Source organism: Uranotaenia lowii, chromosome 2, assembly GCF_029784155.1.
Source record: "Uranotaenia lowii strain MFRU-FL chromosome 2, ASM2978415v1, whole genome shotgun sequence".
NCBI lineage: Eukaryota > Metazoa > Arthropoda > Insecta > Diptera > Culicidae > Uranotaenia > Uranotaenia lowii.
In genome coordinates this window covers 348,238,169-348,310,257 of record NC_073692.1, presented here as the reverse complement: position 1 = coordinate 348,310,257, position 72,089 = coordinate 348,238,169, and the positions used below count along the sequence as shown (strand labels likewise).

Sequence of the window (72,089 nt, the reverse complement as noted above, 5' to 3'; positions counted from 1 at the left end):
ATCGTCATCGTATCGCTATTGAATCGTAATCCTATCGTCATCGTATTGTCATCGTACCATATCGCTATCGATTTGTCATCCTATCGTCATCATATCGCCATCGTATCGTGATCTGATCGTCATCTTTCCGAAATCCTTTCGTCATCTTATCGCTCAACGTCATCCTATCGTCATCGTATTGTCATCAATTATATCATCATAGTATCTCTATCGACTTGTCATCCTATCGTAATCGTATCACCATCGTATCGTAATCGAATCGTCATCGTATCGTCAACGTATCGTCATCATATCGTCATTGTAACGTCATCGTACCGTCATCGTATCGTCATCGCTTCCGTCATTGTATCGTTATCGTATCGTCATCGTATCATCAGCGAATCGTCATCGTATCGTTATCGTATGGTTATCATATCAAAATTGTATCGCAATCGTAACGTGCACAAAGTAAAAATATTTTTTTAAAAATATTTACCTTTGAAAGATTGAAGAGTCCTGGTTTTATTGAAGTATCTGAAACCAAAAAAAAACAAAGTCATGAATTAGAAATAACTTTTGATTTACGGAAAATTATTTCAAACAAAGTCCAAATACATCAAAAAGCGTGACTAAATATGTTTTCTAATAGTGGCTGATCCTTCTGAAAATTGCTATCATTTTACGAAACGTGACATTCAAAATTGGAGTGCCAATTTTTGGAATCGTTGTTCTAAACCCTCATAACATGCTGCCACTTTCCTAACCCATTTTTCGACTGCTACGGCTACCCAAATGACACATAACTCAGCCTCTATGTTGTATTTCACGTTCATCGCCGGTTGGGTTTCATCAATTTTATAATCGACAACGGTAAATCTCGAAGCTGGCTAGCATTTAGCTTTCATAAAACTGATTAATTTGATGACGGTCACAAATTGGTGGGTCATTTTCCAGCACCCTGCTCTAGACAACTACACTGAACGAAATCGGGCTATGAACAATATCGGAAATTCTAGTGTTTTTGCACTAATAGAAAATCTAATACTTTTTACGAGTTTGCTCATCGAATACAATTGCATGGTTTTAGTTTTTAATAAAATTTATCAGAAAATCCAATGAACTTTATAAAACGTCAAGTTTATAATAATTACAGTTCAAAATGATGGAATATAAATTGATGGGGTGTCTTGTGTTATGGTTTTACTTTTTATGATTTCTTTTCGTATTTTCTTTCCGAAAAAAGTGGGATACAGCTTATTTTTGTTTACTTTGAAAATTTTATTGTTTCTTTCATAGCTGCTATCAAATTTAGAATAATTAAACACTTTACTATGGCACAGGCAAGCTGTTTAGCACTGGTGTTAGAAAGGTGATGAACCGAAACCAAAACTTCCGACTTGAAGGGGTCCTCGGTTTAGAAAAGTTGGTAATAACAAAAACAAACCTGAAATCATGAGGAATGATTTAGTTTTAGATATTGAAAACAAAGTTTCACATCATCTCACCTTTCTTCTTGTTAGCAAAGACCCTTCTAAAGGGAATTCTGGATGCTTGGGCAGAGACTCGAAATTCCGCGGTCGTCCGCCATTGATGGGTGAGTTGATTCCGTGAATTCTAATTTCCGGAAACGAAAAAACCATTTGGGGATCTAAGGCGTCCATTTTCATTTTGTACTGCTCGCTTTTAATTGTATATTCTGAAAAAAAGAAATATGAAAATGTTGCTTGAATAGAAACTGTTCTGATCATTAGAAAAATTCGCAGGCATCTTTTAAAAATACACAAAATACATACCGTTCTATTTGTTGAGCTTCACTTTTTTGTACGGATGGGCTGAAATTGATCAACTTCAATTTCAGTTGAACAGCGACACAAAAAACGAACAAAACCTCTGAGCAAATTTATAATGTATTATTATTCGAAACTGTATAATTTATTAGATTTTCTTATACATTCTACCGATCGAGTGTGGCTCGCGAGATTCATTGGATTTTCCTATAAATTTTAATGGGTCAATCTCTTTTAGGACCTAACTGTAAAATTTATTGTTTCTCCCGGTCCTTTTTAGTGAATAAATCGTTAGCTTGTATGCGGACCATAAATGATAATAATTATTGTAATGCCCCTTTAAAATTAATCGCCCGATTTCGTTCAGTGTAGGTAGATTTTTTCCACATTTTATGCGTGAGTTTGATATTTTTGTTTTTGTGCTTTTGTTATGGTCAGTTAAATGGCTCACCGATTTACCTTCCTCAAACCCCGGGTTCGGACTATCCATTGATGTTTATTGAATAATTGAGTTTTTGGCAAATGTGTGTGCGATATTGGGTTTTTTCCGGCCCGGGCCAGACATTTTGGCTTCCAAATTTATGTTAATGGTTTCGCAAATGACCGTTGGTCTTCGCCGGCGACAATCGGTCCGCTCGGAAGTCATTTGCCTTGGGCTAAATGATGTGTTAGAAATATGACCGGTAGGTTTGAAAGACGAATGATTTGTGGATTCAATTAGGGAAAGACTATAATATTGAAGCATTTTTTTTAACCAGAGGCAATTTACTAGTTGAAAATCATTTTCGTAGATGGTCTTTGCTTGTTAGAAAACCAAGAGTCGTACCCAGCATCTTCCTTGTACGATAGTTGATATCGAGCAGAAGACTTGCTAATTGCTCTTCAAACAACCTGACGAGGCGCCTGATGCGGCCGTTTTGCCATCGGTAAACACGGGTAAACAAATACCTAGTCATACCAAATAGATGTTTTGAAAACCTTCATGGCTTAGAGATTGTTTAGCGATGGGGGAGATTGCTCGTTTGATTTAATCTACAGCTTAGAGGTTGCTACATTTAGTTTGTTAAAGTGCAAGTCGTTATCATCTGTCACGTGGAATAGTTCGCAGAGATTTTTATGGTACATGATCTGGTGTAATAGAATATTTGTAAATGCTTTTTTTTAAATTTTGTCTTGCAAAATCGTTTCTTGATGCAAATTTTCTAATAAAGATTTGTGTGGGTCGAAGAGTTAGTGGACAGCTTCTGTTTTAAACAATCACTGGTTAGAGTTTGTTTAGAATATTTATGGTATAATAGATACCTGTGGCTCTTTACAATACCTGACTATGCGTCCAATTATATACCTTATGGTAGCCCTAATTCTAAATCCTGATGATGATTTAAAATTCTAAAACTCATCCTGGTCTTTTAATTTGAATTCTTGATCTTGATCCTAAATTTTGGATCTTGCATCTTGCGTCTAAATTCCTGTTCCTGGATTTTGATCCTAATCCAGATTCTGATGCTCATCTTGGATCCTGATCTAAGATTTATATTTCAATCCTTATTTTAAATCCTGAATCCTTATCCCGGATTCGGTTCCCTGTACTTCTTATTAAACACGAAACATTATTTATGTTTATGAAAAATCTATTCCTCGACATCATGTGTAATGATCAAAACGTTAAGTGACTTTAAAAGCGAAGTTTCAATACGATGTAAACGGCCTAAATTTAGTGGGAAGTTTGAACTATTCGCTTTACATCTGCGTGTTTTATTTCAATTGGATCTACGCACTGGATCCACACTTAACAATCTATGTTATCTAGTCATGTTCCGCCGCTTCATAGGTCAGTACATTCACAACGTCTGATCATGAAAGTAACTGTTCCACTGTTATATCTGATTGGGATAGTTTTCGGTCAATACCGTTGCAGAATCGAACCTATAGCGTGAAGGATGTGGTCGTGGACGAAACGCACCTTCCCATCACCATTCCCGGGGGAGATTATCGGATCGACCTTCGGATCTACACGGTCGATAATATCACCCTACTTATGGCTCAGGTTTTCGGATCGAGCCGTTCCAAGGGAGGAAGTTCGTCTACTCCGTTCCTCGATTGGTGATGATGATGGTTGTTGTGTGTTTAAAGGTCAACAGAATGTTATTAGACACGGCTTCGAAGTATTGTTGAAAATGTTTCACGAATGTTTTTATTCTTTAAAGCAATAAAGATGCAATCAAAATGCATATTTAATTTACCTTATAAGCTAAGACGTTATTATATGTTATATGTTGTTATATGTTACGAGTAATATGGTGAGAATACAAAAAAAAACGAAATTCTTAATCTAAGAATACTATGGAAGATTTGGCTCTTCCTAGACTTTGGCAGAATTATTACCAATAATTAATTGTGAAATGCAGAATTTGGCATCTGGTTTCTTTGATAATTTAATCTTGATCTACGTAACCAAAGCCGTGTTACAATCTATTGCTCTAACAGTTGGGTATTCCACAAGGTTCCATACTCGGACCTGTGCTCTAGAATGCCATGTATAATGAGGTGTTAACGCTGAAGTTACCAGCAGACGTACAGGTAGTCGATTTGCGGACGACATCGTGCTGATGAGCACTGTTGAAACAACCAAGGAGGTAGAGAACCTTACGAAGATGTCTTTTGGAAGGTTTCGCCGGTTGTAGACGATACAAGGATCTACCACAGGAATGGGAGCGAGTCCATCATTGACATCACTATCTGCAGTCCGGGCTGGACGAGTGACTGGAGGGAGAGCGAATCATTCACTGATAGCAACCACTTTGCGATCCGCTATCGTGTGGGCACAAGTACGCGGACAGGTAGAAGAGGTTCAACTACAGGAGCACGCCTCGTGAAGACAACACAATTCGACCGGAACGTCTTCGTCGAAGTTTTAAAGTGGGAGCGGAACTTGGAAAACCTGACGAGGGTACTTGCACGCGCAAGGGACGCTGCGAAAACGAGGAGTGCCAAGCGGAAAAATACTTGGTACAGTAGACAGGTACTCGTGGACGACGGAAATCGCAGACCTGCGTACTAGCCGCCACGGGCTAGGCGATATATGCAGAGAGCGAGGACCCAGTAAGCGAGAGAGGAGCGTAGAATGCCCTACGCAAGTGCGAGGACACTCTGCACTTGCCTTCTGCAAGGCAATTATGACGAGCATAAGGCACGTTTAAGGCAACTCTGCGAGGACCCAACGATAACCCCTGAGGCGATGCTTACCAGACTGTCATGGCCAAGACGCGAAAAATTGTGGGGGGGGGGGGGGATTCTGGTATATAACTGTAGGAAGGTGGAGTGTTGCTTTCGTAACTGCCAACTATAGTATATGACCAGCAAGGGATTGGAAACAGTGAGTGTCTCGGCAGGGGTTCCACAAGGATCGACACTTGGCCCAGTATTGTGGAACATCGTTTGCGATGGATGAACTGCTGAGAATGCGTCACCCCACGGGGGTGAGACTTCTGGGATTCGCCGACGACGTGATTCTCCTTGCATCGGGCCCATCAACCGAGGAGGTTCAGCTTCTCGCCACAGTAGCGATCGAGAAGGTGGAAAGTTGGATGCGCTCCAAGAGCTTGCGTCTGGCTCACCACAGGACCGAGATGGTGCTGATCACAAACCTGATTTCAGCATAAACAGGGGCGATTGCAGCTGGATTGAATCCAAGCGTGCGATCAAGTATTTGGGAGTGACGATCGACGGTCCCCTGAGTTTCACGGCCCACGTCGACTATGCCTGCAAAAGAGCGACAATGGCGACAGCAGTCCTCTCGCGGTACGGAGCGACAGCCTGGAAGGCAGACTTGAGCAGGTAGTGTAATCTGCAGAAACTCTGCAGATGAACCTTCGGGTTATCAGTGTCCTCGGTAGCTGCTGATGTCGTGGCGGGGGTCATGCCCATTTTGGTCTTGATACAGGAAAATATCTTCCGCTACTAGCAAAGGCACATGTCCGATGTGCGGAAACATGCCAGAGAGACTTCGATGTCCAACTGGCAGACCCAGTGGGACAGCTCGGAATGCGGCCGGTGGATCCATGGCTTGATCTCTAGCGTCGGATTTTAGATGGATCGGAAACATGGAGGTGGATTTCTGCATGACGTAGTTCTTGACTGCCACTTCACGCAGTGCCACTATCGGTTTGGACATGTGGCCTCACCATTCTGCACCACCTGCGGTGACACAGTTGAGACACCAGAGCACGTAATTTCCAACGGTCCGAGGTTCGAAAGGGTACTCACGAACATGCTTGCCGCCAGTGGACCCGACACGACAGCCGACAACATCCTGCGGAGAATGTGTGAGGACGCCAATACTTGGGTGCGTGGTCAACGGTGGGTTCACCCGGATCATGACTGCCCTGCAAAGGAGTTGGAACCAGCACCAGTCCGCAACCGGTTTAGGGTGACTCCTTCGCCAGGGAACATCTGAGAAGTATACGTCCGAACCTTGCAGTTAAACATACAAAGATCGCCTACCCCTTGATGTAGTATCATAGGGTGAAACCAAGGGGCACATCTGGCACACGAAGCCCAAGGTGGTTTTAGTGGGACGAGCCCACACACGGCAGCAAACACCCGGCTGTTATGGTTTGAAGTCAAATTTCCATCTTGTAAAAAAAAAAACGAACAAAGATAAGACTTCAGTATCTTTACCTTCGGCGTACGCCGAGTTGCTTGCTACGTTGCGTGCGTGTATAGGATACCTCCACCGCGTTTCCTACGACGGAAGCTGCGGGGATTAGACTTGACCTTCTTCATAGTCGAACTCGTTGAGAGAAGAGTATTCACGCCGCGGAATCAATCGAGTCAGTGCAGGATGACGTCTTCGTCGGAAATCATTCGAGTAGTTTCGTAAAGCCCCGGACGTGTGCTGTGACAAGCGTGTGTCCAGAATAAGCTGCTCTCGATCGGCATACGGCGGAACGGCCAAATCAAGCGGAGCCAAATCTCAAGTCCTTAGAGGAGAGGTTATTGGTCTCTAGCAGTGGTCTAGAACAGAGGCGGAGCGCACGATAGTCGTGGTAACCAAGCGACCCACGAGTAACGAGTAAAGGCCAGACCTCAATTCTTCAGAGGAGAGGTCCTTAGTCTTGAATCGTAACAAAAAACAGGGTATACATGCTGGATTTTGACTTGAAACTTAGTAAGCCGATGAGCGCAGAAGCGCGGACTTGGTATCCCATCACGGGTACAGCTTTTGTTGCAGATTCGGATGGAAATTATGATCAGAGGACTTTATGGCGTGTGCTGTGGCGGTGGCTCGCCCTGCCTTGGAATGCAATCCGTAAAAAGTTTTTACCACCTTGATGATCAACTAATAAAAAAGGTTAGGCCTCCACAAAAACCGAAGTACACTCGTGGCCAACAAGAAATTTGTGCCGCACATGGAGATTGCGGTTGAAGAACACACGGCAACTTTGATACAGCAGCTACAATTCCTCGGAGTAATGGTCGTAATACCACACGTCCTTGGGGGGACGGGGTCTAGGCCCTCGGATCCCTGGTCATTCCTCTGGGGTTCAGTGAATGTGGGTACACATGACTTTCTTCTGCATTGACTAGCTCGATCCTGATCTCACGAAGGCTTTGTGCTAATCTCAAGGTCGGCTTCGTGCCTCCTTGAGAACCCAAGTCTCGGATGTGATATTTGTGTATTGTTACAAGTTATACTCGTTTAAATTTGTGTTTTATTGTGTGTTCTAAAGTTATGTGTGTGTCGTGTCGTGTGATTTTTGTAAAGTGTTCTCACCGTTTGGCGGGCCGATACAGGCTTGATCGGTTGTTTGATGAACACCGGACCTTCTAGGGATCATGATCTCGCACGTGGCTGAGCTCGGAAGAAAGACGGGCTAGTTCGTGATTGATGAACTTTCCCGTTCGAGCACGAATCAGCCTGTTTGGTTTCTCTCGGGGTGGTTCTGGTGGCAGTGGAAATACTATGACCGTGGGGTGGTTTGACTATAGGTTCCTTAGACGTAACGGGTTGAACTTTTTTAGCGGCTATCAATGCGGTTCACTCGAGCGTAATTGCGAATCTCGAAGAACTCGAGCCTAATTTATGAGAAATTTGCCGCGTACGGCCGCGTGTCCGATTTGGCTATCCACGCACTATCTTTTTATCGGCACTTTAAAAGAGGCTTTGTCTTTTAAGCCTAAAACTTGGCAATCTGCAATTCAAACTTCTTCGCTTGGTGGCTACCACCCGAACTTCATCCGGTCTTCGTCTCCTGACCTGTCAATTTTTCGTCATCCATTGAACTCTAATTTGTTGTGTGCTGTTTATGTTCGTGTCAAATACTGTACTGAGAGTGCGTCGTAAGTCATAGATTGGATTATGCCGAACGGCAAGAGACGTCTTCTCGCAAGCGTAGAGCTGTAAAATCTTCGATGCGTATCAGCGGCCTACAGCTCCGCCATAGAGATTGAGCGCAACAGATCTAAATCACGAAGCACATCTCGACTGGCAGCCATGCGAGTTTCATGTGCATCTCAGCAGATGCAGCTTTGGTCATCGCAGGCATAAATCCTATCGACATCACCCTCACAGAAATGTTGCGAAACAAGAGCTGTTAGAGAAGTGTGTACGGCTGAAAGAGCAGCGTCAATGCTCAACTGGCAGAGCAATGTGACGCATCGAACAACGCCAAATGGCTAATCCCGTGGCTTTCACACTGCACTCTGGAATCTGGACTCATACGTGTGGTGAGACTTAAGGCACTCAGGTACTCAGCAATGATCTTTTCTGCAGCAAGAGGAAGCGGAGAAACTATCTATCCATAGGTGGTCGTAACAAGAGTACATGAATTAAACAAGCGTTTTCAGTAGTTTTCCTTTCTGATAAGGATAAAGATCCAAGATCACTCCCTGAGATCAGGTTCCTGGATGAGAATTTGCTATCGAGAAGCAGGATCGGGATCAAACGCCGGAATCAAGATTCAAGATAAATATCTGTAAATTGGTCTTACAAAAACAGAATACAGGATCAAAATCGAGAAACAGGTTTAAGATTTAGATCCAAGATATGCATCAAGATTCAGTATCAGGATTAAAGATAAGAATTCGAGAAAATGCGCTACATGTTGCTGTAATTCATTAACTTTGTGGTCGTTTGGTGTACTCATACACTTCAAATTTTTCAATCGTCTAAATCTGTCATGCAGAAAACTACTATTTATTTTATATTATGTAATTACTCTCGCGTGTTTTATTCCAATTGGATAGTTTGAAATACCCATCTATCAAAACTGGTTTCGCCGCTACAAAGGTTTGTGCATTGAAAAAGACTGAACATGAAAGTAACCGTTCTTCTGCTCTGTTTGATTGGCGTTGTTTCTGGACAATACCGTCCAATACCCGGTAAAAATGTCTCTCGATCATACAGTGTCCGTATGACTCGTCTTCTTTGCCTGGATCAACCTTACAAACTAACGAATTTGAAAATATGTAAGATTAAGTTGGTACGCAATCAATATACGCGGGTATCCGTGGAACTGGAGGTGCCCACAGTTTTCCATGAAGTATACGCCAAATTCGCTGTCAATTATAAACTGGTAACTTACCAGCCCATTCTAATGCAAGGAACCATAGAAATGTGTGAATTTATAAAAACTATCGGAACGGGCACGAATCCCATTGGTGAGTTTCTGCACTCCATAGTTAACTCAATATCGCCGGAAATCATTCATCCCTGTCCATTTGGGGTAGGTATTGCGCTTAGAATTTGAAGTTTGGAAATAACAGGTTGATCTTGCAGAATCGAACCTATAGCGTGAAGGACGTTGTCGTAGATGAAACGAATCTTCCCATCGCCATTCCCGGGGGAGACTATCGAGTCGATCTCCGGCTTTACACGGTCGATAATATCACCCTTTTTATGAGTCAGGCTTTCGGATCGAGTCGTACCAAGGGGGGAAGCTCGTCCAATCCCTTTCTCGATTGGTGAAGTTTCGATCGTCAATCGAATGTTATTATATATGGCTACGAAGAATTCAAGTGAATGTTTTCCCAGCACGTTAAGTTTCCCTAATAACATTTCATAAAGTTTTTTGCGATCATCTATTTTTTTATGATTCGGTAAGAGTGAAAAATGTTTAACTCAAGTGATATGATGTGAACTGCGTTTAAGTGGAATGATATGTATCCTCCTCAACAAGCCAAAAGGAATTTAAAGGAGGCAAAAGTGAGTGACGTTTTTAGTGAAACTGGTGCTCTGCAGCGAAAAAATATTGGACTATTGAGGTCGCAGGGCTTGACGAAGAAAGTTAACGAATGCATAGTGAATTCACATTTGCCAAATCGGTTGCCAGATCTATTACCTTTAATTGCGATCTAATTGGTCAGTAATCTACTGCTTCAACTCTCACTGCAGTCGTTTAGAAGAATCAGTAAGCTGGAATCGGTTGATCATGACATTGGCAGCAGTGAAACCCTTACAGATGTTCATCATTTCAGCATTCTTTGTAGGTGTATCAAACGCAAATGAGACGCGACCATTTTCCTTCCGATTGACTCGAATCATTTGTCCGCATCAACCTTATAAGCTGACAATTTTGAAGGCTTGTAACGTCAAGCTTTTCCGTAATCAACCGACGAAACTTAACATAGAGGTCGAAGTTCCCATTCTCTTGCACGAAGTATACCTCCAATTTAGGGTCAACTATAAGTTTGCAACATATCAACCGATGCTGATGCAAGGCACTTTTGAGGTATGCGAGAATACAGCGTCTGTTGGTTCCGGTAGGAGTCCTCTGGCCGAATATCTGTACAACGTGTTCAAAAGTATAGTTCCAGATCTTGTGCATCCTTGCCCTTATGGGGTAAGTAAAATTTGATGTCTCTCACCTATAATAAGTAAAAACATAAATTTCGGGTTTGCAGAACCGTACCTACCGACTTCTCGGGTTTTCGTTAGACGAAAGCTTGCTGCCTAGCACCGTCCCGGCAGGAGATTACCGGCTCGACTTTCTGATCTACAATGTGGACAACGTGACCCTTTTCCAAGCCCAAGTTTTCTGCACCAGCCGCTCCAAGCGAGGTAGTTCATCCACTCCTTTGCTGGATTGGTAGTTCTCATTTTTCATCGATGTGCAAGTGAAGTGAAAGAAATCAGAATTATTTAAATTTGTTATCCGATCATTTTAACAGAAACAAAATCTTTATCAGAGCAGGAGGCGTTAAGGTCAAACAAGATAAGCAAATTTTTTAGACAAACTATAAAACTGTGTACGTAATACCCGAAAAGTAAATCAGGAGTATCGCGTTTACATTTCTGCTCATGATGGAGATTGTCTTTCGTATTACATTATGTTCGGGAGTTAGGGGCAACATTAAATGGCGAAACTTTGAGAAACTCTCTGATCGAGCCGTTGTTGGGACCACTGATTGCATCATGAGTACACGGAAAATAATAAAAAAAGGTAAAATTTACTGAGATAAAAAGGTGCATGCTCGTGAAATCCAAAAAGGTAACTTTGACCTCACCGAGGTAAAACTCACCTTACAAAGGTAAAGTTTACCTGAATCGAGCAGACAAAAACGGTAGAATTTACCTAAAAAAGGTAAATCCAAAAAAGGTAAAGCTTACCACATACCACGGCGAAGTTTACCTGAGTCGAGCCGAACAAAAAGGTAGAATTCACCTTAAAAAAGGTAAATCCAAAAAAGATATTTTTTACCTCTTTGAGATAAAGCTTACCTCGTAGCGAGGTGAAGTTGACCTGGATTTCGCTGAACAAAACGGTACAATTTACCTAGAAAAAAGATAACTATTTTCCAAATTCGTTCATTGAGGTTAAGTTGTTTCTTCATTCAGGAATAAGTTGAGTTTCGTGAGCAATACGTGAAAATAGAAAAAGAATGGTAGTTTCCATCAATAACTATTGTGGCATAAGCATAGATTATGCTTTATAGCCAAACGTATCCGTCCGTTGGTTGTTATGGCTTCTTCTATGGCCGATATACATTTTATGGATTCTTTTGGCTAAAAGCAAATATGATCTTATCCTTGATCAATGTAATTCTTATCATCCTATCTCTAAAGTCATGGTAAATTGAGTTTTATTTCTTATAGAAATGGAACAGTGTATATCACAAACACGTATGCATGTATTGATTGACTAGTATTATCACACAAATAAAGAAGCAAATACACAATTAAGGCGCTTAGCATCAGAAAGGTGACGGTGGTCAAATACTAATTTCTAGAAAACGTGCTCCAAAGTTGCCAGAGTAGTCGATTTTCCATACATTTTTAGGACATTAATTATTTTAACTCAATCGAAAAAATATGGGAAAAAAATGTTCTGAAATTTGCACTAAACTGACTGAAATCTGTCAAAATTGACCGTTTTGGCAATTGCACCCCTTTAATCCTGGAAGGCCTCTGTTATGGCAGTATTAACATATTCAATTTGTGAAATTTTAAACGCCTTCATATAGACAACGTATTTGTGTGGACAATGTGGATGATGAAATCAAATTTAGTTTCAATACAACACAAAACATCGTGCGCACACGCAAAGGCGTTTAAATTTGTTTCTAGCAACGACCCGCTAGTCAAACTGTCAGCTGGTCAAACAAGCTTTGCCTACGAGTTTATAAATTGTATAAAAATGTTTAGAAGAGGTCAGCTGCAAATACTTGCCACCGATGATGATGCCATTCTGTCTGTTCAGGAACCAATTTTGGATTTTGTACTGGAGAGTGGGTTGGAGATGATGGTGATGATCTCGACCTCCTCATCGAAGCACTCGCCAGTCGGCTTGAACGGATCGACATTGGTCTTCTTCGACGTAGCCAACACCCTCGATGGTGGTCAACGCAATCGGTACCGTCCGCTTACCATCGATGTTGATGCTCAAAAAAACTACAACGAAGTCGCAATTTTTCCCGTTTGAAAACACCGCAATCAAAACAAACAAATCCGAGTCGAATCTCACACACTTATTTCTTTTACATTGGTATTGAGTTTTAAGAAATTAATTTTACATCATGCACGACAGAAATTTGGGATTTAGATCTAGTTTTCACTATGTCGACCTAATTTATTTCTACGGGCATGAAATTTAGTTGTAAAGCGATGTAAAATCAGATGCTTTCCAATTTAGATCCAATAAAATTAGGTGTTCAAGCGTTTCTGGCTCGTATAATTTTCTAAATTTTTTGGTGTGTAGGTATACATAAAGTGGATCAAGGCTTCCAAGGCAGCATTCTTAGTTCAGACATCCACACGAGAAGCATCCTTATTCCATCCGAAAACTCTACACGATATTACAAATTGGCCTACTGACCTACGTAGGGTTTTCCTCATCATACCGGAACAGCCTAAATTATCCCCCAGCTGGCCAGATGAGTCTAACGAAGAAAGGGCAGAATGTGCTAATTTATTTATTTATTTGGAGTCTTTGGGCGTGAAGTCATGCAGACATAAAATCTTAAAATTAAAAATAAACCTAAGTAAAATACAATGTACGATTTGAAAATTGAGTTAAATCACGGATCGAACAGTTAAACGTCGGGTTTGATAGGTTGAAGTCGAAAGGGTGTCGTTGAAGTCGAAAACAAAGTTCACCGAGCCGGATAACCGGAAGGAAGAGCATTATTAAAACATAGATTCTCTACATGCTTTCTGAAATAAAAATCAATTGTTGAATGAATTGGTGTCTTTGTTTCATTTGATTTGGTGATCAACCAGAACAGCTTTTAAGAGTTCAAGAGAAAGTGACAGTGGATGGGAAACCGGTGGAATGTTTCTTTTACCTCATGGAATCCCAAAAAGGTAAAATTTACCTTTTTCTAGGCGAAAAGAAAAACGGTACAATTCACCTTTCTGTTAGGTCAACTTTGTTTTCTAGGTGGGCACTGTTTTAACACGTTCGACGCCACGCTCATTTAGGTAGTTTTACTAGCCGGGCCTAAAAAAAAATTTTCAGAGAGAGAAAACAAAGAGGGAGAAATCCCATATTTGAAACGTGTGGCGAAGCTGAGCGGTAAACTCAAGTAAGAGAGCGTCACACGCTTTTTGATGTGACGCCCCCCCGGGAAATACACACGTCACCCGAATATGGGTGCCGTGGCGACGAACGTGTTAAGTATCGTAGCTACATGCTCAATGTTTTGGTTTTATTGAAGGTCAAAATCGGAATATCAATCTCTTACAAAGGCAAAGCATAATAAAGATGGGAAGAACGGCTTATTTTCAATGAGCGGCTCAGAGCCGTTCGCTCTAATCAATGAGCCGATTCATTTGGGCGGCTCAAAATTGAACCGTACCTCGCATCTCAACATAAACTGAAGAGCGAAGAACACCAGAAAGTCGTTCGTTCGTTCTCTCAAACCGAAAAAGCCATGGTGGGTGGTTCAAAAATGAGCCACATCATGGCTCGAAAACGACCGCGGTTCGAAAAAGAGCCACGGTTAGAAAGAGCCGCGGCTCCCCTCTCAAGTCTGGTTAGTAAACTGAACGACAAGATCGCCATTTTCTGCTCGATTCTTTTTCGAAACGTGGCTCTTTTTCGAACCGTGGTTCTTTTTCGAGCCGTGCCGTGGTTGGTTGAACTCGCTAAGAATTTTCAGTCCAACAGGTAGAGTTCAATTTTTGGTTTACAAGGTCGAACTTAGCTTTGCTCCCTCGCCGAAGAAAAAAAAGGGATAAATTTTGAGTTCGCAGTTCAAACTCCGTTTTGAACCATCTCAAGGAGGAAAAAGGGTATTTAACTTTAAGTTCATAGAATCGAACTATGTGTTGAACCTCGATCATACTTAATTTAGAGTTAAAAAAGGAGCGTGCATGTTGTTGAAAACTCTTAAAGATGACAAACCAGGTAATATTTCATATATCTACATGTATGCGAAAAGCGATGTATCGTCTGTTACTTTTATGTTCAATTCGTTACTTTTTTCTAGTACTTCATTTTTTATATCTCGCGTGCGTTTTCATTACGTCGTATGAAACAAAATATAAACAAGTTGTGTTACAAAAAAAAAACAGAAACTGGCATAAACTAGTCGCAACTTCTTTTGATTTAGAAAATTTATTATCTGTTGACAACATATTCTAGATCTAACAAAAACATATTGATATAATATTTTTTTTTTCCAAGTGAGAAACACTGAAAAAAATTTGGCTATGGAAAAATTTTGAACATGGTACTCCAGATAAATTTTTAATCCGAGAGAGAAACGATGTACTGGAGGATGAAAGTGGTATGGTCGGATATCGTTCTGCTAGCAAGTGATCAGTTGAGGGCTACCAGAGCCAGGAGTTAGGACATAGATCGTTCGAATGATGGGGTGTAGACAGTGTGGTGCTTCTGGTCACATACTGGACAATCTTAAGAAACCATCAAAGTACCTTACATACAGGGTGACAAAAAAGTTCCCGTACTTTTTTATAAAAACTTCAACAATCTAGAACTTTTTATATACAATTAAAGCAAATCAGCCAGACAATAGTAACATTCTTTGGAATCTTGGTTATCAGGTTGAACCGAAAAAATACATTAGCTGTTAATGTCAAAATATCTTCCGTAGACCTCCATACGTTTTTTCAGTAACGCCAAGATTTTCACAACTGAGCCACTCCACTGCCATAAATTGGTCAAGTAGGGTCAGCAAAAGCATTTTACAGTAGAAAAAATCTTCATAAAATTTCCGACTTTATCAGGGAAAATTATTAAACCTCTGTCACTTAAAGGGTCCATGTTCTCTTTTTTGAATGTTACTTGTACTAATAACTCAGGAACGGATTTAATTGTATATGAAAAAGTTCTAGGCTATTGAAGTATTCATAAAAATGTACGGGAACTTTGTTGTCACCCTGTATGTTAGGCACTTTGATGGTTTCTAACGACTGTCCAGAATGTGACCGAAAGCACCACACTATCTACATCCCATCATTCGAACGATCTATGTCCAAACTCCTCGCTTGCTTTAACTGATCGCTTGCTTTCATTCTCCAACTTATCGTTTCTCTCTCGGATTAAAAATTTATATGGAGTACTATGCTCACATTTTTTCCATAAAGGAGCCGTTTTTTTCAGTCGCTTGGAAAAAAAATAAAATAAATCTAAATTTCCTTTAGAGAATTTATAAATGTATGTATGTATGTAGATAATCCACCATGGGTGCACGGATTCACCGCAGTTTCGCCAACGTATGTGCTAAATTGCATTCTTTAGATTATAAGTTCGGCCAATCTTCGATGCAAATTACCACATACCCGACACCATGGCTTCGTGTGAACTGTCATGTAATGAATGTATTTCGTGTATGTGTATGTCTTATTTGTAGAACGAGCAAACAGTTTCGCAACCGTATAAAATTCATAACATTCTCAGTGTTATGAATCTACGACAGGTATTCCGCATACGTGTAGATACCTGCCCAGCTGGCAACAGATTGAAAGTTCTTATATAATATAATCTATAAATGAAACAGTTAGGGTAACGGACCTATTTTGGACCGCTTTGGGAAGTGGCTTTGGTATTTTCTGAAATAAAACAGTACATGTTACAATTTTTGACTGCTTTATCCGTTCATTACGAAGAGCAAGGCTTTTTTTATCGAAACATATCGTCGTTTGTTGCAATCTAACAAGATTTTAGCCTAAAAACTCGTTTCTTTGATCATGATTCTGGTCGGTATTTTGGACCACCATGTTTTTATTTTGGACCACCCTCTGGACCTATTTTGGACCACCCTTAAACTCAATAAGTTTTTTTTTCCAAATTGTCCTTTTTCATTATTGTAGTCAAGTTTTGTTTGTTCGATTAGAATAAAGTTAACCAGAAAAACTCCTTCGTTATATAGTGTGTTTTAAATGTTTTGAAATTTCCGACATCATACTTAGAACGCAAGTCTCCTTCAGGCGACCCAATGATATGTTAAAAAAAAGTCTGACAACATCCACTCCGCAACATCGGGTTTGGTTTGGCTGCAGTCCTGTAGGATACATAGACTTAAAAAGATAAAATGTGCGAGAATTATGCGATCTTTTTAACAATCGAAAAGCTAGATTTTTTCGCTGAAAAATTCACAAAAATTCAGTTTTATCTTTGAAACAACTTTTGTTTTACGAAAAAAATTAATCGATTTTTCAACATTTTTTTTAATATAGCATAACCCCTGAGGCTAAAAAACTAGATTATTAGTACTTTTTCGCTTGAAATTTTTGAACATTTCAACAATTTTTGAAACTTGTATAGTTATAGTTGAATACACTTTTTGTTAAAACTGTTCTACTATTAATTGAGATATTTCAGCTGTTACAAAAATTGAACTCGTTGCATATTTGCCGACTTGTTGTCGTTTTTTCCCAACCCCTCCTTTAGACGGGCTTTATTTTTCGCCTCCTCTGCCTTACCAAGTATTTTTTACTCTCGAAAATCAACCCTGAATTGTTTTAACTTTTGGACCAAACTGTCAATAATTTTTTTAAGATAAATAAAAATTAATTACTTTATAAAAAATTGATCCATGCCCAGTTTATTTTCTTGTTTTTAAGTGCACAAAAAGTAAGTTAAAACTATGAATGGCTTGATTTTATGCCGATTGAAGTGAACCTCGTCTAAAGGTGGGTTTGGGCTTTAGCGAATGGATTAAATAAAATAATGCCAAAATTCGAAATTTTATTTATAATAAGCGATTGAAATAGAATACACAATTCTTTTCATATCGTCATACAACGTGTTATTACGTTCATGAACGTTGAACAGCAAGTTTAATAACTACTCAGGTTATGTTGGGTGGTCCATAATAAGTCTCTAAGGAATTTAGTAGGACCTATTTTCGACATGGGTCAAATTGCTATTAAAACAAGTTTTTTAGGTTCTTCGAGCTTGCAAACTAGTTTTCAAGTGTTTTATCATAGCTGTGAACATGTTTGTAGTTGTTAAATTCATAACAGCTATGCAGAAAACCTCTTGAAAGTTGACTCCAATAATCGCACGTCCTTCTGAAATGGGCTTGATTCGGTCCAACTGTGAAAAATCAAAACTCTATTTTCAATTTTTTCTCCCTTATCAAATCATTTAAATGGAATGTTAGATATGATTGGAATCATAAGAAGTAGCTTTAACTATAATTGTTCAAAATTTTCATGGTTAAAATGATTTATGAGAGAAATATTGGAAAAAAGCTGCAAGGTGGTCCAAAATATGTACCCGGTCCAAAATAAGTCCGTTACCCTATACAACATAATAACCTTACCTTTATACCCAACTTACCTCGAGACATACTAAGCTTACCTTTAGCTGAAACCGACCTTATTCAGAATGATAACCATATTTATTTCCATCTGATCTAAAATAAACAATTTTTAAAGTATTAAAAAATAACGATGCAAAATATTCGCAACAAAACATCAAAAATGATAGATTCATTTTAAGTACAAAAAACTTAGAACAGTAAACAAGACTACGTCCAACAATTCAAGAAAGTTGTATTGTTAAAATAAATGAATAAAAATTGAGCAAACTGTATGTATGTAAAACCCTACAGCTAATATGGTTGTATACTAATATATTTTTATAGTGGAACTGAAAAATCAGTACCTATCGCACACGCGGCTTGTTGCAGATTCTGTTTCAATGGAACTTTCAATAGCTTTGGTTCCAACACATATGCAGTTATAAAAAGAAACTTAAAGATATAGATAACGAGAGTTAATATGAGTTGCTAAATTCAACGATGAAACTACTTTCTGAGGAAAATTTATGGTAGTATGGTATAGTCTAACCTGTTTTTTTTGTGTTTATTTAGGAATTTTCATATTATTCTAAAATCAATAGATAAAAATTGAACTCTTCAATTTTTTAAAACTTTTAATAGATCTGTAGATCGTTTATCAATTAAATATAACATCTGAAGCACCCGTTCCGGAATATATTTATCTTGAAATTTAACATGTGGCGGTTCTAAAATGAATTTTAAATAGGGTATTCCTTATAATTATTATAATCATCATAATTAAAAACACTAAATCAAGTATGTACTTAGTTTGACAACTTTTTAACTAATGAAGTTTGGTACGAATGAAGTAATTCTTAGTGAATTTCTATGTCTAAATTCCCTTACCTAATTGAAAAATAAAAATCCTCTGCAACCTATTTTTCTTTAAGTTCCTACATAAATATGGCCTTATCTCATGAATTGTCTTAATGTACCTTAGTCAAATGATTCAAATAGTTTCCCGTTTAATCGTTGCCAATATTGTATTTTTGTTCGAATGGTAATTTTAAAACAAAATACAACTAAGAGATCCCCAAAATCTTTTTTAAAACCAATAGTTGAAAACAGAAATTATTTAAAAAACATATTTATCAATAATCATTAAATCATGCAAAGTGATACGACTGTTCACATCTTATTTTTATCGATTTAAAAAATAACTCTTTATTTCAATTTTTATTTTATGATCAAAAATAATCTAACTATGATAGCATATTGAAATAAAGTTCGCAAAATAAAAATTAGAGAAAAACTATAACATTTGCTTAACAAATAAAGATATTTATCATTTCACGTTTTAGCCCCTTCGGTTCATTTTGTGAATCCTACTTATTTATCAACTGTTACATCAATCATTTTTTTTAATCAGTGTCTACCTTTTAAATGTACAACTTTCTCATTACTTTTTTTATATCCGAAGGTATTGCAACATTTAGATTTTTTGATTTAATAAAATTGAATAGCGTCATAATGCTAACAAATGAAAATAACATATTTACTTGATTATAATGAGATTTCAAAAATATGACTAAATGTATGCATGTTTTCAAAATGCACCTATAACTAAATAACAAACTGCGATGAGAATAAATTATACAATACTTGATATTTAGAATGTAGAACAAAAACGATTTTTATACTTTTGAAAAGAAAGGGCATGCTTCGTGATTTTATTTGAAAATATTTATTTTAGATTTTAAATGAATCATCTTTCATCAAATGCAAGATTTATTCAATAATAATCTTATGCGGAGAAATATTATCCTTATATGAAATAACATTGCTAAAGTTATCAAATTTGTAGCCTCTATTCTAAGCCGCCAAACCTGCAAGCTTCGATCTCAGTCTATAATTCTTTATATTTCCATATTTCCCTTTCTATCTCCCCTTTTCTCCTAATTGAAAGTGTTAAGCTAAGAAGAAAATTGTCAGAACATAAATAAACAGCTTGGCTCCTTTAAGCCAACTTATATTATCAGAGTAGTTCCTTCATCTATTTAGTGCTATTTACTTAGATATTTGAATTTTGTTTTATTTAGAACCTTTTTAAACATTAAGGTCCGTTCAAAATGTTGGATTATTTTGAACCAATTGATTTTGGAAGAAAATAAAATTAAAGTTAAAACCTAGATACGGTGGAACCTGTACATTGAATATAACTATTTATAACAAAATGACAGATCAACAAATATTATTTAAAACAAACGACAACTCTTTTCCTCCCCTTTTGACTAACTTTACTATAATATTTCATTTCACTTAAGTACCAGCAGCCCACCAACTATTTGTCAGCCTTTTCACTACCTGCGACATCCGAACACCCCAACACCGAACTAAAAAGATAAAGTAGAATTTTGATCATGCTGCCAAAAAAAAATTTTGATACCTGGTACATATATTCTGAATCCTTTAATAATATCAAAAATATTCGTGACTTACTCTATACTTCAATAAGTGCTTCATAGATTAACTTTCAATGAAGATAAAACACTGTAGCCAAACGAATCTAGATACTTATAAACGGAAATCTAAATTCACACATTTAAAAATATAAAAATTGTAATCTGTTATCCGTGTAGTTAGTAACGAGTTCAAAAATTTGTATTTTACTTCAGGTAAAATCTTAACACATTACCAATTTAAATTACTTAACTTACTTTTTCGTATAGGTGATCGACATTAACTCGATATTTGGAAAATGGTAAATATTTAACATGTAAATACTCGGAAAAAACAACACTATACAAAGTTTATTCACTAGATTTAACAGCGGTAGTATTCTTTTTGATAAATAACAAGAGTCTTGTGTGTTTAAAATTCTTACTGGAACAAAACTCAGTTTCAAATCGATGATGCTCAACACCAAAATCCCGTTCACAAGAATAAAATAACACAAACATTATTCACCCACATTCTTTTCAACACATATACAAGTCCTAAATCGTTTTTTTCTCAATTTTTAACTATTTATCCTATTTATCATTCACGGTCCCTTCAACTCGGCAACTTTTTGTTTACATAAATTCACTCGAGAAGCTAGTGTATTTGGAAGATAAGAACCGTACAACCGAAGCATTTGAATCAAAGATATTAATCGTGTTGAGAAAGAATATGAAATCGAAATGAAAAAAAATATCAACACTGTACGGCTTTCATAATTTTTTTTCTGAGAGATGGCTTTTAGGAGTTTAGTTATCAATTAAGTTCGAACATGAAGCTACTGCTTATCTTTGTTGATACACCATCTTTGAAGACCCTCGCGTTTCAACGTGAACCCATGCAGCAAATCCAAAACATTTTATACGGTAAAATTAGGTTGCGCATGAAAACTTATTTTTAACTCAATCACTTCAAAATCAATTTACACTGCTTCAGGGGCCTGAGTGAAAAAATCATGGCTCACGATTTTTCCTCTAATTGGGAATTATTGAAATTGAATTTTCTTACCTGAAGGCATCCTATATGTTTGAAAAACATCTTAAATACTTGCAACCAATGTTCACCTGTAAAAATCTAATGCTGAAAGCTTGCAACAGTATCTATTACATACAATGAATTATGAAATATCAGGAGCACTAGAAGTTTTTCTCCTCGATCACACTTACTACACGCTCCTTTTTCCTTTAGAGAATTTATAAATTGGCACAAAAACCATAAACAAACCTAGGGATAAGACACAAGACCCCAGGAATTGAGAAATTCAAAAACGACTCCAAATCGATTCAGTCTAGTGTTATACTGGTATCCCGGAAGCGTTTTGTAATCAAACTTGCGATAGGTTTCATCGTCGAGGATAACGCACACCGATTTTCCAGACAGCAGTTCTTCATATACATTACGAACTCTAGCTTATTTTTGACTCCATGTCAAGCAGGCTTCTTCTGCTTCTTACACAATATTATCTTGGCACGATGGACGATTCTGAGAGAGGATCCCACTTTTTGACCACATAACGAACTGAGGCAGTCTACTCATTGGCGTAAGCACGCTTGACTTTCCGGTCCAAAATTTTATTTATTAATTTATTACAAATCAACGGAATACATATTGGTCCAAATGATGACTTTAAATTAATATAAAAAGAGTACTAAGTATAATTACAGGGTTCTCAATACACTTAAAACTTTACTACGGAAAACATCTCTCGAAACATCGAAGTCGAAGTGCTCAGAATAACGGTTGAATGTTTTCATTACACCGATGATAGCGCTAAGCTCCATAATTGTTCAAACGAATGGGAATATACAACCACAGATCTCGGTTTCTAAGTCCACGGCGTCGCACACTTAGAGGAATGGCTTCTAGGAGCGTGGGGCAGTCAAATCGGGATGTCAAGAGATCGGCGACGAAGGAAGCTCGTGTTGCGTTTCTGCGGGCTTGAAGAGTGTCTATGTCTATGAGACGGCATCGATGTTCATAGCTTGGCAAGCGAAACGGGTCTTGCCAAGGCAGGTATCTAAGGGCGAATCGCAATAAGCGGCCATGCCAATCCTTGGACACTCGAAATAAGAATCCAAGACTTCTCGAGGCTTTGTCGACAACGTAGTTTGTGTGTGTCCTGAATTCCAGCATCCGGTCTAGAATTACACTCATTGATGTGTTCTACGCGTGTGATTGGCTCATCTCCGAGGAAGTACTCAACGGAAAAAGGCTGCCGCTTTCTTGAAAAGCTGATGACTGCACATTTACTGCGATTCAAAGGCAGGCAGTTTATATCACACCAGTGTGCGAAGAGGTTAAATTGATTTTTGTAGGAAATCAATATCATTCTGGCCGTTGATGTTGTAAAATAGTTTTTGGTCATCAGCATAGCATAGCTTTGGACCGTCGAGGAGTGAGAGCGCATCGTTGAAGTAGATTAAGAAGATAATCGGCCCTAAATGGCTTCCCTGAGGCACACCAGAAGAAGCAGAGAATTGTCTGGAGAAAAAGTCCTCCGTGCGAACTGTTAATTTACGTCCTGATAGGTAGCTCCGGAACCAGTCAAGAAGAGTTCCACAGAAACCCAGGCGTTCGAGCTTTCCAATGGCAATATCGTGGTTGACTTTGTCGAATGCCGCAGACAAATCGGTGTAAATAGCGTCGGTTTGAGACTTCGCAGCAAAACTTTCATGCACGTAAGAAGTATACGTCAGAAGGTTAGTTGTCGTGGAGCGCTTGGGCAAGAATCCGTATTGATCGTCGGAAGAACATTCTTACAGGACAAGAAAATCGGATCCAAGACCACCAATTCGAATAGTTTGGCTACCGCGCATAATGCCGAGATTCCCCGGTAGTTGTTGACATCTCTTCTGTTACCTTTTTAATACACCGGAAACATGTAAGCCTCCTTCCATAGTGAGGGGAAGATGGACTTTTGTCCACCAGACCCGGATTCCAGCCACACTTTTTATCCACGAAGCTGATTTCCTCTTCATACTACTACCAAATCCCATTTCGGACCGCTCCAATGCTTATTTCTTCCATTTTTCGAGTAGTTGTCGGCCTTGAGGCACTGAGAAGAGTGGTCGTAGAGATTTTTTTGGATGGGTTTCGCTTCTAACTGTCGTGGATTTCACTAGATCGAATAAAAACTTTCATCCCATCTTATCAGATAAGAGCTTCGATGATTTTGGAGGGAATCAAAGAATTATTCGATTACGGATGGGTTCTACCAAATTAAGGACGAAGGTGAATTAATCGCTAGACTTGAAGGCTCTCTTGATAAAAGGATAAAAGGACCCGCAAAGTGGAACAAGGTCGTATGTCTATGAGGTGATCAACAGTACAAGTAGGTATGAAAAGATTGCTACACGGAGTTACCAATAGTTCTATTGGAAGATTTACAACCATCTACACCGATTGATGAGTAAAAGAGTAGTAAACAAGACGAATAAATTGGCTAATCAAAGGTATCCCATGGCGTGTATATATTATACTCGAAAGCACCCTAAAAACCTGCAGTTTATCAAATTATGCGTTATCAAGTTTCCCTAGCAAGAAACTCTTCACGTCTATGTAGAAGGAGCATAAACACTTTCGTAAACTTAAAAGTTCGTACAGAACTTGTGAAACCCATAAGAGATTGATGATTTGAATGATGCAGCCCACAATATTCGTGCTTCTACTTAAAAATAAGTGTTTCACACTGGATGATCATTGAAATGCTATATATAAGGTTAATTGGGAAGAGTCACGCATAGAGATTCATGTTTGCCGCGTGAAAGATTCAGTTTATTGGACGCTTTTCATCATGCGAGTTGCAGTGCTGTTACTGCATTTGGTACCACTAGTTTTGGGAGCGTTCTTTGAACTACCTCCCCAAAACCAATCGAGGCCATACACCTTTCGACTGACCCGTATGGTGTGCCTTGATCATCCGTACAAACTCACGAATCTGAAAGCCTGCAAAGCCAAACTTGTTCGCAATCAACCCACTCAACTATACGTGGAGATTGATGTTACGCTCCTGTTGCCCAAAGTATACCTCGATTTTGTGTCCAATTACAAGCTCAAAACCTATCAGCCGATGTTCATGCAAGGTACCATGGAAATCTGTGAACTTTGGGCGTCCATCGGGTCCGGTATGAATCCTTTGGGTGAATACTTTTACGACTCGTTGAAAAAAATTGTCCCCGCTCTCGTTCAGCCGTGTCCCTATGGTGTAAGTTTATTTGTTAGCTGGTACATATATTCTTTTAAGGTTATTAGTTTTTTTTAACAGAATCGTACCTACAAGCTGGCTTTACAGATAGATGAACAGTTTCTTCCAGTTGCCGTTCCAGCGGGGGATCATCGGATAGATATGCGCTACTATACAGCGGATAATGTGACATTATTCAACGGTCAATTTTTTGTCAATATTCGGTCCAAAGGAGGCAGTTCGTCATTCCCATTGATGGATTGGTAAGGAGTGCTGAACTTCGCTGAACGCTGAGTCTTCATTATCAAGTTAGGTCTTTCCATGTCTCTAATAAAACTTCCATTCAAATACAAAATTTGCTGAAAATTTAACCATAATAAACTGCCCAACTGTATTTAGAGGAGATATGGGCATAACGCGCATCCTGAGCACCCCTGTTTTCTAAGAAAATATGTACGTATTTTCTCAAATAAATTTTCACTAGCAACAGTTGCGTTATTCTTATAGAATTAATTTTACAGCCAAAAATAAATCTCCACATAATCTTTATAAAAAAAATAAAAAAAAAAACAACTAAGGTCTCGAGTGACGAAAATATTATATTTTAAGGTCCGGAAAATAAGCTCTAATGATGGTTAAATCATCTTGATCTATAATGTACGCGCTGCAACCGGATGTACACATTGTTCCTCAATTTCCACCATCAATAAATTTTTGATTTTTCACTATATTCAAATTTAAAACGCGTTTGGCGGCATCCATAAATTACGTAACGCAAAAATTGCACTTTTTTTACCCCCTCCCCCCCGTATGTCACAAATTGTAACGCTTCGACGTACCCCCGCTATGAAAATTACGTAACGCTGATAATTACTTCCCCCCCCCCCCTCATGGTTTTGAATACTAATTTTCGAAGGTAAAAAAATATATCAACATAAATTTTTTAACGTTCTTCAAAATTAATATCGATCTATCCAAATCGCTTCTTAGTACTCATTGATGATAACTCTCTCATAAAATTATTTAATTGTCTTGGTATGAGTTGCTCTTTGCTTGTAAACTGATGATTTACCTTGTTTACTTTAATTTGTTCAAGAAGCCTAACTTGTTATGCGAAATATATTCCAATAAGTTAAATTCGTCGCAAGAATCAAAATTGCATTTTTTGAATAAATTGAGAAAAAATAGTGAAATTTACGTCTTAAGGTTGAATTGAGTTCTAGAGGGTAAATGAACCTAAATTTAGGAGTTTTTTCAACGGTTATTTCACGAATATTTAATACACCTTTCAAGAAGTCTATTTCAGAATCTTTAAAGAGGAAAGATTACAAACCAGTTTCAATCATGTTGAAGTTTACAAATTTTAAACTGATTTAGGTTTGTATATCATTCTGCCAAAATTGCATGACATAAAAAAGCTGCGATGAAACTGACATTTTTAAGGAAAAAATCGTTACGTAACGATGAGCATACCTCCCCCCCTCCCCTATGTCACAATTCGTAACGTTCGAGCTAACCCCCTGCCCCCCCTGGGAGCGTTACGTAATTTATGGATGCCCCCTTTTTACTTTAACTTGTTGACTCGGGGCAAACAGAGCATCATTGATCGGGCACGATGAGCATTTTCTGCCTTAGAATCTAGTGACGCCAACTGAATTATAAAGCTGCAACCTGACTAGTTTACATCTGACGATTTAGTCTATTGGCAAGGTGTCGGAGAGGTAATCAGAAGACTCGAGTTCGATTCCTGGTCGGGGCGATTTTTTCTCCATTTACCATTGATGATCGATATTGGCATATTAGAATGCGTTTTGGCATTATTATTTTCTGAAACCTGCCACGATGAAGGAGTAAAACGCATATGAACACCAATTTTCAGACGACAGAGTATATACGTGTGATAGGGCTACTGGCTTAAGGCAATCATTATAATTAAAAATTGTTTTTGTTTCGACAGGCAACACCTTCCTAAGTTTACTGATCTGATGCATCCAGTGCATAGAGAGATGCTCATCATGAGAGTACTATTTTTACTGGTAGTTTATTTCAGCGCATCCTCAGTTTTGTCAGCATTTTTCGACGTACCCTCTCGTAACGAGTCAAGAACCTACACTATTCGGATGACCCGTCTACTGTGCCTAGATCTACCCTACAAACTGACGACTTTGAAAATGTGTAAAGTCAAACTGGTTCGAAATCAGCCCACAAAGCTATTCGTGGAGATTGATGTTCCCATTCTGTTGCATAGAGTGTATCTTAATTTTGCGTCCAACTACAAACTCCAAACCTACCAGCCGATGTTCATGCAGGGAACCATGGAAATCTGTGAGCTCCAGGCATCCATTGGATCCGGAACAAATCCATTAGGTGAATACCTGTACAAATCAATGGTGGATATAGTGCCCGATCTGGTTCATCCTTGACCTTACGGCGTAAGTCAATATTTATAACTTAAAACACTTGATGTTCATCTCTAAGGAACTCATTGAATCAACAGAATCGTACCTATAAACTCATGAACGTCCGCTTGGAGGAAAAATTTCTTCCAATCAATGCCCCAGCGGGGGATTATCGGATCGATATTCACTACTACACCGTGGACAACGTGACCATCTTCAAGGGGCAGCTATTTGTATCCAGTCGTGCTAAGGGAGGCAGTTCGTCGAATCCATTGATCGATTGGTGATAAGGTTTCGACTCATTGGCCTTGTCTGTATTTTGCTGAGCTTATGTAACAAAATGTCAAACAATTTAGAGTAAATAAAAAGGTATATAGGGTGTTTCATTATGTCTAGACACTATTATGATACAACCCTGCTCATTCCAGATGACGTATAAACAGTTGGTTTCCGATGTAAGTTGTTGCTTAGTCCAGCTTAAAACTCTGTTTATCGTGAGCTTCTGTTTTCGTGGCAATGGGACGAACTTCCCCAGAAAAACGCAAAAATATCATGCACAAATAGTGTACTATCTCCAAAATTTTGCCGAATCAGTTGGTGAAAAAAGAAGGAGAAAGCATTGGAGCGGTCGGAAATGCAATTCGGAAGTATGGAGTGGAAAGCCGCTTCGTGAACAAAACAAAAATCTGGGCCGAAACCGGGTCCGGTGGACAAAACTTTGGACCGGAAAGACATGCTTGCAAACGCCAGTAGAAAGACTGCATCAGTTCGGGGTCTGGTAAAAAATGTGGAATCTTGTTCTGCATCGTTCATCGTTGCAAGGTGGATTTGGTCTCTAAAGACATATAAGGAACAAGAGAAGCCGGAGCGTAGTCAAAAACAAGCTACTTCCGTCATAACAAGAGCTTGTAAATTATTGGTTATGAACTGCTGTGTGAAAAAATTCGGTGTGCGTTATCATCGATGACGAGACCTATTGCAAATTGGATTACAAAACGCTTCCAAGTGACCAGTATCACATTGTTCGGGATGGCTTAAGTGTTGACGAGACGGAGACATCTGACGGCGAAGATGAGCAAGATGAAACTAAAATAGCCAATAAATTGAACGAGTTTTTTGTTCAAAGCATCGAAGATATAAGCAATTCAATAAAGATAGAGCCCGAACCATTACCACTTGGCGAACCTTACACTCAAAGCCAGTTTGCCAATTTTTCACCCATCACGCTTGATAATCTGAAAAAAAAATAGTATGGACAATGGGGTCATCTTCTGGTTCAGATGAGGTGAACTGCAGAATATTATAAGATGGATTTGATGTTATTGGCCAAAATCTTTTGAATCTCATAAACGAGTCACTGTTGACTGGAATTGTTCCCCACTCTTGGAAAAAATCTATGGTTGTTCCAATAGAGAAAGTTAATGGAACATCGAAAGCATAGGAGTTTCGTCCAATTAACATGCTACCGGTGTACGAGAAAGTTTTGGAGATATCAGTAAAAGACCAATTGCTTGACTATATTGATATTAATAAATTGCTTGTCCCTGAACAAAGTGGGTATCGCAAATACCACTCTTGTGAAACCGCTCTAAACTTAGTATTGGCAAAATGGAAAGGAAAGCTGGAAAAATGCAGAAACTTATCGCAGTATTCCTTGTTTGAAACGAGCATTTGAAACGATTTCACGCACAAATCTGGTAAAAACTCTGCGGAAATATGGTATAAAGGAAACAGCTCTCAATTGGTTTCAATCGTATCTAAAATGTCGATATCAATGTACAAATTACGCTACTGTGATATCTTATACCAAAGAAACCATGGTCGGTCTACCCCAGGGAAGTGTTTTAAGACCTTTGTTTTTTATTTTATACATTAACGACATGAAAAGAATTCTTAAACACTGTGATATCAATTTATTTGCTGACGATACTGTGATATTTATTGCTTGTGATAATGTTAATGTTGCTGTAGAAAAACTGAACTGTGATCTTAGCAACTTAAGCAAATGGCTGGATTTTAAAATGTTGAAACTCAATGTCTCGAAAACAAAATGTGTGATCGTCTCCAACAAGTGTGATATTATCCATGATATTATCAATGTATGTATCGATGGTGAACGTCTGGAAATAGTCAAAGAAATCAAGTATCTTGGTGTCATCATTGACGAAAGATTGAATTTTAAAAGCCACATCAATTATTCTGTTAAGAAAATTGCCAAAAAATTCGGTATTTTGTGTCGTCTTCGTAAAGATTTGTCGCAGTGGATTCTCATTTACCTGTACAAGGCAATCATATCACCACATTTTGACTTTTGCCCTTCTATAGTATGCTTTGCAAACGATCAGCAAATGGCTAGATTACAAAAGCTTCAAAATAAAATTATGAGACTGATTCTAAAGTGTAATCGAAGAACCCCTATACGGGATATGTTGGCTGCATTACATTGGCTTTCAATAAGGCAAAGAGTTACGTACCATACTATGATCCTGATATTCAAAATAGTAAAAAAAAAATTGCACCAGAATACCTACAAAAGAGAGTAATCAGAGGAACTGACCTGCATCGTTCTGGAACTCGTTTTGTCAGTGAAATAAGTTCTGCATCATTTTTGTTAGCGTCTTCACAGAATTCGCTGTTCTACCAAGGAATAAAATTGTACAACACTTTACCGATGGACATTAGGAGAGAAGAAAACTTGACTAGTTTTAAAAATAAATGTTTGGCGTTCGTGAAAACTAATATAAGTATATAGTTTAAGTTAGTAATTAAACTACTTGATGATGATTATAACAACTGAAAAACGTTTCTGGGCCGCACATGACAAATTAGCAAAAGCAACGCGATCTGGGGCACGGTAAAACCCTGAAAATGGACTCATGTGTGTGTGGGAAGGGGTTTTACCCTAAAATGTCCCTTTTCTCAGATGGTCCCTGTTCAAAAGTTGAATATAGCAAGCAGCAAAATACAAGGAAAAAAAATAAAAAGGCAATGATGGACGTACATGGGAATAACATTCAGAAAAATGAAGCAAATCAACAGTTCAAAAGTCAAAGAGACATAATTAAAAATATCTTTTAAGATAATCCAGCCCTAGTTCCCATGTAGTGGAGGGCCATCATCATCATCATCATCATCATCATCATCATCATCATCATCATCATCATCATCATCATCATCATCATCATCATTATTATTTTTACCGAAAAAACGGTAATAAGGCAATGGTTTGGCAAGCCATATGTATGTGTGGCACGCTTTTCGAGCCGTTCGTGACTATTGACACGATTAATACAGCTGATTACATCCGAGAGTCCTTCAACAGTCGCCTTCTGTCCACAATCCGCAAGCATGACCACCTAGTACAGTTTTGGCCGGATTTGGCATCTGTTCACTACTCAAAGGACACGATGGCTTTGTTGGTACCAATCCAACAAAGTCCAGATGGTACCGAAGGAGAAGAATCCGCTGAATTGTCCCCAATCGAGGATTGAAATTTCTTAGGCCCTTACCCAATCGTATTCGAGAACACATTTGAACCCTGTAGACACTATCGGAAACATCGCAAAAAACTGGAAAAAGTGGTCGAAATCATCGCAAATCAGTCTGTGCTGAAGCCCTTATATGGACTCATGATTCAAATTTCCAAACCGTATCATAGGCATCTCATTCTACGATAGCAAATATTCAAAAACAAAAATCCTTAAAAATTCAATCTGGAGTATCAAGTTTAAACATTTTAACTCAGAGTAAAAAAACTATTCTGTATAATAGAATCACGATCTCTTACGAGTGATATGTATTAATTAAATGGCTGAAGACTGAGACCAAAACTTTAATGCGGTCCCAAGCAACCAAAAGTCCCATTAAACAGGTACAAAAACGCTTACTCAGCCCCATCATTGATATGAAATCCGTTCTATGCAGCTCAAAATTTTCAGTTCTTATGGATACTTTCAAGTTCCAAAACAAGTTTTAATGATCTTCTATTCAGCTTCCAGCGGCCTTTTTTTCAGCTTCCAAAAAATCGTTAAATGAGCAAAAAATCTCCCTCTATCTCAGCTGCACCCTTGGCATCGGTTCATATCACCTTCTCTTGATTATTTACTTTGTTCTGTACATGGTGCCGCCATAATGCCACGCATCGATTCCAAACTCGACTAATTGCTCAATTGCTTCGTTCCTACGAAATGTAGGAAATCTACATATATTGCATCAGAATGGTCACTCAATCAACAAATTACATATTGAAAAAAAAAGTTGCCCGGCTCGGGGATCGAACCTCGACCTTCGTGGTGAGAATCGAATACGCTACCTCTAGACCACGCCTAGATGTTGTTCTAACTGAAACTAAAACTCGATGTGGTGATTTGATTTTGAAAGCACCTCAATGCACATTTTGTGACTTAGTAAATCCCGTTTTGAGTACGTTTGTGCCCTTTATGTGAAATGGTAAATCCCGTTTTGAGTACTTTTGTACACTTTATGTGACTTAAGTCCCATACAACGTACATACAAATCACTTTTGCAGCTTTCAAGTTCATTAATGAGTACATATGGTTCACTTAAGAGAATTGGGCAAAATAAGTCACATACAACGTACATATTAATCTATTTTGCAGCTTTCAAGTTCATTAATGAGTACATAAAGTTCACTTAAGGGAATTGGGCAGTTGATTCTCTTTGTCAGCCAATATGTAACTTTTAAAGCCTTCATTCAATTAAAAATTTGACTTTTGGTTGCTTGGGGTAAGTTAGCGGGTGGACTAGTTCCTTCATATCCCGTAATATAAACGCAGTCCTCAGGATAGATTTTTCACAGACGACAACGATTCTTTACAACGAACGGCAGTTCAACGAATTTGAACTGGTGTCTGTCTTTGAATCATAGCAAATATGATGTGATATTATTTTTCTTCTTAGTTATTGTTCTGTGCTGAGAAAAATGCAATGCACCACATCAACGATCTGGTCATTACTCAGGATCTGGAGTTTCACGTTTAAAACATTGGTGATAATGTGATCAAGTTATCTTACACAAGGGTTTTTTTTTTTATTTAATGATCCCGCGCCGATCCTCCGGTGCATAGGGCCGTGGTAAAAGACCTCCACTGTTGACGATCCGGAGCCAGCGTCTTCACCTGGTCCCAGTCAAGATTCTCGTCGACAGTTCGGATTTCAGCGGCTAGGCTTCGCCGCCACGAATTTCTGGGTCTGCCTCTTCTTCGATGACCTTCTGGATTCCAATCTAGCGCCTTTCTGCAAATCTCGTTTTCATCTTTTCGCAGCGTGTGCCCAATCCATCTCCACTTACGTTCCCGAATCTCGATTTCTAGCGCCCTTTGATGACACCGGCGATGTAATTCCTCATTCGAGATCCAGTTGCCAGGCCACCAAGCGCGGATGATATTCCGCAGGCAGCGGTTTACAAATACTTGCAGTTTTCGCGTCGTCACCGCATATGTGCACCAAGTTTCGCACCCGTACAGCAATACGGATTTGACGTTTGAGTTGAAGATTCGGATTTTAGTTCGTAGAGAGATCTGGCGTGACCGCCAGATGTTTCGGAGACTCGCAAACGCAAATCGGGCCTTTCTGATCCGGGTTTCGATGTCTTTCCTGGTACCACCATCAGGCGTTATCTGGCTACCAAGATACTGGAAGCACTCCACTTTCTCAACTTGTTGCCCAGCTACCATGAAACTGGAGGGATTTTCTGTGTTGATCTCCATCGACTTGGTCTTTCCAACATTGACTTTGAGACCTGCTGCCTTGGAACTTTCGGTGAGGTCGTCGAGTTTGCTCTGCATATCTGGTTGTGTTTGGGCTAGCAAAACAATATCGTCAGCCAGGTCAAGGTCGTTCAGTTGCTCCATTGTTGAAGGATTCCACGGCAATCCTCGGTTCGGTGCACAGTCAATCGATCCAATCAGAATCTCATCCATTACGATTAGAAAAAGTAGCGGTGATAGAATACATCCTTGTCTCACTCCAGCAGTTACCGGGATTGGTTCGGACAAGACACCGTCGTGCAAGACCTTGCACGAAAATGCCTCATACTGTGCTTCGATGAGATGGACTAGTTTCTCTGGGACCCCTCGTCGCCTTAGAGCCGCCCAGATGTTTTCATGGTTAAGTCGGTCGAATGCTTTTTCGAAATCAACGAACACCAGCAGAAGAGAGTCCTGGAATTCGTTGATTTGTTCCAGTATGATTCGTAGCGTTGTGATGTGGTCCACACATGATCGTCCGGATCGGAATCCAGCTTGTTGCCGTCGGAGTGTAGCATCTATTTTCTCCTGGATCCTGTTCAGAATCACTTTGCAGAGTACTTTGAGGGTTGTACAGATCAACGTTATGCCTCGCCAGTTACCGCACTCTGTCAGGTCTCCTTTCTTCGGGACCTTTACAAGGATACCCTGCATCCAGTCGGCCGGGAATGTTGCAGTATCCCAGATGTCAGCGAAAAGACGGTGCAACATTTGTGCTGATAGGGCAGGGTCGGCTTTCAGCATTTCAGCAGGGATGCAATCGATCCCAGGTGCTTTGTTGGATTTCATGTTTTTGATTGCCGCTTCTATTTCAGCCAGCGAGGGCGCTTCCGAGTTGACGCCATTAATGCGACTTACTGTTGGCGCTTCGAGCTGCGGGTTTTGTTGGCCATCGCTATTCGTGACTTGGAAGAGTTGTTCGAAGTGCTCAGTCCATCGTTTGAGCTGATCTGTTCGATCGGTCAATAACTGACCTGCTCGGTCTTTCAGCGGCATTCTTGCATTAGTCCTTGCACCACTGAGGCGGCGAGAAATGTCATAAAGTAATCGGATATCTCCATTGGCGGCGGCTCTTTCTCCCTCTTCGGCTAGGAAAAAAAACTGCATAACAAAAAAGATTGTATGACAGATAAGATTGAATTTTAGCAGTCACGCAATCGATAACCTACGGTAATAAAGCCGGTAAATGCATCTGAATATTAAAACAAGTAATTGACCAATCTTGATCTATAACCAAAGTTATTTATTGATTGCAATTCCTTCGTTGACGAGCATTGCAACTCTTGTTTGCCGGCTTAAAACAAGTAGTACCTAGGAGAACACTGTGCATCATGAGAATAGTGTTTTTGCTAACCGTTTTTTCTAGTGTCACTTTAGTTCTGGCAGGGTTTTTTGATATGCCGTCACATAACAAATCAAGAGCCTACACCATTCGGCTGACGCGTATAGTATGCCTGGACCTACCCTGGAAATTAACGACTTTAAAAATGTGTAAAGTCAAACTTTTCCGCAATCAACCCACAAGACTGTACCTGGAAACGGAGGTACCCATTCTCATACATCGGGTATACCTTCATTTTGTGGTCAACTATAAACTCTCTACCTACACACCGATGCTGATGCACGGTCTCATGGAAGTTTGCGAGCTGCAGGCATCCATTGGCTCCGGCATGAATCCGTTGGGTGAATATCTGTACAAATCAATGGTAGACATAGTCCCGGATCTTGTTCATCCGTGTCCCTATGGTGTAAGTATCGTTTGTCATCCCCTAACCAAAACTCTAAATCAGTGAACTCGTTGATTTTCTAGAACCGAACCTACAAGCTGATGGATTTCTATCTGGAAGAGAAGAATCTCCCGATCGCCGTTCCAGCTGGTGACTATCGGATCGATATCCACTATTATAATCTGGAAAATGTTACTCTTTTCCGTGCACAACTGTTCGGATCCAGTCGACCCAAAGGCGGCAGTTCGTCTACGCCCCTGATAGATTGGTAGCTTAGCTAAAACTTGTAAGTTGACCTGGTTTCATATATTTACAAATCATTTTGTTAACGATAGCAGCATATTTAAAACCATGAAGTCAAAAATGAAAATGATTTCTAAATGCGATGAATTTTTGAAACACTTTTATATTCGATAGAAAGAAGCAATTCTATTTAACAGCGATGAAATCTGAAGACCAAGTTTTATCATAAGCATTAAATATTGTAGACGTGTTACTCCAGATAAATTTTTCGCCAGTCACTCTTCAAAAACGATCGCTTTGAATCCAGGAACGCCATCTCTGATATGTTTTTTTTTTTTTCAAATACATCCCTGCTTCTTCGAGACACTTTTGGTTGAACCGTTTTCATCATGAGAATGTGAACATGGTACTCCGGAAGAAATTTTCAAATAAGTCGACAGTATTAGAAACCAAATGATGACCTATTCTGTCCTACAACCGACGAATTGCGAATTAGTTCGCAGAATTGGGTGCAAATTTCTACAAAAATTGGAACGAAAAATTCAGGTGTGCCAAACCTGTATTTGAAAATAGCATTATCGACCAAAATCTCGGTCTAAACATACAGTACCGTTCATAATTGTATAGAAATTGGAAGCACGCGCACTGTCACTTCGACTTTGAACTTCCATAACTTTTTATTCTGATGATATTTTTTGATCAAATTTTTTGCGTTAGATAGACCAACTATCACACTATTATATCACAAAATTTTAACTTTCTGGAGTTTGTGTAGCCTGAGAAACAGTAAATCTCCGAAAATCGGACTTTTTGGACTTTTCTCATTCAAACTGCAATATCTCAAAAACTGCACTACATTTTTATTGAAATTTTGCAGAGTGATTGTTGAAACATAAAGCTAGCATGTCTGAAATTTTCGAAAAGTTCTATCGATGAGATCAAAAGTTACATGAGGAGCAATATTTCAGGCATGAACCTAGAAATGCGATTTCTATAGAATTTTGGACGAATGTTTTCATAGGAAAATCATATTCCCTGTTTAACAACCTGTAAATCTATTTCAACCGAAAAATCACAACAATATCGCAAGATTCTGATTTCAAAACACAAATGGATCATTTATTCCATTTTTTCTTTTCTTCATAGCTTTTGCCAGACATTTTTGGATGGAAACGATATTGTTCTCATGAATCGTCCAAAATTCTATAGAAATCGCATTTCTAGGTTCATGCCCGAAATATTGCACCTCACGTAACTTTTGATCTCATCGATAGAACTTTTCTTAAACTTCAGACATGCTAGCTTTATATTTCAACAATTACTCTGCAAAATTTCAATAAAAAATATAGCGTAGTTTCAAAGATATTGCAGTTTAAATGAGAAAAGTCCAAAAAGTCCGATTTTCGTAGAATTCCTGTATCTCAGGCCACACAAACTTTAGGAAGCTCAAATTTTGTAATATAATAGTGTGATAGTTGATCTATCTAACGCAAAAAATTTGATCAAAAAATATCATCAGAGTAAAAAGTTATGGAAGTTCAAAGTCGAAGTGACAGTTTGCGTGCTCCCAATTTCTTTACAATTATGAACGGTACTGTATGTCACTTTCAGGATTCCCTGAGAACAAACCATAGGTGTGTATCCTGAGTCATGCAATTCGGATTCAAGGACCTCTAATGAATCTATGGTTCAAGATTATATTTAATTGGCGATGCTGGATTCACCGCTTACAGAGCCCGATTCTGTTGGTCTCGAGGTTGTAAAGAGCAATATAAGCGGGTCACATGATTTTTTTTTTTCTGGCAACCCGAAATCTTTTCGGCATAATTCCCTTCTGCATCCTCCTATAATAAAGCAGTGAAATGCATCTGAACATGAATTTTTCAGATGACCTCAACTCAATTTACCACGGGATAACAATCACCACAATTATTCAAATTGGAATCATTACGTGGATTCACCGAGCATGCAGTGCTCTAAGAGCCGATCACCATGGGATCTCTGTTTTAGCTGATAGTTTATTTTTGTACCCCATCAGTTCACGTACACGGACACCATTCGGATGAGCTGAATTGTTGCCAAGATCAATCATACAAATTTACGGATTTGGAAATGTGTAAAGCTAAACTAAAGCTAAATCTAGCAATCAACCCACTAAGCTTTACGCAGAGATTGATGTTCCTATCCTTCTAAGGCATGGAGTGTACCCAAATGTTGCTTTCAACTACAAGCTCCAAACCTACCAGCCGATGTTTATGCATGGTACTTTAGAAATCGTCTTGATGTCCTCTGTCTTGTTCAGTCTTGCCCTTATGTTGTAAGTAAATTATATAAAATTATATTATATTATTCGTACCTATCGGAAGAATGCAAGAGAGTGCAAAATTTTGCTCTCATACCTTAACACCGTAGCCAGCGACAACATTTTGTAGTTCTCTCATTGGTCAATATTACTCAATTCCTGGTTGCTCAATTGGCTAATTGTAGAGAGAACATGATGATGATTTCTCACTTGAAGCCCACGAAGAAGGAAACTCATTTCAAAAAATTTACAAACATGGCGGACTATTCCGATTTAAACTGACTTAAGACGGCATTTTATACGCTCTTTTCGCTATGCAGTTGGAATTTCGATTCGCAACACCATTGTAAACGACTTAAGTTATCATTTCTGATAGGATTTCATGTTTGTTGGGAAGTTTTGATCCAGTAATATCATTTTACGGAGAAAAATACGTCAATTGCACACATTATTTCCGCTTGTTCTACCAATCATCGAAATGTAGTTGCTGAGCCATGCTTTACTGCATTCAGAGTCAAAAAATCGAAGCAGTCAATTTTTCAACGTCTTCAACTCAACGTCTTGATGATGATTGGCTTCTTTGATATTTTTCAACCTTCTAGGATAACTACTGATAGGTATCAGTTTTTAGCGATCTGTGGAGGCTACCAAATATTTGTTTGTTTTTCGCTTTTCGTAGAAGGACGAAATCGTTACTAAAAGGTAACCGCAATGAACTGTCCAGCATGTGCTACAGCTTTTTTAAACATGTGGTCCTAGTATTCCTTCAGATTCGGAGTAGGCCTTGTAAGGGTTCGGTCGTGTTTTTTTTCTGTTCCGCGTTGTGTATGAAAATTAAATTGAAATTTAAAAGAAAAGAAAAACATCCTTGTTTTGTCCAGAAGAGCTAATGTGTTGCTGACGGAAAGGCTGGCAACCCTTCCTCAGTCGAGCAGAAAGCGCCACAAGGGACAACCAGCAGGGAATGAGATGGAAGATGAAAAACAAACGTCACTCTTTCACTTTCTTCCTTCATCTGAGCGGATCACCACGTTTGTTTTTTAGTAAATTTTCTAATATTTCTAAATTCTTGAAGTATATAAATTATAATTTGTTAATCTATTATAGTGCCTAACATCTACCACATAATTCCAACGATTCGATTATTGAATTAATTAGAATAGAATCGATATCGGTGAGATTTATTTGAAAATTGTTAAACCTACCTAAGTTAATAAGTTTGCTAAAATCGTTGTTATTCTAGTTCTCACATATCTACAATTTGTTACCCTACAATTCATTACTCTACAATTTAATAACCTACAATCTAAACCGAAATTTGTAAGTAAACCTAACTAATTACAATAGTGATTGTACCTAAAAATAAAACTATCTACAGTTGAAGCCTGTTCACACCGAACCTAACCTCGTTTGAGTCGTGACCTGCTGGAAGAAATCGGTCCCACAACAATCGTTCCCAACTTCTAAAGAGAAGCCGGAACATCTCCTAACTCTCCCAGAGCCGGAATCAACACTTCAAAAATTTCGTGGTACGATGGCAGAAGGAAACCAAAGTGAATCAGCAGCTGTTATTACCTTCAGCAAGGAGGATTTCAACTGCCAAGCATGTGATCGTCCGGATGATGCCGGCCCCATGGTGTCTTGCGATTCATGTCGGTTGTGGTGGCATCAGAGTTGTGCGCAGGTTACTCCCGGTGTAGAGTCGCGCCCCTGGCTTTGCCCTGGATGCAGGCCTGCATCGTCTCGTATCATTTCCAATGCTGCTTCATCTAAAGCTCGTCGCGCGGATCTAAAATTAAAGCAACTGGAGGAAAAGCGAACATTGGAAAAAAAGTTGTTGGATGCGGAAAAAAAGGAGTTGGACGCGGAGAAGCGCTACCTGGATATAAAACAAAAAAATCAACTGGAACAATTAGAGCTTGAATCTCAAGAAGGCAGTGTACGCAGTCACGTCAGTCGGTCGGCTGTAAAGCAAAAAACAGCTGACTGGGTCGAAAATCTTCCGGCAGCTTCTGGAGAGGTGGGAAATCTTAACCTAGAAGAACAACCAACAACATTCTTGCCTGGAAAGGAGCTCCTCTGTCCCCCGGATTTCTCGACTCCACAACGCATCGTTTTTAAAGGCACGAAACCAGCGAAACCTGCTTCGAGGTCGCTGCCACCGTCGTGTCACTGGTCGAATGAGTATGCTGATCCGATTCCTGTTGGGAAAACCGGTGCCTATCCAAAAAGCGACGCTCTCAAACAACCGCCGAAACAGTTTTTCGTGGAACAACAGGTGTCGAGGCAATCGATGGTACCACCCCCCGGGTCGTACTTCCCCAGGTCACTGCCTGTTCCCCTAGCAGTGGTCCCCGATCCGCTGCCAGCCCCTCTCACAGCGGTCTCTTCAGCAGCCCATGGTAGGAATACTGAGATCCAAGGTAATCAAAAGCAGCCACGCCCAGGTAAGCCTGAACCATCTGAAAATCTTAATGGATATGAGCCCCTAGATTCCTTAATGGATCAATTGGGACTTAGTCCCTCAGAAACCGCCCAAATTATGAATAGTCTGCCCATCTATACACCAACGCCCTCACAAATGGCAGCCCGCCAAGTTATGTCCCGAGATTTGCCCAACTTTTCGGGCGATCCAGCTGATTGGCCAGCTTTTATAACTTTTTTCACAAGCTCTACGATTGCTTGTGGATATAGCCCTACTGAAAACTTATTCCGACTCCAACGTTGCTTGAAAGGCGCTGCTTTAAATTGTGTGCGCAGCCGCTTACACCTCCCCCAAGCAGTTCCTTACATAATAAGAACCCTTAAATCTACTTTCGGTCGCCCTGAGCTGCTTATCAATATGCTCCTCGAGAAAGTGCGCTCTGTTCCCTCCCCAAAAGCCGACAAACTAGATACGTTGATTGAATTCGGTATGGTAGTACAAAGTTTATGTGATCATTTGGAGGCAGCTGGTCAAACCTCTCACCTCAACAACCCCACACTCCTCAGCCATCTTGTCAACAAACTTCCAACATGTTATCAACTTCAATGGGCTGAATTCATTGAAAATCTTTCGGACGAAAACTTGGGAGATTTTAATGAATTCATTTCTCGTCTAGCCCGTTTCGCGAGTCGGGTAACTTTATATAATGGTAGTAGTGAATTCTATAGTGAAGATAAGCGGAAAATGAAGCGAGGAAATGTTAACGCTCATACGGAAACACAAGTACGAGTGCCTGAGGAACCGAGAAAATTGTGTCTAGCCTGTGGTGGAGAACAACATCGACTGAAGGATTGTGTGGTGTTCCAGAGCTTCGACGTCGAAGGCCGCTGGCGCTTCGTGCAGAACCAAGGATTGTGCCGTAACTGTCTCAACTCTCACGGCCGAAGGCCATGCCGTGTTCCCGGTTGCTGTGGGGTCGATGGTTGCAACAGTCGTCATCATCCGCTTCTTCACAATCCTCCTGCGCATTCCTCTTCAAACGCCAGCCCTGTTGTGTCCATGGAGAATCATAGCCACCGTAGTTCATCACATTCTTTGCTATTCAAAATCGTTCCAGTCACCCTGTACGGCAATGACGCTGTAGTAAACACCTACGCCTTTTTGGACGATGGATCATCGCTCACTATGGTCGACGAGAGCCTGTTGGAGCAGCTGAACATCGAGGGTGTAAAGCAGCCGCTTTGCTTGACGTGGACGGGCAATGTGTCTCGTGTCGAGAAGAACTCGGAAGTTGTGCAGCTCAGTATTTCATCGGGTCAAGGCAAGCCCATGCAACTCCGCAATGCGCGCTCAGTCAGGCATCTTTCTCTTTCTCAACAAAGCCTGGATTTTGAACGAATCGCAGCAGATTGTCCTCATCTTCGGGGGCTTCCAATCAAAAGCTATACAAAGGCAATTCCGAAGCTACTCATTGGCATCGACAACCTGCACCTCATCGCTCCTTTGAAACTTCGTGAAGGACGAACCGAACAACCGGTTGCAGTGAAGACGAGGCTAGGGTGGTGCTTGTTTGGTGGATCGTCGGAAAGTCAGAAAAGTTCAACACTCAACGTCCCCCAGTGCAAATGTTCTAGTGATGATTCTCTCCACTCCTTGGTCAAAGATTTCTTCAGCACAGAAAACATCCCTCCAAAGCCAACTATCGAGTTGATCCCAAGGGAAGAACAGCGAGCTCTTAAGATTCTCGAGGCAACAACCAAGCGCATTGGAAATAGGTACGAGACGGGGCTACTTTGGAGATTCGACCACTTCGAGATGCCAGAAAGCTACTCAATGGCAGAAAAGCGATCGGCCTGTCTTGCGCGTCGGATGCAGCGAGATCCAGAACTTCGAGAAAATCTTGTTAAGCAGATCGACGGTTACGTAACAAAGGGCTACGCACATCGGGCCACGGAGCAGGAGTTAGCCACTGGAGATCCTCGACGCGTGTGGTACTTGCCACTGGGAGCTGTAACAAACCCGAGGAAGCCAGGCAAGGTTCGGCTGATTTGGGATGCTGCGGCCAAAGTATGCGGTGTGTCGCTGAACTCCATGCTTCTGAAGGGTCCAGATCAACTAACCTCTCTTCCCTCAGTTCTGTTCCGGTTCCGCCAGTTCCAGGTAGCTATTTCAGCCGACATTAAAGAAATGTACCACCAAGTAGCCATTCGTAAAGAAGATCGCCATGCTCAACGTTTTCTGTGGCGCGAGGACCCCGGAAAACCCGCTGAAACTTTCGTCATGGACGTCGCAACCTTCGGATCAACATGCTCACCTGCCTCTGCACAATACGTGAAGAACCGGAACGCTGCGGACTTCGTTGATCAATTTCCAAGAGCAGTGAACGGAATTATGCATGGGACATACGTGGACGATTACTACGACAGCTTTGAGCAGCTTGAAGAAGCCGAACAAGTAGCTCTCCAAGTTCAAACGATTCACTCCCGTGCTGGGTTTCAACTCCACGAATGGCGCTCCAACCGGCCACAGATATTGGAGAAACTAGGACAAACCGCCTCGATAGAGACCAAATCACTTAGCATTGAGATCGACAAGATCGAACGCGTCTTGGGATTGCTATGGCGACCGCGAGAAGACGTTCTTGGATTCCATACCGAGTTACCAGCAGAACTTAAGGCAGCGATGTCGTCACCTTCCGCTCCAACGAAACGACAAGTTTTGAGGTGTCTCATGAGCCTTTTTGATCCTCTTGGCCTGCTGTCTAGGGAAAATCATCCTCCAAGAAATTTGGCGATCGGGTATTCAGTGGGACGAGCGGATAGAAGACAATATTTTCCACCGATGGCAGCAATGGACCGCTCTTTTCCCGAACATCCAAAAACTACAGTTTCCTCGTTGCTACTTCTCTACCGCTAGTGCAGCCCTGTATCACCGACTTGAACTGCACATCTTTGTCGACGCTAGCGAAGATGCCTATGCAGCAGCGGCGTATTTCAGAACCACCAACTTGAATGGCATGGCATCTGTAGTTCTCGTAGCAGCAAAAACGAAGGTCGCCCCATTGAAACCAACATCAATACCCAGGATGGAACTACAAGCCGCTGTATTGGGAGTCAATCTCGCCAATTTCGTTGCTGAAAACCACCAAATATGCATTCGTAATAGGATTTTCTGGTCTGACTCACGAACAGTTCTAGCCTGGCTTAACTCGGATGGCCGACGCTACCAAAAGTACGTAGCTCTGCGTATTGGACACATTCTTACCGAAACTAATCCAGCAGAATGGCGTTGGGTGCCCAGTGACCGGAATCCAGCCGATTTAGCCACTAAATGGGGTAAGGGCCCTCAGCTCGAATTAAGCAGCACCTGGTTTCAAGGACCACAGTTCTTGCAGCAGTCGGAAGAAGCCTGGCCATCAACACCCACACCTTGTTTACCCGTCGAAATAGAGCTCCGACCAGTTCACGTTCACCAAGCAGTTCTAATGTTTCCAGCTCTTATCAACTTGTTCCGCTTTTCTAAATGGAAACGCGCGCTTCGGGCAATGGCCTACGTCTTTAGATACAAAGAGAACTTGAAGAGAACAACGCAGAAGCAAGAGAAAAATATCGGAACACTATCGCAAGAAGAGCTAGAAACCGCTCACGACTGGATGGTAGTGATGACGCAGTGGCAGTGTTATCCAATAGAAATGACCGCTCTGAATTGCACCAACGAATCTCGAGAACAATTACCGACAGTGGATCGTTCCAGCTCTATCTACAAACTTTCTCCAATCGTAGACCAAAAGGGAATGCTGCGGATTGACAGTCGTCTTCAAGCTGCGGTAGATATACCTTGGTCAATGAAATTCCCTATCATTTTACCGGAATGCCACCGGCTGACGGAACTCATCGTTGCCAGTTTCCATGAACAGCATTTTCACGCAAACTCCGAGACAGTGGTTAACGAGCTCCGCCAGGTTTATCACATCCCCAAGGTAAGAGTCGTCGTCAAAAGGATCGTACGCAACTGCCAATGGTGCAAGGTGAAGAAAGTCCTTCCTCGTGTTCCTCGAATGGCTGCACTCCCCACGCCACGGCTGGCAACATTAGTGCGTCCTTTCACTTTCGTCGGTTTGGACTTATTCGGACCTCTAACAGTCAAAGTCGGCCGAAGCCAGGTCAAGAGGTGGGTAGCGCTCTTCACCTGCCTGACGATACGAGCGGTCCACGTAGAAGTTGTCCACAATTTGTCCACGCAGTCCTGCATCATGAGCATCCGACGGTTCATCGGGCGCAGAGGACCTCCTGCTGAAATCCACTCCGACAATGGCACCAACTTCTACGGAGCCTCGCGAGTTCTACAAGAGCAGATGAAAGCAGTTCACGATGATCTAGCCACGACGTTCACTACTACCACTACCAAATGGGTCTTCATCCCACCAGGCACCCCCCACATGGGCGGCTCGTGGGAAAGAATGGTGAGGTCCATCAAAACTGCAATGGAAGCGGCCAACGGAGAACGAAGTTTAGACGACGAAGCGCTGTTGACCTTGACCATCGACGCCGAGTACATGGTGAACTCCAGACCACTGACGTACATGCCTTTGGAGTCGAACGAAAGCGAAGCCCTCACTCCAAACCACTTTCTTCACTGCAGTTCAAAGGGCATAAAACCGCCTACCGCCCAGCCAACCAACGTCGTGGACGCACTACGCACAACCCTGGGGCAGGTAAATCAACAGTTGGACATCTTCTGGCACCGATGGATCCAAGAATACTTGCCGACGCTTACTCGCCGCACCAAATGGTTTGAGGAGGTGCCGCCAATAGCCGAAGGGAACCTAGTCGTTATCATCGATGAGTCGAAGAGGAACAATTGGGTTCGGGGCCGGGTTGTCAAGTTACTTCCGGGGGCTGATGGTAGAGTCAGGAGGGCGTTGGTACAGACTTCGAAAGGGGGGCTCATTAAAAGGGCGGTGGCAAAGCTGGCTATACTAGATGTGGCGAAAGACGGTAAAGCTGATCCCGACCATTCAGACGATCAGCGTTACGGGGGGGATGATGTTGCTGACGGAAAGGCTGGCAACCCTTCCTCAGTCGAGCAGAAAGCGCCACAAGGGACAACCAGCAGGGAATGAGATGGAAGATGAAAAACAAACGTCACTCTTTCACTTTCTTCCTTCATCTGAGCGGATCACCACGTTTGTTTTTTAGTAAATTTTCTAATATTTCTAAATTCTTGAAGTATATAAATTATAATTTGTTAATCTATTATAGTGCCTAACATCTACCACATAATTCCAACGATTCGATTATTGAATTAATTAGAATAGAATCGATATCGGTGAGATTTATTTGAAAATTGTTAAACCTACCTAAGTTAATAAGTTTGCTAAAATCGTTGTTATTCTAGTTCTCACATATCTACAATTTGTTACCCTACAATTCACCCTACAATTTGATAACCTACAATCTAAACCGAAATTTGTAAGTAAACCTAACTAATTACATTAGTGATTGTACCTAAAAATAAAACTATTTACAGTTGAAGCCTGTTCACACCGAACCTAACCTCGTTTGAGTCGTGACCTGCTGGAAGAAATCGGTCCCACAACAATCGTTCCCAACTTCTAAAGAGAAGCCGGAACATCTCCTAACTCTCCCAGAGCCGGAATCAACAATGTGTGTGGTGATTTAAAAAAAAACGTTCATGTGATTTGAGGTGTTCAAAAAGAAGAGAATTCGATGAAAATGACTGCCATAATGCGAAAAACATCGGGGGCAAGGACGACAAACGCCCGAAAATTTGGTGAGAGCATTCCGATCTTTTGCTAATCCATGAACATTTTCACTCTCATAAGTGAACGTGGCTTTGGCTGCTGTATTTTTTTATTATGTTTAACACATTGATTATGCCCACATCGTATAGTCAACGTTGTCCCGGATAGATATCGTAAAGTCTGTTTCTAGAAGCTGGTGTCATCCCAACAGGCTTCGATTGCTTTGATTGTTAAAATTATGTACAAAACTATCTTTTATGTTTTTTTTCTTCACACCATCGTTCAATACGAGATGTTTGAATGGAACATTTTTTCGACAACCTCTATACAATTTTTATAAATTAGTATCAAGTATTTAGATTTTGAGTTTATTAACTGGATAGCTGATAAAGAAAAGCTGCGTAAATGTGAATTATTACTTTTTAAACAACAAATGAGAGCAAATAGTTCATGGTATAAAATAAGTATCCTTTTAAATGGTAAAGAGGTAAGATTTTAAAAATGTGTATTTTTTTATATTCATATATTTAAAATAGCTTAACTCTATTCAAGGGGATTCGTGGGGGGTTGGACAGGGCATTGAACGATCGGAAAACTGATATACAATGGATTGTGGGTTCAAGCCAGCCGGAGTATCTCGTCAAATTTGGAATTCTGATAAGGATACTTTAGAACCTTTTTAGAAATCTTTATTTGTTCGAACAGTTGGAAGGGAGTAAGATGAGCTAAACCTGTCCCAAACCAGTGGTAACGGACCCCTTGGTAGTGCTGCAATTATTGTTCATGAGTTAAGCATGAACAATATTTGAATGTGCGATCGAGACTTCCCGTACCGCCTCGGGTCGAAAGACCTATCAGCCACTGGTGGGTTCAACTACATACATACATACATACATACATGTGGTCCTAGTATTCCTTCAGATTGTACTTCTGAAACATTCATGATCGTCTATCAATAACGAACATTATAAACAATGTTTAAACTGCAACCCAGAGATAGGTCTTGACTCAAACATTCAGTCAGCGAAACTTTTTTGTAGAGAAATAAATCCAACTGTGTAAGTTGAAATTTCAGGGACTAGACAAGATGAAAATTAATGTTGAAAAACATGTGAAAAAAAATTCGCCTTGTCTCACGGTGGGGCTTGAACTTATATCTTGCGCCTCTCCGGGGCACATGTATTTACATTCTGTTACAGGAGACAACCTGGCGTATGAAAGTTATACTGGTCGAGTTTCGATGTCTATCGGAATGAAAGGAATTGTTTTCCCATGTGATCATCATCATTTTCGTAGTCTATTTCTATTCCCATTATTTCAACTAACGGTAGTTGGACTCAAATTTGGACATTTTAGGCACGGCAAGATTTGCATTGCCTTCTCATATACTGAACGGGTTGTCACTTATGATGAGAAATGGAGCGTTTGCCGTATCTGGATATCCAACCAAATTCGGTGTTTGGCATCGCCTTATTTCTATTTTTAAACTGGGTCGCAGTTTACATTAATTCTAATCTTGTCTAGTCCCTGAAATTTCCACTTACACATTTGGATTCATTTCTCTACATTATAAATAATGTTGTGAGGATAGAAGTTAGTGAATGATTGTGGGAGAGACATTCAAAATTGATCATCAAGTATTTTGATCAACATTGATTAGCCTCTGAATCCTGATTGCTTTTCTCGAGTGTTCCGAACATTTAATTCAACTTTAAATATAATAGATTCAACTACAAACTTCGTATTGATCTTACTCAATCAACTATGATTATAATATTTAGATTCAACTGTAATGGTATAATTGATTCAACTGTGAATATGATACAATCATCCACAATTGTATGATTGATTTTAGACATTCAACTATAAATATACAAACTGCTGATTGACATTACGCAAACAACTATGAATATAACAGATTCAACCATAATGGTATTATTGATTCAACTGTAAATATGATAGATTCAACTACAATTGTATGATAGAATTTTAGCTCTCAAAGATAAATATAATAGATTCAACTATTTATATTCAACGATAAATGTAATAGATTCAACTATTTATATTGTTGATTTCTTCAATAGCCTTGATTTTAACAACAATTTGTGTATTCGTTCATATGAGTGAAGCGCAAAAATATAAAAAAAAAATGATAAATTCAACCGCAACAAAAACTTTTCTGTGGACAAACGACGGCCAGGCAAATGTTTTCCGGGGAATTCGAGGAAAAATTTCCGGGAGCATGCGGACCGAATCAATCGTCCGTAATAAAAATCACCAGACGGTGTTTCCAGCTTCATCCGTAGCTCCAGGAAGAAATTGTAAGTTCCTGAGAAGTGAAACCATAGCTAGGTGACCGTTCCCGGCTCAACTGATGGTTGCGGGGATAGGTTCAAAGAAGAACCTATAGTGGACGTTTAGGAATTAGCATCTAAGGTTGGGTGCGTATACCCAAAAGTTGAATGGTGAGCTCCGTTCAGTTTTTTTTTTTAATTATTATTGAATACAAAAAGTCAACCATATGATATAGTTGAACATACAATATCTATAGATAAATGTATAAAACCAATCATATGATATAACTAAATTTTACTATATTTATAATTGAATGCACGTTTCAATCCGAGAGAACAGTTAGTCGAGAATCAATCAGAAATATAGTTCAATAGAAACTGAGTATTGTTGAAAAAACTATACTTTACTCTCCGTGTTATTTCACTAAAAAAAGTAAATTTATCTATTTAAATGGTTTTGTCTTATTGAAAATCGATGTAAAATAGAGAAAAACTTGAATAATTTTGATGATGAAGTTGATCAAATCTTAAATCCAGACAATTTTTGACGTAATATAATCTCTTTCACTGGAAATTGGATTTCGTGCAATGTTTTGCGGTCGCAGTTATCCGTACAAAGGTTGACTGAAAAGACGTTAGCGTGTAGAACTCCGACAGATTTTACACGCTAACTTTTGGCTACCCCTTAACGAATACTTTTGACCCGTTATTCAATAAGACTGGGAGAACTCCTTTTTCAGGATTAAGTCCCTTTACCCTTTAAGGGGTACTCAGCATGATAACGGTTGTAGCGGGTCAAAACTACCCCTTATTTTGAAAGAGCTCGATTGAGGGATGTGAGCAGTTTCAAGTGACAGAGCCAATCATGTTTCATGCAAGGAAATATACAATTAGATGATAAAAATTATTTATTTTCCAATTAAGTATCACTAGCAAAATTTTAAAAAATCTTTTGCGTATTTTTCAATGTCCCAATTTGGCTGCTTGTGGGGACACACAAAGTTGGACCTTCAACATGAGGACGGAATCGAATTCTGAAATTCATTTAAATTTTATATTATTTGGTTTTACTTTTAATTTAATTGTTTTAAATGAACTCACCCTACAACCAGCCAAAGACTGGAAGAGACTTTTAATCATCCACATGTCCGTAGCTCCCACATAGTTTCCGCAGTTTTCCTTCAACTTGCTACGGGACAATCTGTTGGAAAATATTTTTATATTTATTATTATTTAATGATTGAGAACAAATTCGTTGAAAAACTTACCGAATCCTCCTCATCCAGTTCAGTTCCTCTTGCAGAGGTAAATTTTCACAAGAGCAATTTAAATTCAAAAGCTTACAAAGTTCCAAGACTACCCTTAATGACTGGACTCAAGCTTTTCAAAATAAAGGGTAATTTTGATCCGATATATTGACCCGATATTTGACAGATCACGAAGGTTCTCAATAACGGGTCAATTTAACGCCTTTAAGGGGTAGCCAAAAGTTAGCGTGTACACTGATTTGACAGGTCGCATAAATGTACGAGTTCGCACAAATGTCGCAGTCATGAGTGCGCAGTCCAATTTAGTGCGCTGCGATTAATAAGATAATTTATTTTGTAAGCTATTTTGTTCAAATTTAAAACACAAACAAGTTTTGACATAAAAAAAAAATTCATTTCAAAGTGCATGGAGCCTCTAGAACACCCAAATTTCAGAACTTTTTTCATCAAACCTAATACAACATCCTCCCTTCAAGTTTGGGTATAGACTGCATACCCGAGCAACCAATTTATTATGGGCATTAAAAGTTACTTCCGAAAAGAACATGCTATCGAATCGTCTTGAGTGTTCCAGAAGTTTTCAAAATGGATTGAAAGTCACAAAAAAAGAGCAAATATGTACGTAAAAATGTACGTAAAATGTACGTAAAGTCACAGAAAGTGCACAAAACTACTTAAAACGTGATTTAAAAGTCACAAAAAGTCCATTGCTTTCTTGCTTTTTTGTAAATCGTTTCCCCCATTTCGTGAATTATGAAATATGATAGAACATTTTAAAAAGTCACATCATATAAAACTAAATTTGTATTATTTTAAAATTGTTAATTTTTTTTCCTGAAACGGAAACTCTTCAAGCAACCAAAAAACGCGTAACTTAAATGAAGGCTTTGAAAGTTAAATATTAGCTGACCAGAGAGAAAGGACTGCCATATTTCTTTGAGTGTACTCAATAACGAACATGAAAGTTGCAGAAGTGATCTTAAAGCGTACATTAAGTGACTTTAATAAAGAAGTTCTGCCCACCTGTTGTTTCTAGGCGTCGATTAAAAAGCGGGCGTTGAAGAACAAATTTATGTTGGAGAAAGATACTATGGTAAAAAAGCACTTGGCGATAAGTTAATTTTATTCGTCATTCAACTTAATATACTCATGCCTTTTAATGAACTGAAAGCTTTCAATAGGAAGTAATAAGTAGGAGTTAGTAGAATAATTTTTATGGTTCACCATAACACTAGTTTAAAGTGTCTTCCAATCAATTCCTTTAACCCCTCTCTTTACCAAAATTATTTTGTTAGGATGCAGAGTTAACCTCGGTCTCAAAGCACAAAATAGATCTCTCATCACTTTCTTTTCTTCCAATCTATCCATTGGCTACTAGGACGTGGCCGGCGCCGTTATTGACGTTCAAAATTGAAGCATCAGTTTTGGGCTTGTTATCATAATTTGGAACAAGTAATGTATGTATGTATGTATGTATGGTTCCCCCATCGGTAGCAACGACCTGCCTATGTCTGTGTGGTTGGCCTGAAGGCTTCCACGGCCGATGGTTCGTCGAAAGAAGGCATCCAACCTTCAGAAACCTGCAATGATTGGCTACCACTCCGCTTGCAATAGTTTCTTCAGGTTATCCCCAGATGCATTCCATTTGGAAAATATATAAATAACTAGCTGATCCCATACGAACTCCGTTTCGCTTCAAACTTGGAATATGTTATTAACAGTTTGTATGAAAGTCAATTGCCAAGCATTTTCCAGATGCACTTCCGAATACATTGTTAAGTAATAATCGCAAAAATATTAGACGATCACTTTTCTGAAGTCTGCTACTTCATTTGAAATCCAAAATCAATTGACCGTGGCGAAAACCCCCGTGTATAAATTTCGACTCGATCGTTGCATAAAAACGCAAATTTTGCCAATAAAATAAACCGCTTTTGATGACCTCTTATACAATCTTTGGTATCTGAAATCCCTTCCCTCAAAACTCCCGTGTGCAAATTTCCTAAGCAATCCATTGCATAATAACGTCAATATTGCCGAAAACAGTGGAAATTTAATTAATGTGTACGACCCCTTTCGACGGCCCCTGGCAAAACATTTGACATCTGAAATCGATTGCCCGTCCCTGAAAACTACCGTGTGCAAATTTTCATCCCAATCCTATGTATAATAACGACGATATTGCAAAAATATGGAAAGGTTAATATGGACGACCCCCTTCGCCGACCCCTTACACTGAATTTGGTACCTGAAATGGATTACCCGTCCCTCAAAACTCTCGTGTGCCAATTTTCATCTGAATCCGTTGTATAATAACTACAATATCGCTTTAACAGTGAATTGTCAATTTGGACGACCCCTTTGGCCGACCCCTGACTTTCATTTGGATCAGTTAAATCTATTGTATATCCCTAATAACTCCTATGTGCAAATTTTCATCCCAATCCGATGTATGAAAACGTCATTATCACTAAGATATTGAAAGTTAATATGGACGACCCCTTTGGACGACCCCTGATTCCCTATTTAGCATCTCGAATTGATTGCTCGTCATCCAAAACTACTATGGGCAAAGTTTCATCTCAATCCGATGTATAATAACGCCAATATCGCAAAAACAATAAACAGTTGATATGGACGACCCCTTTTGCCGACCCCTGACCCAAAATGCAATGCCAGAAATCGATTGGCCATCTCTCAAAACACTCATGTGCAAATTTTCATCACAATCCGACGAAAAATAACGTCAATATCGCGAAAACAATATTTGTCTTGTATGGACGACCACCTTCAGAAGGGGCCATCCGAAAATCCGAAAACATTTTTCATCATTCCTGGTCCTAATGAACATACATGCCAAATTTCAGCTCTCTAGCTCTTAAGGCGGCTGAGTCTATAGAGGACAAACAAACAAACAAACAAACCCACAGAAATTGCTTTTTATATATATAGATACTAGCTGATCCCGTACGAACTTCGTTTCGCTTTAAATCATTGGTACGTCAAATTGAGTTTAGAAAATGAATTCGAAACATTCTTTCGACAATTTTGGGGAAAAATTCAACAGTGTTGAAATTTGCTACTATTACTATTACTTGAAATTCTAATTAAACGGTTGATTGGCTTTTTATTAAAATTTATGTAAGAGTGTTTTCTTCTCGATCGGTTGCAAAATCTAGACATTATGGCAGAAATATGTACTATTTCTTTATGTGCACGACTCTTTTGCTTGACCTTCACACTTAAATTGGTATCAATTAACTGCCTCTAACAAAATTATTGCACAAAACACTGAACTTTCGATGAAACCCTCTTTTTATGTCCCATGGCCCGAAACTCGATAATTGAAACCAACTTTACGTTCCTCAAAACTCCCTTGTGCCATATTTTCTTTTCAAATTATGTGTAAAATAACGTCAGGAACTTGAAAACAGTGAACAGTGAATATAGACACCCTCTTCGCCGACCCTTGACATGGAACATGCTACCTGAAATCAATTGCTCATAGTTTATAACTCTCATCTGAACATTTTCATCTCAATCATGATCACGACAATATCGCGAAAACAGTGAGCAACTGACATGGACGGCCTTTTTTTTGACCACGATTCAAAACTTGACACCTGAAATCAATTATCTTTTCTGTTATGTGTCAATTTTCATTACAATTCTATGCTCAGTCAAGAGAATATCGTAAAAACAGTGAACAGATAATAACCCCTTTTGCCGACCCCTGAGTCAAGATTTGAAACCTGAAAGCAAAAGAGCGTCCCTCAAAACTCCTATCCGGAAATTTTCATCTCAATCCAATGTAGAATAACGTCAAAATCGCAAAAACATTAATCAGTGAATATGGACGACCCCTTTGGTCGACCCTTGACCCTCAATTTGATAGCTGTAATCGATTGTTCGTCCCTCAAAACACTCATGTGCAAATTTTCATCACAATACGAACTATAATAACGCCAATATCGCAAAAACATTAATCAGTGGATATGGACGACCCCTTTTGCGACCCCTGACCCAAAATTTGATAACTGTAATCGATTTCTCGTCTCTCAAAACACTCATGTGCAAATTTTCATCACATTCCGGTGTACAATAACGCCAATATCGCAAAAACATTAATCAGTGGATATGGACGACCCCTTTTGCCGACCCCTAACTCTAAATTTGATAACTGTAATCGATTTCTCGTCTCTCAAAACACTCATGTGCAAATTTTCATCACAATCTGGTGTATAATAACGCCAATATCGCAAAAACATTCATCAGTTGATATGGACGACCCCTTTGGCCGACCCCTGACCCTAAATTTGATAACTGCCATCGATTTCTCGTCTTTCAAAACACTCATGTGCAAATTTTCAACACGATCCGACGAAAAGTAACGTCAATATCGCGAAAACAATATTTGTGTTGTATGGACGACCCCCTTCAGAAGGGGTCATCCAAAAATCTGAAAACATTTTTCATCCTTCCTGGACCTAATGAGTATCCATGCCAAATTTCAGACCTCTAGCTCTTAAAACGGCTGAGTCTATAGATGACAAACAAACAAACAAACAAACAAACAAACAAACAAACAAACATACAGAAATTGCTTTTTATATATATAGATAAAATATAAAAATGATAAATATTAAATACAGTCAATATGAAACATACAAAATATAATATGATAAATTTGAAAAGGGGAAAAGAAAAATATCTTTATATAATCCAATCTAAATACATTATCAAATCACAATTTCTACACAACGGTTACTCGCAGCGCTTGCTGAATAAAATAATTTAAAGTGAAATGTCTTATCAGCGGAAATGAATGAAAATATATTCACAAAATTTGCTTTTGAACATATTTGCTGTCAAACTTGGTAAAATTTGAAATGATGGCAACGCTGAATGAAACTGAATATTCATCATTCGAGCTTCTGCTATTCGCCACTATGGTATTTATTTATTTATTTATTTATTTATTATTATTAATTCATCGAACAATTGTGTTTAAATGAATAACTTAACGATCACAAAGAATTAAACAATCTTGATTGGTGTAACCGACGAACAAAACGACTTGATTTAGGACAGCAATGTCGTTTCTAAATAACAGCAGATAGAGAGAGCAGAAAATATTCAAAATGGAAAGAGCTCACCAAATTCCCGCTGCCACCAAAAGGAACGTGCTCAGCTAACTACAATCCATAACGACCTGGATGTACTTCCCAATCCGATTCCGTCAATGAAAACTCCACAATTTAGCACTTTTCCGAGACAAAAACAGAATGCGGCCACTTTCAATTTTACCCACTTTCTCAAATCACATAGGCCTTTTCTCTCACTCGCACCAATAAATAGCAATTGTAGGAGAATCTAATCAAAATGCAAAAATAAGAGCAGCCATTTTTTCCATAAAATAACCCCATCCTTCATTTCTCCTATCACACACGTATTTAATTGATGCTGCCTTTCCGAGCCATATGGTAAATTTCAAAAGCCATTGCGTAGCTTTCACTGAGTTCGGATTAATCTTCAGAAAAACACACAAGCTCGTAATCAAACGAAGCAAAACCATTCAACCACACACTCTAACTCGGACGAACAAGAAAATTGAACCGTACCGCATGGAGTCTCACAGACAACTCATTTGATTTTGGAACGAGTAATGCATACATTTTCTACAACCATGCATTTCGGGTTTTACGGTTTAAGGTGATGTGAGTAGTTAATCAAGCTAAGCTAAGCTAATCAAAGCTAAATTCAGCCCACCTGTTGTTTTTTAAATGTAAAATGTATTATGTATTAGATTTTTCTTAAAACAGTCAGCAATTTCCTTAATATTTTAAGAGGGTTAAGTCGTGTTTTCCTCAGTTGTATTTTACAAAATTCCCCAAAAACAGTTTTTCGCATAAAGCTCAAGAAGAGATTTGTGTAAGAAGAATTCACTTAAAACTTCGCAAATCTTCAGAATCTTTCAAATTAAAGTAGTTGGCATTTTACCCCGCTTGGGCATTAAGGACAGAAAAACAATACTCCGGTTTGGTGGGTGGAAGTTAGTGTACGATTTCCGACACAACAGGAACAGTTTTCAAGTGATTGTTATGAAATTTAATACACGAGCATATTTCGGTGTAATAGGAAAATATATTGGTTTGATTGACCCCTCCAAGTTTCAAAATAAGACAGAGGGATGCATACAAACATTGTGTAGGGCTAAGTGGGGTAATTATGAACAAGGGGTAATTCCGAACAAACGCCATAAGCGCCGTTAGGGTCAAAGTAGGATCTCAAAACTGATCAAATGTGATAGTTTGTCATTCTATAGATAAGTTACAGTAATAACTTGCAAACCTAACTATGTACATTTTGTAGTTACAGCTGTTAATAAAATTCATGTCTCTGAGAAACGGAAATCGTTTTGAGATGTGTCTGATCAATTGACTCCCTCGTCAATGTGAATGGTGATAAAATGTTCTTTTTAAAAGTTTTAAGTTCAGTTATTGATGCTTGATGTGGTGTGATAAGATTTTCTGTTGAAAAAAATTTCCACCTACGCACAAAGAAGTATTCATATTTACCCCATATTTTTCAAGATACGGGGTAATTATGAACACGTTTTTTCTGAGCATTGGTTGATGGTTAAAATTCACTTTTTACCGTTAAAATCACGATAGCCATTCTAATCGTGAAAATAAGCCTGAAACATTAATTTATAACTTTTTCAGATTTGTGGGTTTGTGATTATATGAAAAGATGCCTCCCACCTATGTAAAACTGAAAAAAGCCCATAGCTTTTCAACAGCAAATTTAAAAAATCAACAAATCTCACTTCAATGCACTGTTTAGAGGGGGTTTCAATCTAGGAATATAGCCAATATCAAAAGTCATCACGAAACAAAAATCGTAACAGTGTTCATAATTACCCCATAGACAAGGGGGTAATTATGAACAAACGGGGTAATTATGAACAAACGTTTTACGCCCACAAGCTGCAACTTAAAAATAAGAAAAAAAAATCTCAAATGGAGAAGGGAACCAGCCATTTATTTTTGGTTACTTTCCAGAATTTTAAAATTTAAGAGATACTTGTTTGAGCGGATAGTATAAAAAACTGAGTAATTTTGTTCATAATTACCCCACCTAGCCCTACCAAGTTCACCAGAAAATTTAAATATTAAAAATATTAAACAAAAATTTATCAATGATTTCAAGAAATGTTCTAACTTTTTCATAAATTTTTTTTTATCTTTGCACACTTTTTTCAGTCATGTATTGATTTATTTTTTTTTTACCACAGAAGCAAAACCTTTGCAAAATCATGATATTTTACACAAACTCACCTGGAAAAGGCAATTGGAATCTGGTTGGAACCTTTTCATGAGAAGGCATCTCGAAGAATTTGATCTCTTAAATCCGGTGCACAGATTGCGATCTTTGGAACTGATCATTATTAGTTATTTACTTGGTGTCTACTAGTCAGGCAACACTTTTTGCCTGCCGGAAATGGATTTTTTGCATTATTTCAAGAGTCTGCATTCAGTTATCCCCAATAACCATAGACTTTTTACCATATTTAAGATCAAGGGTTGCACTCCGATGAATTGGTTTGAACTTCGTGTGTATCCTAGAGTGGCTCCTATACTTCTTAACCATTTGGTCCGAAAAAAAAATCAGAAAAAATCAACAGTTAATGAGCTTTCAAGTCAAAATCAAGAATTTTCAAGGGGCAAAATGCGTAAAAGGAGAAAATTTGTGCAAATTTTTTTTACCATGTCTTTTGCATTGTAAATATCTCAAACACACGTTAACTTAAAAATCTATCAAAAATAGGTAAGATAGTCCTTTTTATAACCAACACAACGCTACTAAAGTTTTGCATATCCGAGCTCTATTAACGTAGCTATCACCGAAATAAAGTGCCCGGATACTAAATGATCATAGCCTTATTACAAAAAATGACACCTGATGATGATCATTTAGGATTCGGGCAGTTACAAACGTGTGTATTTTAAAAACTATTCATTTGATCGAAAAACTTTCTATGGAGGAAATGAAGATGTTAATATGAGATGAGATGAGATTTTTTTTTCTATGACATTTCTGCTCAAAAATGCATGAATTGAAAAAAATTGAAATACTCATTATTTTTAAACACTATTAGAATATTCATTCTTATGTTCGTTTTTCTAGTTAAATAGAAACTAGTTTTTCGTGATAAATATGTACATCCTAAAATCTTTCAAATGATAATTAGGAATTGTATAAAGAATCCTTTAGTACAAAAATAGAAAACTTACTTTCATCGATGGTTGCAATCTTAAGTTTGCATCAAAATCTAGTGAACTTAACTTAACATTGCTAGTAATTCTGCCGCATGTAGCCGGGCAGGGCAAATCCGGGCTATTTTATTTAAAATCTGGCTAAATTAGGACAACCAATTTTCAAATTTTAAAAACTCAAATCAGTCATTATTCGGGATAATTTTACAAAAATCCAAGAACTATTCAACAAAAATAAAGGAAAAAAACGACTAATTTTTTTTAGAAGAAAAAAACAAAACCAAATGTTGAATTATATTTCAGTCTCTCAAAAAATCGTTTTTGTTTATTTTAATAAATCGTAAAATTCCAATTTTGGGAGACTAAATTGAAAGTTATAAAGATGCTATTTATTTTTTTTAATTCGCGATAAAATGTAAATATATCACGAGAAAAATTGTTTTTTTTAAACAAAATTTGGGCGGCTGGACCTTTCCTATTTTTTTTTTAAATATCCGGACAAGTCCGGGTAAAATCGGGTAATCTGGCCAGCTTAATTTTGCTTATGTGATTTGAACTTAAATTTTTTTTTCTAAGAAAGCCCAATAAATCCAATTTTCAAAGGTAAAAGTAAAAGACTAAAATTTTGAAACATAAATCGGATTTATGCAAACTCGATTTTAGATAAATATTTTAGTTTGAAATTTGATTCTTGAAAACAGTGCAATGTTAATAATGTTGATCAATGCGCTAAAACATATGGAATTCCCAGAAATTTCTTAAAGTGAAGATACATGTTTCTTTATCATCAATTAATTTTCATTAAAAATCAATTCCTACGGATGGATTTTTTTTTCCACAATGAACTAAAATTCTACTAAATTCTACTGTAATTTTCAGTTGCAAACGATCTGACTTTGGTTAAATTCTAAAATCGAAGTAACAATCAAAATGATCATCCTGTAATTTCTTGCAATTTAAATCCTTTCCGAAATAGTCATCTTGATAATTTGATTTCGATTGTGCAACTCATTTGCGTGCTGAATCTGAATTTTGAACTTGAATTGAAAATTTGAATTGACAATCTGTTTCGGAATTTCTATACGTTTCCTGAAATGTACAAAAAAAGAGTTTCTGATTTTCGAAATTTGAACTAAGAATTGAAATCATTTTCGTAGCCCTTAATCATGAATTCGGATGTTTTGGGATTCAATGATTATTCTTTGTTTCAAAAACGTATTCCTCATCCGACTTGCAAATCTAAATAAATAATTACATCGCTATTTTGAAGCTTTGTTATATTTGAATATATGCATAATAATAGAGTTTATGAGCTAAGAATCTGAATATGACATGAAAAATCTTAATTTTTAAAAACTGTAATTTTTTTAAAATAATATTTAATAAATGTAAAAAAAGCGTTTGAGTTTCGAAAATCATGCATTAAATTTTTTAGGAAATGTTAAACCAAACTCGATCGACGATTTAAAACACAGCTATTTATTTCAATTTTTTATGATGATTCGAACCGAAAACAAGAATCCTAAACTGGATAGCTAATCCGAAATTTGTAAACACAAATACAATTTATATTTTGATAGTAAGGAACCAGAATAAAATTTAGTGTTAGGAAAAGAATTACTATCCATAAATTGGAAAATTTTGAAAATCTGTAGCTAAATTCTGAACCTGGGATTAGTTTTCTAGGTTTTGAAGTCAGTTTTGAGTCAAGATTGTTACTATCGAATAGCCTTACTCCATCATCAAAATTTGATCAAAAATTTGTAATTTTGAGTGTAAAGTAGAATACCTCGCATGCTTTGGATGGACCCTCATGGGGGGCGTTTAACCCCCAAAACCCCCCCCGTTCCTACGGCCATGATGAGATCTAACGTAAAAATATATAAAAAAATAACTGTTCATTTCAAGAAATACTTTTACTTTATCAAAAATCTCGTTTTTCATCTTTGCACACTTTTGTCAGTCATGTATTGATCTAATAATTTTAATACAGAAGCAAAACCTTTGCAAAATCGTGATATTTCACAGAAATTCACCTGGAAAAACCAAGTGGAATCTGGTTGGTAGGAACCGTTTTATGAGTAGGCATCTCGATGAATTTGACCTCTAAAATTCCTCTAAATTTTTGTGTTTATCAGAACACATATGTAAGATTGCGTAAAAACCGGATGCACAGATTGTGATTCATCGAACTGCTCATTTTTAGTTATTTGCAGGGTCTTTACTAGACAGGCAACACTTTTTGTCTTCGGAAACGGATTTACTCCATAGTTAAGGGGTCTGCATTAAGTTACTCCCAATAACCATAATTTTTTACCATATTTGAGATCAAGGGTTCCACTACGATGCTTGGTTTGAACTTCGTGAGCATCCAAGAGTGGCTTCTTATACTTTTTAACCATTTGAGCCAAAAAAAAAATCAGAAAAAATCAACAGTTCATGAGTTTTGAAATCGACAAGGAAGAATTTCTAAGGCAACTGTGCAAAATTATTTTTGCATCGTTAATATCTCCAACACACGTAAAGTTTTAAAAATCTGAAAAAATAGTTTTTTTTCTGGAATTTTCATCCTGTCGGATGATTCATCCCTAAACTGGATAAATAGGCAAGATAGGTAGTCCATTTTATAACCAACACAACGCTGCTTAAGTTTGGCATATTCGAGCTCTAGTAACGTGGCTATCACCGAAATAAAGTGCCCGGATACTAAATGATCATAGCTTTAGTCTAGTTTTGCTATAAATTTAAATTCTACATTAAATTTTGCTTTCTGTTTGATGTTGATACCTAAATGTGGTCTCAGTTTGCGTTCGAATATAAATGTATATAACGCCTTAATTATGCCTTATGCCTTATGATATTATGATCTCAGTTTGCTGTTAATCTGGGCATCAATATCAGCTCGGGACATTCTTCCAAAATTAGTTTATGAAACATAAGCACCAGAAATACTGTTCTCCTGTGTAATCAATGAAAAAGATTTCAAACTAATGTTCATAAAACATAATACATGTTTTGACATAAGGAGACAATTTATGATGTTGAAAGTTATGTTTCATTTTTAAAATGGAAGGACCGATACAAAATCAATGTCAAATAATAATTGGGTTTGTTGAGCATTTGGTAGTATAAGAAAGTAATGTAACATAGTAATTGAAAAGGGAAATAAGTTAGAAAAGGTTTATTTTTTTCAAGATCATTACCTTTTCATTGAACTTAAGGTAGAACGAAGCCTAGCAGGTCAGCTAGTTTATTTTTAAATTTTTTAACTCCTAAATTTTAAACATCTGATCAACATATAATGACTGATTTCTATGTTACGATATCAGATTGTTGGGTTTTTAATATTTCTAAATTAAATTATTCAAAACTTGGCCAATGAAATTCAAATGAAAATTATTTTCAGTTAATAGTTGGTACAACTTTAATCGAATCAAAATGGAACCGATGAAAGTTCAGCAGGTGTTCTGCTGAATGAACCCGTTTCCTATTAAATCAGCAACAAAAATCTAAGAAATAATTTTCTCTCAAAGAATTAAACTCTCGATGTAAAACAATTTCATTGAACAAAAAAATTTCCCGGGACCGAAGAGAAATACCAGGATTCTGCTGCTGCTGCCGAGCTGTTGTTGTTGCTTCCTACTCCCACATTTGGGGCGGCCGCAGCCCACCACACAATCAATGCGGAGCAGCAGTACTCTGAATGGAGGTAAAAAAAGCTTCTAGAATTATCCTCCCGCATAATACGGCTGAGAGTAGCGATTTTACTACACATTTCCACTCTTTAATGGTTGCTAGGGATTTCGTGTTTAAGTGTGTATTGGTGTATTTGTACGAGTCCTCGGCTCATTCAGAGCAGCGAATGGGTGTGTGTGGGCGTTCAGTTCGTGAGAAAACGTGGGTGGTGGAAAAGTCGATGCAAGGTGGGTGTTTTTCTCTTTACACTCAGACACACACACAATCGCCGAAAAAGGCTACCGACTTCAGACAAATAACAAGGACTTCGGTCTCTGTTTTGATGGGTTTTATGCTTTCGGTGTATTGGTTTATTTGAACTTTGGATCGTATGTAATCACGCCCGGAATGTCCTTATAGGTACCTGGTTGTTGTTTGGGGAGGCGAAATTTGTGAATGATGAGCCCCCTTCTCTTTTGCTGTTTGGATTGCTTCAATTATTTACCTAGTAATGTGTTGTTTTTTGCTGTGCTGCTTCCCCGCACAAAGCTAGTGAAAATAAACGCTTAAAGTTCAAAGTTTATACTCGATCACAATGCAATTTAATACCCTGGGGGTGCATACTGGAAACAATCGATGTAACGCAGATTGATTACCATTAAAAGTGTTTGTCAACGATACTTTTTGTTACTTTGTATAACTATAATTGGTAAATGGTCAATGGAATGCAAATGACAATTTTACAGTACACTTGATGTAAGTAAACATCTGGCAAATGATGAAAATTTCAAAATTAGATTAAAAATGCTATAAAGATTGAGATACCTCTAAAAGAAAAAAAAGATTGAGACTCAGATTTCAGACTTGAAATGAAGGTTCAAAAATTCCGACTAAAAAAGTGTTATCTGACGAATAATCAACTCCTCTGAATGGAAAAATAAGCATTTAAATAGTTTTGAATATCTTAAAAATTATTCATTTTTTTTCGCTGGCGCCCCGCCTCGTCTCTTTATAACACACAATGAATGAGCGTTATGCGAGGAATTGCATAATTTTTGAAGATATTTGAGCCTCTCAGATTCGAAGGGGTTTCAATTCAAAGATAATCAATTTTGAGTTGATATATAAAAATAAATTTTTGTCTGTCTGCCTGCCTGTCTATTCCCTATAGACTCGGAAACTACTGAAGCGATTTGTATGAAACTTGGTAGGTGGTATTGGAGGCTAGCAAGGGGAGGGTTCCTGTTATGGTTCGAGACCCCTCCCTCTCACAGGAAGTGGAGAAGGAATTTAAAAAAAAAGACAAATGTTTGTTTAATTCGAGAATCGACCAAGCAAATGGTACCAAATTTGGCATGGTATGGTATTCGGGTACGATCAATGATTATTTAATTATTTGAGACCTCTCCGTTCTTTCAGTGGATGAAAGGAAGGGAGGACATTTACAAATGGAACCAAATTTGGCATGAGAAGGCATTAAGATACGAGAAATGCTGAGTATTTTGCACTCCACCCTTCTTCCAGAGAAAAAATAGGAAAAAAGGAGGTAGGCTCCCTTACAATTTTATGAATAATCAGTTATTCTAATCGAGCATATAAAGCCAAATTTGGCATGGGAGGGTATTTGTATATGAGAATTGTTTTTATGGTTATTTGAGACCCTTCCTTCCTCCAATCAGGAAAATATACATATATCTAAAATTTTTGTACCTATTAAAGGAGAGCTAATCGAGCAAATAGGATCAAATTTGACATGGGAGGGGAAAAAGTTTCTTTTGATATTTGGTACCACTCCCTTCTTCCAGTGGGGGATAGGAAAGGGGAGGAGGCTCATTTAAAAAAATGGAACCAAAATTACATGGAAAAATACTAGGAACGAGAAGTAATTCTATAATTATTTGAGACACCAACCTTCTTCGCGGGGAGAAGGGCAACCATACAAGTTTTTTTGCGGTATTAATCGATAATTTATCAAGCAAAAGTGACCATATGTATTTAATAATAGAGGTTGTTAGCGTAAGCATAACTTGAGATACTTCCTTTTTCTGGACGAACTCGAACCTGACAACAAATGCGAAATGTGACGTTTATCAGACACAAATAATTTTTTTGATGGTTTTTATTTTTTTTATTTCTGGGCAGTTTTTTATCCCGGAGTATGATTCATCCCTCATTTTTATCGTAGTTCGTGTGACCTTCCAACTTCGAAAGGGAGAGAGGGTGGAGAATCCATTCCAGTAAAACATACATTTTAAATAGTTCAAGAACTCATTATGTTTATCAAAACAAAGAAAAAATTCCAGAACCTCAAAATCAAATTTAAATATCGAGCATCCGTAATATTTTTTTTTCTTTCGTTTCGATAAGAGTCGTTTTACCATCCTTATGGCATTCACGACTCAATATCAACGTTGCAGTTGACGGACAATTATTGAAAAACCTATCCGGTACAACTGTGATCAATGTTTACTCATGGGCTCGAACTCGTGGACATCAGTTCAGAATGCAACTGACTTGCCAACTGAGGTATATTACAAGCCTTTTCAGTTAAAAAGATGAAATCATGTTTTTATTGCTTTTCGAAATTCCACTTGCAGCTCTCATTTTAAAGTGGTTGCTTCTGAATCATGAGGACATTTGAAAGATGCTACAAAAACATCAATACCAAAATTCAAATAACTTTTTAAAATTTAACTTATTTTTGGAAGGTGTAGTAAAGCACACCGGGTCTGCTAGTCACTGATAAAAAATACTTTTCACCATAAAAAAAAACATGGCAAGAACAAGAAAAGTTTTGTTTCCAAACTGATTTTAAAGCCTTTTAACAAATTTTAATTTTAAATATTATCAAATCAATTTCAAAACATTTGGTGAAATGCGTGTTGACGATACAAAAGTAAAAGTAAGGTTGTAAAACAAATTTCTAGAAAAACACTACCTAAGTAACACAGATTAAGCCAACTAGCATTTGAAAATTTTATTATGGCATTTCATATGCCGTATGTTTTATAACTGTTGTATTATGGTCATGAAATGCTTAGAATATTGATTCAACCATTTGTTTTTAGGTAGGTAGGTGAAAACGCTAACAATGCTTTAGCCTAATATAGGGTAACGGACTTATTTTGGATCAGGGGACCTATTTTGGACCACCTTGTCTAGCTGTCTAGTGAAGCAACTAATAATGAAAAAAAAATGGTGCATTACATCAAGTGCCCGAGCTTAACTATATTTGTTAAAAAATTTCATGATTAGTTGCTTTATGAGAGAGCTAAACAAGGTGGTCCAGAATAGGTCTCCTGGTCCAAAATAAGTCCGTTACCCTATTGTTTAAGTTGTTTAGAAAGAGTTCTGAGTGCTTTACTAAAACTAGAACAAAACATAAACTAAGAAGTTTGTTCCAAGCAACTTTTTGCATGTTTCATAAAGGCCGTATTTGATTTTAAAACCGTTATTAGGATACAGCTGGGGGAGGCAAATAGAAATTTGCTGCATTTTTTTTATTACTCGATATAAAACTGAGCTGTTTTTGAAAAGAGTTGTAATCGTTTAAGGTAAAAATACATGCCGGAACCAAACAAAACCAACAAAACTATTGTTTTATGTAGGCATGCTCAGTTTGATGAAATTGGCAAACCTGTTAAAAATAATCTCTAATAAAGATTTAAAAAAAAACTTTTTATAATGATCATTTTCAAGAAACAAAATTTGCTACCTACTCACTGGTCGGTGATTTAATTAGACCAATTTGACATTGGAGCGATTTTTTTTCATTTTTTATTCTGTTTTCCAGCTTTGGGATAACAGTTCTCCAGCAATATGTCAAAACAGGATACGCTCAGGATAGAATGAACATTTGAATTGGAATTCCCATGTTTACACATTTTGGATATGTTGTTTTTTAGTAAAATAAAAAAAAATATATAAAAATCTTTGAAATACTCCAAATCGCCGGAGGTGGTATGAATGTCTCTACAATATGAGTATTGAGTGCAAGGGCCCAACTCGTAGGAGTAAAAATTTGATGTTGACGCCATCATTAATCCAAGACGGTGGCCTGCGCTTTTCTTTTCAAAGCTCTAAATGACTGAATATCTTGAAACGTGCACAATATACCTATTGGGTGAAAGGGCTAAACGATTAAAAGTCGCTAAAGGGCTAAACAAGTCTGATACCATCTCGAAATCAAATATGGCTTAACTTAAAAATCTCTAATAATCGCATGAAATTTTAATGAGATTTTCGACCATTTACAGCATTCAAAGATCAACGGAAATCACCATCCTGGTTGGCTTCAGATAGCGAAATTTGACTTCTACTCGTTTAGCACCAACTCTCCCCTCCTTGACGAAGTTTCATGTGGTTTTAGTCGTTTACAGCGTTTTAGAGTAGATCGGGAGCCGCCATCTTGGATTTCAGGATGTATTTTGAGGGTTTCATGCGATTTTTAATCATTTTTAATCATAAAGTTCAGCTGATGATGAAATTCGACATTTTCGACTTTTAATTAGTTGGCTTGCGAGGGAAAGTCAAATTTTAGCTATTTATATGCCTCTAATAGAACCGTTATACAACTAATTCGCAATTTATCTGACCATAATAAGGCTGTTAAACCATTATGTTTTTCGCGAAATATTTTTAATTTGTATAAAAGCTTTAAAAAAGCTTTGGTCATCAAACTTTTACAGTATAATGTTTTTTTTTTTGAATATTAAAAAATTAGTCATGATAAAGTTTCTAGAACAGGACCAAATTGCCAGATTTTAGCTTCATAAGAGTACCTGCAACGGTACAGGCGTAAATATTGGTTTTAGGTACACTAGATTTAGCACAATTTTAAAACTTAGAATCGGCTAAAACACGGGGAGCACCGGTGTGAGAGCAAATTTAAAACGGATACACTTTCATTGCAGACACTCAACAATTTGGAAGAAAACCCCAATTTATTAGAAAAACTAAAAAAATTTGAGTTTCACACAATCTAACATCTTAAAATTCATTCTACGAATATTATTTTTGACAGAACCGTCATTTTAATTATTCTACTAGGAGTTCATTAACTTAAAAGCCCAAATGACTACACGTTGCGAAAAAAAGGTTAATTGAAACAAAACAAAAAAATTTTTTTTTTAAACTAAACAAATTTTTGCCCTGATTTGGCAAAGCAACATTATCAAGGGTTTAACTCAATGACCAACTTTCCCCAAGACTGCGAGTAATTTTGACTTCTGAGAAAAAGTTTTTGAAGTTTTCTTTTTGTTTATTTTTCAAAATCTACGAAAATACGAATATAATCGATCAATTATGAGTACATGACTTTCAGCGTTTTCGTTTATTTTCTACCGGCGCGAAGGCAGTAGCAAACTTTATAAACAAACAAAATCGTCGCCCGTTGTTGTTTGTTTAAAATAAACGAAAACGCTTTTGTGATTAATAAAATTTAAATCAAATGTCACCCACAATTTCCTTCCTATTTGAACGAAATCGACAACAACTTTTCAAAATTTACTGTTTATTTATTAATATTAAGTCTATAATAGTGTGACTTGCATTATTTGTACTTGAAATGGTTTTTATTAACATCTTTTCTCAATTTATGTTACGTATAGGCTGATTGAAGCGAAAAAAAAATCAAATAATATCTCAAAAAGAGATAATTATCACATCCAATGTTATCCAAACATGTGTGAAAATAATCATCGTTGGCTAAAATTTTCTCTTCGTGTACCCCAAACGTCAAAATCGATCCGTTGTATTTTTTAGAATCCTGTTTCAAATTTGCATGAATTTGGAACAAAACCGGTGCCAGACGGACTGTTTCCAAAACCGTGTTTTCCATACACCGTTGGAACCGGCCTAAGATGTATATATGTGATGAATAGAATGCGCTTTAGCTTCTTATGAAGTTTAATGCTATAGCTCAAACGAAGTTGTGCTGACCATGATAAAGCTAAAATTGTTACTTGATTACCGATCATGATACATATGAAGTAGATATGCAACTCTAATAGAAATAGCATATTTAAATATTAAAGTTTATTATCAGATTAAGAATTCATATAACATTCTTATACCACCTTAATAAGCAATTGAGACTGACGAAAAATTTTGATAATCGAAAAATGAGAATAAAAATGAATATCAAAGTAGGAAACGTAAAAATGTCCGAGTTTCATGGACGTCCATTCCCGCTTGGTTTGCATTGGATTCTAGAAACAAGCTAGATTTTTGCCCGGATTATTCAACAAGTTATTCTTTTCAAACTTAAATAAGCAACCAAAACCATTTTTTGTTAATATTTCAGTTTAGAAATAGTGCTTCTGGCGGAAAACTCCCTGGGCAATGGTTCATTTCGGTTAAAAAAATTTCTGGTAAAAGGTTCATTCTTAGGAAAAAATTTCTAGGGAAAGTATTCTGGGAAGATGTTCATTCTGGCGATTAAAATTCTAAGGATTTTTCATTCTAGGCAACCTTTTGGGAAATGGAGTTCAACCGCCCGGATACACTAAATGGGCCCCTAAGGGCATCCGCAGCAATCGCGAGCAAAGTGAAAATGCTCACGAGTTTAATCACTTCCATACCGCACCGGGGGTTAGTATGAAGGTGAGCAAAATAGGACCGTTGCCGTCGGGACCGACAAAATCACCAAATTTGCTCACTAGAAAGGGGCGAGATCAAACATGCACTGAAAAAATTCTACCGTTTTAAGCAGAATTAAACAAACGAACGGAAAGCTGAAACTTTTTTTTATTGCGCAAAAACTAATTCCATGATATATTTCCGAAAAGCCCTTCAAGTCCGACGATTGCTTTCTGAAAATTTTGATTGTGCATTCCGTGTAGTAAACATTTTACTGACTCCCACAACCTTGAGTGAAGTTTCGAGGATTTTTATCGGAGTAATAATAATCGAGACCAGTGCGCTGTGCAGGATTTTTGTATCCAACCGTATGGGTGGCATTCCATTACTGTCCCCACCAATTCGGCTTTCGAAACGGGGTCTCTTAATAAGTTTGCAACTAATGGGACCCAGTTTTTCGGAGCAGCAACTATTTTCGGATAGAAAAAGAAGTTGAAGATTTTAGCAGAATTAAACAAACGACGTCGCAGCGTGTGGATGTTTGTTGATATTCATTTAAAGAAAAAAAGTGTATGAGATTAAAATTGTGGATGATTTTTTTTTTTCTGAATAACCAGTTCAATTCGCAATTTCGTTACATTTTTTCGGGTTTATCCATGCAGGAATTGAACGAGAAAGTGCAATTACTGGTTCTGATAGTGAGTTATATTTATTTTGTATTTTATAGGTATTGTTTCGGACTTTTTTCTACCTAGAATTTTGATAACATTTTTTCCTTTCTCACTCAATTTCAGATAAACAAACTCGAAGCATCGTATTTTATGACCAAAAATGATCATGTAAACTAAGAAGTATTAATTTAAGATTAAGATTTTCTTCAAAAGTTTTCTCAGTGCAATGCCAAATTTAAAAATAATTATGCTACCGCCCGGTGCGCAAAAGAGTGAGTATCCCAAAACCGGTCCGCTGAAATGAGCAAAACCGGGCCGCGTATACTCACTTATTGGTGCGTTTGCTCTAAATATGAGAGTAAAACTACCTTGTATTTAACACTTTATTTCGGATTTTTATATTGATTTGATTTTCTGGTTTACTAAGACTTTGAACAGTTTGCCTAATAACAATGTCCAGTGCAATGCCACGCACCCCACTCACCTTTTTTTTTTGATCCGGCCTTGGATACACCACGCCCCTATAGTCGCAGAAAACTTTAAGCAAAACCTGAAAAATTGCACCTATCAAGTGTACATCATGTCAATTAACAATACTTTTGATGTATGTATGCAAGTATGTAAGGAGATATCGTTTTAAAAATTTATTCTCTTAGCTTGTGTAGTGTGCCAATAAAAATGGTCTTAACACTAAAAAGCCCTCAGTCAAAAAAAAATCAGTCCTTCAAACTCTCCATTCAGCCTTCCAAATAACTTTTGTTAAGTTCTCAAGTGTTGAGTTTATTTTCAAACTCTTTTGAATTTTCGGACCATTTATCTTCAATACATTCCAGAATTTTTAGCTTCTTAATGAAATGTAGAAGAATTCTTTTTTTATAAATTCTCACTATTTTGCTCTCGTATGCCTAAATTTATCTACAGAAAATTTTTATGTTGTTTGTTTCAAGTTTTGAGCTTCTAAATTTTTAATTTTCTTTTGAACTGTAATAAGATAACAAATGAAATGGATGCCCGAATATTTTTTTTTACGCCGACGGCAAACAATATTTGCGTCACTCTTCAACTTTTAGAAATTTCTTCCATTTTTTGTGAATCAACAGATCTTGGACCTTTCAAAAAGTGAAAAAGACGTTGGGCCTTTAAATTTTAAAAACTACAGATGCCCTTTTAATAGTATTTTGACGTTGATTTTCAATGTCTAATTTTGATATTAACCAGTTACTGCGCAAGTGTTTGTTCGAAAATTGCTCCTCACGTTAATGGATTGCGACATGCTGCAGCCTTTCTGTGTTGACAAGAAGCAAAAACATACTTTGATAATGCTCTGATATGTACCAATAGACTGAGTCGATTTTGGTCATTTAAAAATCATTCAAACACTGAGGTCTAAAAAGTTTTGTATTGGCTTGAAACTCTTTCTTGGTTCAAGTAACGTTTACAAAAGAAAGTTTAACTTTAAAGTTTGTATAGGAAAATTGAAAATTATTTTTGGAAAAACGAACATAATTTTTCCTTTAACTCTGGAACCAAGCCATGAGATCGTTTTTTTGTTGTCAATTTATGTATTTTCAGAAGGAAATTTTCTGCTGAACAACTTTATTAAAGACCGTAACTTATTATCTCTTCGGATAATTGAGTTTATAACCTGTTAAATGAAGGTATGTATGTCGAACGACCAATTCGCACATAAATGTTTTCCTTCAAATTTTAAGTGTTACGGGTTAAATTCAACTGTTAATTCACAGGCTATCGGTTATCTGGAGAGTTACTTAGTTACGGTCTTTAACAAAGTTGTAGAGGACAAAATTGCCTTTAGATCATTTATAAATAATCTCAAAACGATTAGGCAGCTCGGTACCAGAATTTTGAAAACGACCCCAAATCGACTCAGTCTAATTTACCAACGCACTCAAAGGGAGAGGGAGATAAAAGTTAGACTAAGGGCACCCCATTAGATGTACCTTCTCTACACCTTCTATCAACTGCGGCTACTTGTTTCTTGCGTCTTTATTTTTTCATTATGCTCGATAACAGTTCCAACCGAGAAAATGTTTCCAACACTTTCAAAGCCCTTTAATCTGGTAAAAGTTGGTACATGTTGATTGTCGCATCTGTTATCTCGGGATTTTTGTCTGTTTGTTTTTCAAACGGAAAGGAGTTTGGAGCAGAATGAGCTCCAATAAGTGGTACATAATCTTTGAGATTGAGATGTTCTTTTTGTGATTTTCATTCTACAGGAAAAATTGTATTAGGAACCCTAAATTCGTTGTGAAAATTTGAGACGATAAAAAAGGTTAAAACAACTCCAAACAGTTTTAAGGCTCCTAAATCAAGCCATCCCGAATAAACAAGCTGTAAAAATAAAACGAAACGACCTTATGACAAACAAAAACCTTCCAACACTAGTAACCAAGATGTTTTAACGGCTGAATTTGTTAGCCCAACCTCTCGTATCACAACTTCGTCGTTAAGAGCCAGACGCAAAACACAATCCCTTACTCGAGGCGTAAAAGTGGCACTGTTTTTCCCAAACGAAAACACAACACTCATAACGCAACCATACGCCTTCTGTCGCCCGGTTGCCGTAAATGATAAGAGCCGTCGTTTTTGTGCGAACAAACATATCGCTATCGCGGCAGAGGAAGAGAAACAAGAAAAAAAAACAGAAAAACACAAACATCCCCCTTCACAACCGACAAACGACGGCGTGACTAAGCGAACAACAACAACACAAATTAACAGCAAACAAACGGTAAATCTAAGACCCTAGAGACGGTAAAATCGTGGAAAAAACCAGCAACAATAGCACATCCGAGTCAAACTTAGTAAAGAAGCCTTTAAATGAATAATTAAAAATGCTGCCGATGTTTGCCGGCTCTAGATTAACAATTTAGTCAATGCAGCTAAAATATGCGTGCCTTATAAGCTACATACATGTGCTGTTTCTTCCAACTTTCCGAGGAAGTTGTGTATACACTGCAATCATCGGCCGTCATCATATACCGGATGGAAAGTACGGCAAAAATGTGTATACAAACAGCTAGCCGGTTGGGTGTTGTTAAGCTGCGTGAAAAAAAAACTCGCCTTGCAGCTAGGTACCTACGTGAAAGTAAACAATAATAAAGTTGCTTTTGTTATGATCCGCATAGAGAGTTTAGGCGTAATGACAAGATTGAGTTGTAGATTGTTCTAGAACAGTTTTTCTAGAGTTCTAGAAATTATTTTTTACGCAAATTTTCTAGTTGGTTTATGAATAAATTTCGTTTCGGAAGAGGCAACGAATTAGAATTTTCCTGAAGAAAATCGCCACCTGAATGGATGTAGTGTTATAATTAGATACGTGTAGATTACTGTTTCTTCTTGAGTATGTATCAATCCTAACTATGTAGTGAAAAAGAAACCAAAGATGCGTATATTATTTTAAGGGTGTAAGCTGTCATACAAAAACACATGGAAAAACATAAACAAGGATCAATACAAAAGCGTACAGTGATTCAATTCAATTCATAGCCGTAAGATTCGTGCTATTCGTTGCAAGGTGAGCGAAATCAAATCGGTTAGCACGGATCGGATAAACATTCATTATCCAACAGTTGCGATAAGATTTAGCCTCGATGGATTTAAGGCCAAACCGAGCAAAACTGAAGGTAGAACCTGCTTATCACATCAACGGCCCGAACTGGATAAGTGAAGAACTAGCTCTGCAGAAATTTTTGAGAAACGGAGAGAAACAATGATTGTTTTCAATGAGCCGTTGTTGAGGAGCTAAATTCCCGTCTTAAGCCAATCAGCCCGGATGCGGACAACAGACCCAGCTGCAAGCAGTCGGAAGTACTCCGGGCAGTTGATGTGCGTGGAGCAGTGTTGCCAGTTCCTGTGGTAGTCGTCCCGACGAAAAAGCTATTCCTGTGACGAACCAACTGTGATATGGATATTGATCGCCTTGTTTGTCAGTTTGTACACTAATCTAGGAAATACGGGCCCGTTTTGAAAATGTAAGTAAAATGTCGTGATAGTAAATTTGTGATTGATGCTACAGATTCGGGTTTGAGC

The 72,089-nt window shown here is 38.1% G+C and overlaps 2 protein-coding genes across 2 annotated transcripts in view; one reads left to right on the top strand and one right to left on the bottom strand.

Annotated features, from left to right (window-relative positions):
- LOC129743614 (xaa-Pro dipeptidase) overlaps positions 1–513 on the bottom strand; it is a 92,539-nt gene extending 92,026 nt beyond the window's left edge. The window contains exon 1 of the mRNA XM_055735691.1: positions 476–513. The gene's annotated coding sequence lies outside the window, so the exon portion shown is untranslated. The remainder of the gene's footprint in view (positions 1–475) is intronic.
- Positions 514–38,615: 38,102 nt separating this feature from the next.
- Positions 38,616–44,628, top strand: LOC129743051 (uncharacterized). The gene is made up of 3 exons (XM_055734992.1): positions 38,616–39,528; positions 40,183–42,229; positions 42,423–44,628. The coding sequence occupies exons 1-3, from the start codon at positions 38,616–38,618 to the stop codon at positions 44,626–44,628; spliced, it is 5,166 nt and encodes a 1,721-aa protein (XP_055590967.1).
- Positions 44,629–72,089: the final 27,461 nt, after the last annotated feature.

What these genes read in the sequence shown, in the direction of transcription:
- LOC129743051 (XM_055734992.1), top strand. Translation starts at nt 38,616, where the DNA reads ATGGCAGAAGGAAACCAAAGTGAATCAGCAGCTGTTATTACCTTCAGC. An exon ending in TCAAAAGCAGCCACGCCCAG is followed by an intron (nt 39,529 to 40,182) that starts GTAAGCCTGAAC and finishes TTTCTCGTCTAG; the next exon opens with CCCGTTTCGCGAGTCGGGTA. An exon ending in ACGAAACGACAAGTTTTGAG is followed by an intron (nt 42,230 to 42,422) that starts GTGTCTCATGAG and finishes CTCTACCGCTAG; the next exon opens with TGCAGCCCTGTATCACCGAC.